General features: G+C 46.0%; 1 protein-coding gene across 1 annotated transcript; it reads left to right on the forward strand.

The window, feature by feature from the left end:
• Nucleotides 1-32,594: 32,594 nt before the first annotated feature.
• MC2R (melanocortin 2 receptor) lies at nt 32,595-33,548 on the forward strand. Its single transcript, XM_001507829.2, has one exon. It carries the CDS (start codon nt 32,595-32,597, stop codon nt 33,546-33,548), a length of 954 nt encoding a protein of 317 aa, XP_001507879.2.
• The last annotated feature ends 38,541 nt before the right edge of the window (nt 33,549-72,089 follow it).

A 72,089-nucleotide genomic window follows, 5' to 3' on the forward strand; every position in this document is an offset into this window, starting at 1 on the left:
TCCCGGCTCCACCACTTGTTTGCTGTGTGAACTTGGGCAAGTCATTCCTCTGTGCCTCAGTTACCTCATCTGTAAAATGCAGATTAAGACTGTGAGCCCCACGTGGGACAACCTGATTACCTAGTATCTACCCCCATGCTTAGAACAGTACTTGGCACAAAGTAAGCACTTAAATACCATTATAATTATGCTTACTATGTGCCAAGTATTATTATATATGTACCTGCTCTCTCATTCACCCCACACATCCAATTCTTCACCAACACCTGCCAGTCTAACCTTCACAATATAGCCAAGATCCGCCCATTCCTCTCCATCCAACCTACTACCGTGCTGGTACAAGCTCTCATAATATCCCGACTGGATTATTGTGTCAGCCTCCTCTTTCATCTCCCTTGCTCCTGTCTCTCCCCTCTCCAGTTTATTCTTCATTTCGCTGCCTGGATTATCTTTCTACAGAAAGACTCTGGACATGTGACACCCTTCCTCAAAAACCCCCAGTGGTTTCCTATCAACCTTCGCACGAAACAAAAACTCCTCACTCTTAGCTTCAAAGCTCTCCATCACCTTGTCCCTTCCTACCTCACCTCCCTTTTCTCTTTCTACTGCCCACCCCATACGCTCTGCTCCTCTGCCACTCACCTCCTCACCGTCTCCCATTCACGCCTGTCCCACCGTCAACCCCTGGCCCACGTCCTACCGCTGTCCTGGAATGCCCTCCCTCCTCGTATCCACCAAACTACCTCTCTTCCCCTCTTCAAAGCCCTACTGAGAGCTCATCTCCTCCAGGAGGCCTTCCCAGACTGAGCCCTCCCTTTCCCTCTGCCCCTCCTCTCCTCCCCATTCCCCCATTCCCTCTCTCTTCTCTTCCCCCTTCCCCTCCCCTCAGCACTGTGCATACTTGTATATATTATTACCCTATTTATTTTGTTAATGATGTGTATATATCTATGATTTTATTTATCTTGATGATATCTATACCAGACTACTTGTTTCGTTTTGTTCTGTTTTGCTTTGCTATCTGCCTCCCCCATTTAGACTGTGAGCCTGTTATTGGGCAGGGATTGTCTCTATCTGTTCCCAAATTGTACATTCCAAGTGCTTAGTACAGTGCTCTGCACATAGTAAGCGCTCAATAAATACTATTGAATGAATGAATGAATATATGGCTATAAATTATATAACAATAATACCTGGCACATAGTAAGCACTTAGATACCTCAGTTATCATTATTATTATACCACATCTTCAGCACCTCAGGTCTCTGGTTCCTGCCTCTCCCCTTGATGCCAGCCACTGAATTGCCTCCCGGTCTGGGCCCAGATAAGCCAGGAACTAATATGCTCAGAGCATTTTCCAGATTTGGTCACTGCATGCTAAAGGTCATTTGCAATCCTTTCTGTTCCCCGGAATCTGCCAGGGAATAGGCCCAAAGTGGGTCCAGATCAAGAAGCTGGAAAATGAAGGAAAATGGTAGCTGGCATGAGAGCCTCTACTGGATTCTTCTCCTGGCACATCGAGCCCTGGACAAAGTTAGTGCCAATTTTCACTGATTGCTCTCTCCTGAACAAAGAATCCAAAAGATGTAGAAAATCAGGCCAGACAGAAAGGATGATAAAGTACCTCCAATTGTCTGGAGTGCCACCAATATAGTCCAGGAAATGTCCCATTAACACAAAACAAGAAGCCGGTCAACTGTGAAGCCATTTAAAGCTTCCATCTAAATTATGGGAACATTAGAAGTCACTGCTATACTATCTAGGGAATGATATAGGGCAACCACTAACTTAACACTTGGAGAAGTTACAATTTTGACATTTCCTGAGGTGGGGAGGGAGGGAAAGAGAGAGAGAGAGTGAATCATATAGACAGGACCTTCTCTACCCAATATCCCCATCGGTGGTGCTCCTCGACTTCTTCAAAAACCAGTTTGGGGCTTCGATCAATCAATTAATGATATTTATCAAGCAACAACTATGCCCAGAACAGTAATAATAATAATAATTGTGATTTTAAGTGTCAAGCACAGTACTATGCTCTGGGGCAGATACAAGATAACCTGATTTCATATGGGACTTACAGTCCAGCAGGGAGAACAGGTATTGAATCCCCATTTAGCATATGACAGAACTGAGACACAAAGAAGTTGAATGACTTGCCCAAGATCACACAGTAGATAAGTAGCAGGGCCAGTATTAGAAGCAGCATGGGGTAGTGTATAAAGCAGGGGCCTGGGATTCAGAAGGCCATGGGTTCTAATCCTGGCTCCGCCATTTGTCTGCTGTGTGAGCTTGGGCAAGTCATTTCACTTCTCTGGGCCTCAGTTCCCTCATCTGTGAAATGGATGTTGAGACAGTGAGTCCCACTTGGGACAGGGGCTCTGTCCAACCCAATTTGCTTGTATCCATTCCAGAGCTTAGTACAGTGCCTAGCACAGAGTAAGCACTTAACAAATACCATTATTATTATTATTATTGTTATTAGCTCAGGTCCTCTGACTTCCAGGCTCAGACTCATTCCACTACATTCAACGTTGCTTCTAAGAGCACTACATTACGTGCTTGGGAGAGGATGCTCAAAACAAAAGTCCTGGTCCCTAGCTTCAGGGGCCTTGCTGTCTCTTTAGGGAGACAGTCAGACATAAATTATTTTCAATTAAGGATCCAGGAGGAAGGAGTAGAATACCACAGGGAGTATCACAAGTATGTCAGGATGAAATAATAAAGTGAATAATTGATTGTGTAACTGATTATCCAAACACGCACCAAGCGAGTGTAGAAATGGAGATGATTGATTACAAGCCCCGCCTGGGTTGCTGTTAAACCACCCATTGACCCTCAAAATATTTATGTCCAGCAGGGACTGTGAAGTGGCAGAAGCTCCTTGAGGGCAGAAATTATGTCTCCAATAAAGCTTGCAATTAATCTATAGAATTTATGAATAATAATAATGTTGGTATTTGTTAAGCGCTTACTATGTGCAGAGCACTGTTCTAAGTGCTGGGGAAGATACAGGGTCATCAGGTTGCCCCACGTGAGGCTCACAGTTAATCCCCATTTTACAGATGTGGTAACTGAGGCCCAGAGAAGTTAAGTGACTTGCCCACAGTCACACAGCTAACAAGTGGCAGAGCTGGGACTAGAACCCATGACCTCTGTCTCCGAAGCCCAGGCTCTTTCCACTGAGCCACGCTGCTTCATTGAGCACTTACTCTGTGTAGAGTCCTGCATTAAGTGCTTAAGACAGTACAGAGAATTAATAGGTGAGTATCCTGCCCCTAAGGAGCTTACAGTCTAGTTGGAGAGAGAGACAATAAAATAATTTACAGTTAGGAGGAAGAAGGAAAATGGGATATGTATATAACCTAGTTTCTAGATAATAGGCAATATAAAATATGCACAGAAATGCTATGAATGGTTGATGCCAAAATAATGAGGTTGCAGTCGGGAGGATATGACCTGGAAAGGACAATTAATTAGGAAAATCCTCCTGGAGGAAATGGGATTTCAGGGAGAGCTGTGGATAGGCAAATTTGGAGGAGAAGGGAGTTACAAGTAGAGTAAAAGATGTGAGCAAGGGGTCAGAGGAGGGAGAGATGAGACATATTGAGCAGGCTTGAAGGGAATGAAGAGTGAGAGCTGGCATATACTGGGAGAAGAGAATGGATAAATCTCTCCCTCAGCCCCACAATACTAACATACATATCCATTATTTATTTATTTATTTGCGTTAATGTCTGTCTCCCCCTTTAGACCGTAGGAGCGTTGTAGTTAGGGAAGGTGTCCGTTATATTGTTAGGTTGTTCTCTCCAAAGCACTTGGTAAAGTGCTCTGCACTCAGTAAGTGCTCAATAAAAATGATGGATTGATGAATAAGAGGGAAAATGATGATTGAAAATGCCTACAAGCCAGTAGTCAGGAATTTTTTCTTGTTGTGAAGACGAATGGGCAACTATTGGAGATTCTTGAGGATTGGGGAGAAGTACACAGAATGACTTTTAAGTAATCAATTAATCAATCAATCAATAGTATTTATTGAGCACTTATTATGTGTAGTGCAATGTACTAAATGCTTAAGAGAATACAATTCAACAGAATTAGCAGACAAATTCCCTGCCCATAATGAGTTTACAGCCTAAAAGGAGAGGTAGACATTAATATGAATAAATGTCATTTATAATATATAATTTAAGGATCATTCTAGAAAAATGATCCAGGCAGCAGAGTGAAGTGTGAAGTGGAATGGGAAGAGACTGGAGGCATTCTGATACAGTAGTCAAGTCGGACTCTGATAAGTGCCTGGACCAGTGAGGTGGCTTTTCTCTTGGAGAAGATAGGACAGATTCTGGAAATGTTGTGGAGGATTTGGCCATAGACTGAATATGGGGCTTCAGGTTGTTCATTCATTCATTCATTCAGTCATTCATTCATTCGTATTTATGAAGTGCTTACTGTGTGCAGAGCCCTGTACTAAGCACTTAGGAAAGTACAATACAACAATATTTTATTTTATTGCCATTGTTCTTTTATTGCCATTGTTCTTGTCTGTCCGTCTCCCCCGATTAGTCTGTAAGCCCGTCAAACGGCAGGGACTGTCTCTATCTGTTGTCGACTTGTTCATCCCAAGCGCTTAGTACAGTGCTCTGCACATAGTAAGCGCTCAATAAATACTATTGAATGAATGAATGAACAATAAACAGTGACATTCCCTGCCCACAATGAACTCATGGTCTAGAGATGGAGAGACAGACATCAGTACAATTAAATAAAATTACAGATACATACATAAGTGCTGTGGGGCTGAGGGTGGGGGAGAAGAAAGGGAGCAAGTCAGGGCGATGCAGTAAGTCTTTGCAGGTGGGGAGAGTAATTCACAATTTGAGGAGGAAGGGTGTTCCAGGCCAGAGGCAGGATGTGGGCTATGGATCAGTGGCAAGACAGGTGAGATCGAGACACAGTGAGAAGGTTAGCACTAGAGGAGCGAAGTGTGCGGGCTGGATTGTAGACGGAGAGAGGTGAGGTGAGGTAGGAGGGGGCAAGGTGATGGACTGCTTTAAAGCCAATGGTGAGGTGTTTTTGTTTGATATGGAGGGGGATGGGCAACCACTGGAGATTTTTGAGGAAGGGGGTGATAGGTCCTGAAACTTTTTGTAGAAAGATGATCCGGGCAGCAGGGTGAAGTATGGACTGGGAAGGGGAGAGACAGGAGGTTGGGAGTTGAGCAAGGCTGAAGCAGTAATCTAGGCGGAATAGGATGAGTGATTGTATTAATGAGGTAGCTGTTTGGATGGAGAGGAAAGGGCGGATTTTAGCAATGTTGTGAAGGTGGGACCGACAGGATGTGTTGACAGGCAGGACCAAGAGGATTTGTCTACAGACCGACAGGATTTCTTTCTCCTAAACTCACAGTGCAGTGCTCTGGACCCAGGCACTCGATAAAAAGTTTTAATTGGGGACTCCCCTTCCCCACCCCTTCTTTCCCTCAAGAACACATTCCCCCTCCACATTTCCACCTGGGTAACAAAGCAGGCTGTGTTTCTTCAGGACACACAGGATAGAGTTCAGGCATGTCTATTTGCAGGCATGGTGCAAAATTCAAACAAGCCATGTGTAGGTAGGGTCCAGGGGACTTTTGGAAATAAATTTTCAAGGCGTAAATTCAATTTTCTCTCCAAATTAGTGTGGGACAAACTTAACATCCAGCACCAGCCCAACATTCACAAAAGTGCAGACAGAATTCATTTTCTGGACCCAGATACGTCTACCTCGGAGTCGTCCCTCAGTACCCTCACAGAAACCCTCCAGGAACCTGAGTATTAATCCCAGCCCTGCCACTAGCCTGCTGCGTGACCTCGGGCAAGTCATTTGACATCTCTGTGCCTCAGTTTTCTCATCTGTATAAAGGAGAGTAAGTACTCATTCTCATGTCATCGGTCGCCCTGGCCAGCCCACATTTCTCCCGGTTCAGACATCTCTCTCTGCCCAGATATCTCCCTTGGAGATCCAGCAGGGAGGGTGCCTCTTTGATTGGAGGTGCTTAGATGGGGGCCCGCCGGCTCTGCCTTTGAGCTCTTGTTTTATGTTCCCATTCAGTCCCCCAGGATATCATGACACTTTTATAGGGAACAAAATGATGCGAGCATCAGATCCTCAATGGAGCCTCATGCGGAGCTATGAAGTGCTTCTCGCGGCTGAACTGATGAGCTGGGGAGGGTTGCTTGAGAGTGGGAAGGAATGATGAAACACGAGAGCCTCCTTTCTCTGTGGTTGTTTTCTAAATTAAAGTTTCAAAGCATCATGATTGAATTGAAAGCCCAGGATATACCCAGAACAGAGCTCTGGAAGTGGGATGAACAGATGCTGAAGCTTGTCTGGTATTCCGGATAAAATCCTGTGCCTATCCGGGGCCAGTGGCCAGAGGCATGTTTAAGAAGAATAATAATTGTGATATTTGCTAAGTGCTTACTATGTGACAAGCACTGTGTGAAGCACAGGGCATATGCAAGATAATCAGATCAGACACAAACCCTGTCCCACATGGGGCACAGAGTCAAAGAGGCAAGGAGAACAGGAATTTAATTCCCATTTTGTAGTTGAGGAAGCTGACAACAGAGAAGCTAATTCATTTGTCCACGATCACACAGCAGGAAGTGACAGAGCAGGGATTAAGACCCAGGTCTCCTGACTCCCAGTCCCGTGCTCTTTCCACTAGGTCCAGCATTCAGATGAGAGAATTATTTAAGAAAACCCTTGGCTTGAAGTATTCATCTCATAGAAAACGCAAGTTTGTTTAGCCCTTTTAGTCTTCCTTGGCTCTTTGGAAAGGCTGCAGATCAAGACAAAATGCTCCGCAAACTCTAACTACATCGACTAGGATCATTTCCATTCACATACCTCACCTTGGCTTAGAGGAGCAGTGTGGCTCAGTGGAAAGAACATAGGCTTTGGAGTCAGAGGTCATGAGTTCGAATCCCAGCTCTGCCACTTGTCAGCTGTGTGACTATGGGCAAGTCACTTCACTTCTCTGGGCCTCAGTTACCTCATCTGTAAAATGGGGATTAAGAGTGTGAGCCCCATGTGGGACAACCTGATTCCCCTGTGTCTACCCCAGCGCTTAGAACAGTGCTCTGCACATAGTAAGCACTTAACAAATACCCACATCACTTCACAGGGTGGTTTGAAGCTGAGCATGCCGAGTCATTTCTCTGATATGCAGCCACTGGATTTGCTCACTTTTGCTCTAAGAACCTGCTGGCTGAGGACAGAAAGTCAAATTAACTGAGCGGGTGAGTCCTGACTGGAGAAGAGCCAATGTGAGACTATTCTGTAAGTTCCTGGTGGACTGGGAATGTGTCTACAAGCTCTGTTATATCGCGTTCTCCCAAGCTCTTAGTCTAGTGCTCCGCACACAGTAAGCACTCAGTGAATACCATTGATTGACTGATTGATCACCTGTAGCCTAGCGGAAAGAGCACAGAACTTGGAGTCAGGAGAGTCAAGGGCTAGTCCCGGCTCAGTCACTTGCCAGCTAGCTCTGGGACCTTAGGGAAGACATTTAACTTCTCTGAGCCTCAGTTTCCTCATCTGTAAAATGGGGATTAAATCCTCCTCCCTCCTACTTAGTCTAGGTGGCCCATGTGGGTTAGGGACAATGTCCAATTTAATTATCTTCAATAAATAAACCATATTTTTTGAGCACTTTGTACGGATCACTGTACCAAGTCTTGGGAGAGTACAATATAACAGAGCTGGTAGACATGTTCCCTGTCCACAGTGAGCTGATTTGTATCTACCCCAATGCTTGGCACATAGTAAGCACTTAATGACATTACTATTATTATCATTATTATTTTTATTAATTATATCATAACCATGTTATCACTTTTACTCCCAGCATTTCCCTATTAATAATAATTATTATTATTATGGTATTTGTTAAGCACTTACTATGTGCAGAGCACTGTTCTAAGCGCTGGGGTAGATACAGGGTAATCAGATTGTCCCACGTGGGGCTTACATTTTTTAATCCCCATTTTTACAGATGAGATAACTGAGGCATAGAAAAGTTAAGTGAATTGCCCAAGGTCACACAGCAGACAAGTGGCAGAGCCAGGATTAGAACCCAAGACCTCTGACTCCCAAGCCCATACTCTTTCCACTAAGCCACATTGCTTCTCTAATAATGGTGGTATTTGTTAAGCGCTTACTATGTGCAAAGCACTGTTCTAAGCGCTGGGGGGATACAAGGTGATCAGGTTGTCCCATGTAGGGCTCAATGCCCCATAGTAACTCTGAGAGAATCCAGCACATCACTAGTGGAGTCCTTGGAGATCAAACTTTTGATGGGCAACCGGATGACGTTAAAATGTCATTTTAGTCATTAGAGTCAGGAGGTATTGAATGGTCTACGATGAATAAGAGAGTGAGGGAGAAAGAACTGAGTTTGGCCCACCTTCTAAAGGAGTCATTTTCAAAATTTTTATGGTGCTGATGATGCGGGGAGGAGGTGACGAAAGGAGTACATTGCAGGGGAAGTAGGAGAAGTAACAATATTGATATTGCTTCCAATACCGCATCAAAAGGCTGAACCCCTCCTTAAAACCCAGCCCATACACTTCGCTTCTCTAACACCAACCTACTCTCTAAACCTCAATCTCATTTGTTTCACCACCAACCCTTTCTCTACATTCTCCTTCTGGTCTGGAACTCCCCCCACCCCCCCCCCCGCCCCCGTTTTCATAAATGACAGAACACCACTCTGCCCAACTTCATAGCCTTATTAAAATCACATCTCCAAGAGACTTTCTTCGACTAAGCCCTCATTTCCCCTACTCCCTCGCCCTCCAGCTTCACTAATGATCTTGGATCTGTTCTGTTTTGCTTTGATGTCTGTCTCCCCCGTTGAGACTGTGAGCCCCTTATTGGACAGGAATTGTCTCTGTTGCCGAACTGTACATTCCAAGCTCTTAGTACAGTGCTCTGCACATAGTAAGCACTCAATAAATACGATTGAATGAATGAATGAATCTGTGCCCTTTAAGCACTTGATATTCATTCATTCAATAGTATTTATTGAGCGCTTACTATGTGCAGAGCACTGTACTAAGCGCTTGGGATGAACAAGTCAGCAACAGATAGAGACAGTCCCTGCCGTTTGACGGGCTTACAGTCTAATCACCCCACCCTGCCTCTTGCCTCTCCCCACTCCAGTCCACACTTCACTCTGCTGCCCGGATCATCTCCCAATTCCTCAAGAGCCTCCAGTGTTTGCTCATCCAACCCCACATAAAACAGAACTCCTTATCATCGGCTTCACTACACTCCATTGGCTGTCTCCTCCCAATTTACCACCCTGATTTCTTACTACAACCCAGCCTGCACACTTCATTCCTCTAACATCAACTTACTCACTGTACCTTGATCTCATCTTTCTCACCACTGACCCTTTGCCCAGGTCCTCTTTCTGGCCTGAAACTCTCTCTTCCTTCATATATAACAGATCACCACTCTGGCCACCTTCAAAGTCTTATTAAAATCATCTATCCACCAAGAGACCTTCTCCGACTAAACTCCCCTTTCTATTTCACTGTCCTTTCCACATCACCTTACGCACTTGGATCTGCACCCTTTAAGCATTTGATATATACCTCACCTTCCTTACCTCAGGGCTTAAGTACTTAGCCATAATTTTACAATCTATCTCACCTTCTAGACTGTAAGCTACTTGTGGGCAGGGATTGTGTCTTACAACTCTTTTGTATTGTTCTCTCTCAAGGACTTAGGTCAGTGCTCCGTATTCAGTAAGCACTCAGTAAATAGCTTGATTGCTTCCTCCTTCATTATGAAGCTTCCTCACCATTAAACTCATGTCCTTGGAGATTCCTTGGTGAATGCTTATGATAATATCACTCGTGGCTAATCCCCTGACCTCTGCTCCCCAGAACTGCAGCTTGAGCCCCAACTTTTTAGCACCAACTCCACTCTCATCCCACAAAATCCACCAACATAGACCCAGGGAAAGACAAAGATTAGCTCTCTGATGCCTGCAATGGGCCATCCTGAACATAGGCCTCAATTCTGGGCGGCTGCTTCTGTTTGGAGCGCCTGTCCAGGTCGATCGATCACCTTTTTTTTCTCAGAAACAGGCAGTTCATTTTGTCATTCAAGGTTATGACAACAGAAGAGCTGTCTCCCTCGCTGATTTAGATGTCCTGACCGCCTCCTTCTGCAAGGTCTAGCTGGCTTGTTTTGCCCTCTCTTTAGAATGAGTTTTTCCCCTCGACCAATCCTATCTAGACTGTTACATTTTCCGGACTTAAGGTAAGTGTCATTTTTTTATTACTGTGCCTTGAAAAGCTAATTTGAGAGATGGCAGAGGGACAAAATTATGAATGATAAGCTCTCCTTAGAAATATTTATTTTTCCTAAGAATGTGAAGAAAGCAAAATAATCTCCTTCTCTCACCCTCCTCCTTCTCTCACCCCCGCATACAATCAATCAATTACATTTATTGAGTACTTAATTGTGTGCAGAGCACTGAACTAAGCACTGGGGAGAGTACAACCCAACGGAGTCAGTAGATACGTTCCCTGCCCACCATGAACCTTCAGTCTAGACGGAAAGATAGACATTAATATAAACTATGGTTATGCACATAAGTGCCGTGGGACTGAGAGAGGGGTGAATTAAGGGTGTAAATCCAAGTGAAAGGACAATGTAGAAGGCAGTGGGAGAAGAGGAAAGGGAAACTTCATCGGGGAAGGCCTCTTGGAGGAGATGTGCTTTTAATAAGGCTTTGAAGGTGGGGAGAGTGATTGTCTTTCGGACATGAAAAGAGTCAGTCAGTCGGGCGGTCAATCGTATTTGTTGAGCATTTACTGGGTGTAGAGCATTGTTCTAAGCACTTGGGAAAGTACAATATAACAATATAACAGACACATTCCATGCCAGTAATAAGCTTACAGTCTAGAGGAGGATCTTCCAGGCCAGAGACAGGACATGAGATAGGCGAGATTGAGATGCAGTGAATAGGTTGGCATTAGAAGAGAGAATTTTGTGGACTGGGTTGTAGGAGGAAATCAGGGAAGTAAGGTAGGAGGGGGCAAGGTGATTGAGTGTTTTAAAGCTGATGGTAAGGAGTTTCTGTTTGATGCAGAGGTGGATGGGCAACCACTGGACATTCTAGAGGTGTGGGGAAACCTCTAGAAACTGAATTGTACATTCCAAGCACTTAGTACAGTGCTCTGCACATAGTAAGTGCTCAATAAATACTATTGAATGAATGAATGAAATATGGGCTGAACATTGTTGCAGAAAAATAATGTGGGCAGCAGAGTGAAGTATGGTCTGAAATGGGGAGAGACAGAAGGCAGGGCAATCAGCAAGGAGGCTGATGTGGTAGTCAAGAAGGGGTAGGATAACTGCTTGGATCAGTGTGGTAACAGTTTGGATGGAGAGGAAAGGGAGGATTTTAGCCATGTTGTGAAGGTTGAACTGACAGGATTTGGTAACACATCGAATATGTGAGTTGAATTAGAGAGAGACGAAGCGAGTATAATGCCAAGGTTATGTGCTTGTGAGGCAGGGAGATAGTGATGCCGTCAACAGTGACAGGAAAGTCATGGGGAGAACAGGGTTTGGTTGGTCTCTCTCTGTGTCTCTGTCTCTTGTCCGCTCTGTGTCTGCCTGTCTGTCTCTCTTTCTTCTCCTTGGGAGAGAGCTGAGCTGTTGTTCAAGTTAGAAAAGGCACAAGAGTCTGGCCTTGCGCTTTTCCTAGCCAAATGATTCTCTAAGCAATTTGCTATTGGGTCTGACAGTGCTGTCAGCAGGTTCATGCATTCCTTCAATCATATTTACTGAGCACTTACTGTGTGCAGAGCACTCTACTAAACATTTGAGAGAGTATACTATAACAGTAATCAGACATATTCTCTGCCCTCAACGAGATTACACTCTAGACGATGAGCAGGTCTGTCTCAGAGCATTACTAATAATAATAATAAATGGCTTTTGTTAAGCATTTACTATGTGCCAAGGAGTGTATTAAGCCCTGGGCACTTAACTTCTCAGAGCCTCAGTTATCTCATCTATAAAATGGGGAATGAGACTGTGAACCCCACATGGGGCAGGGACTATGTCCAAACCCGATATATTTGTATGCATCCCCTCTCCCCCCCCCGAGCTTTGTAGAGTACTCGGCACACAGTAAGCGCCTAACAAATACCATAATTATTATGGGGCTAGGACTCCAAGAGAAACAGCATGGCATAGTGGATAGAGCACAGACCTGGGAGTCGGAAGGTCATGGGTTCTAATGCCAGCTCCGCCACTTGTCTGTAGTGTAACTTTGGGCAAGTCACTTCACTTCTCTGTGTCTCAGTTCCCTCATCTGGAAAATGGGGATTGAGACCATGTGGGACAGGGACTATGTCCAACCTGGTTTGTCTGTATCCTCCCCAGTGCTTACCACAGTGCCTGGCACATAGTAAACACTTAACAAATATCCTAATTAGTAGTAGTAGTAGTAGTAAGCACTGGATGGTGTACTAAGTGCTGGACCCCGTGAATTTCTGGGAAGATTAAGAATAGAGCCGTGACCAATCAATCAGTCAATCAATCATATTTTTCAACTGCTTACTGTGTCCAGGACACTGTACTAAGTGCTTTGGAGAGTATGATATAGCGGTTAGGCACATTCTCTGCCCACATCAGGCTTACAGTTTAGAGGGAGAGTTGGACATTAATAAAAATAAATAAAATTACTGATATATACATTAGTGCTGTGGGGTGAAGATGGGGTGACAAAGGGTACAAATCCAAATGTGAGCGAAACCCAGAAGGAAGTGGGAGTAGAGGAAATGAGGGTTTATTCCCGGAAGGTCTCTTGCAGGAGTTGGGTTTTTAGTAAGGGTCTGAAGGTGGGGAGAGTGATCGTCTGTAAGATATGAAAGGGGAGGCAGTTCCAGGCCAGAGGCAGGATGTGGACAAGGGGTCAGCCGTGAAATAGATGAAATCGAGGTACAGCAGGTCCCTTCAAAGCCTCTTGACTGACTGGAGCCAGAATTTGAAGCACAATTTGATCCAGATTCAGGCAAACTAATATCACATTGTAGTCTGCACTTTCTTGAAATATGTGAATTCATCCCCTATATAAAATCTAAGCTGATCTAAATGGCATCATCTACAGAATGTTATCTACCAATATTCAGGGGTTTATATAATGGGAAAGATTCATTCTGAGCTGTTTTATTAAAGGTTCCCGGGATTATCCAAGAGATAACTTAGTTCTCTATCTTGAATGAGAGTTCCCCATAAATAATAGTAATAATAATAATGGTATTTGTTATGGCTTCAACAGAACATTTTCAGTGTCACCTATTAGTCCCAAATCTGTACCGGGAGACACAGAGGTAATGGCGTCATCAACAGTAATGTGCTTATCATTTCTCCATTTCCACATTAATGCACCTCGTGGGCGGAAAGCCTGAATTAGAAGAGCAGCTGAGTCAATGCCAAGGCTGAAGAGGCTCAGATATTAGCCTTGTTACGAAAGGGAGTTCTGGGACTGAGCTGGGAGCGTCTCAGCTCCAAAACATGGGCTGCGGGCCTCATGAGGCAAGGCAGAATTGGGAATTCGCAGAGCAGGCCGAGTTGGGATCAAGAGAAAGCCAGCACTAGCTATGGAGTTGGGCAAGTATGGCAACCTCCTACTTCTCTGGGTCCCTCCCCGATGGGTAGATCCAGGTTGCAGTCTAATAATAATAATAATGTTGGTATTTGTTAAGCATTTACTATGTGCAGAGCACTGTTCTAAGCGCTGGGATAGATACAGGGCAATCATATTGTCACAGTCTTAATCCCCATTTCACAGATGAGGTAATTGAGGCCCAGAGAAGTGAAGTGACCTGCCCACAGTCACACAGCTGACAAGTGGCAGGGCCGGGATTCGAACCCATGACCTCTGACTCCCAAACCCGTGCTCTTTCCACCGAGCCACGTCTAGAGATGAGAACCAGGACATTCAGTGATGCCATCCCGGCTCAGACCAGGGATCCATCTAGCTCAGGATTCTGCCTCTGATCGGAGCGATGGGATGCTTGGAGGAGCCATCTGCGGAGACCCTCCTGCTTATAATAATAATAATTGTGGTATTTGTTAATATTGATAATAATGGTATTTTTTACGTGCTTACTATGTGCCAAACAAGGTACTAAACACTGGGGTGGATCCAAGCAAACTGGGTTGGAGAGATTCCCAGCCCCAGATGGGGCTCACAGCCTCAATCCCCATTTTCCAGGTGAGGTTACTGAGGCACAGAGAAGTTAAGTGACTTTTCCAGGGTCACACAGCAGACAAGTGGCAGAGGAGGCATTAGAACCCGAGTCCTTCTGACTCCTCGGCCCGTGCTCTTTCCACTAGGTCACCCACGCCCATCCTTGTGGTTAGAGATGGACCATCCAACACTCCTCAGTCTACCCTCTGGGCTCTAACTTTACCTCTAAAATCTCTTTATGAACTGCCTGGCCCTTAACTGATCTAAACAGTGGGACCCGCACAGAGCACGTGGGGATGAATTCCATATGCTTACCACATTCTGAATAGCAGGTTTTTCCCTTTTTTTGGTCTTGGACCCCCGCCCCATCTTCTCATTTTGTTGGATGTCCCCTCATCCTGATGTTGTGGGATTCGATGAACAACGATTCCGGGTTCTCCATCTCCACCTCTACGTTGACTTCAATCACGTCCCCTTTCAGGCTGCCTCTTTCCAGATGGGAGAGTCTTTATCTTTTCAGACGCTCCTCTTGGAACTTCTACATCCCCCAACCATCTCCGTTGCCTCTTTCCATAATCAGTCAATCAATCAATCAATCAATCAATCAGCTAATGGTATCTATTGAATACTTGTAGCATGCAGATCACTCAACTAAGCACTTGGGAGAGAACACCACAAGCAAAAGACATGGTCTCTTCCCTCAAATGTTTTACAGTTTAATGGGCGAGGTGGATAGGCAGAAGTGAAGCAGTGTGGCCTCGCGGAAAGACCCCAGGCCTGGCAGTCAGAGGACCTGGGTTCTAATCCCAGCACCACCACTTGCCTGCTGTATGCCCTTGGGTAAATCACTTAACTTCTCTGTGTTCAGTTTCCTTATCTGTAAAAAAAAGGGATTAAATGATGATGATGATGGCATTTGTTAAGCGCTTACTATATGCCAAGCACAGTTCTAAGCACTGGGGGAGATACAAGGTAATCAGGTTGTCCCACGTGGAGGCCCAGAGAAGTGAAGTGACTTGCCCAAAGTCACACAGCTGACAAGCGCCGGAGCCAGGATTAGAACCACGGCCTCTGACTCCCAAGACCCTGCTCTGTCCACTGAACCACGCTGCTTCTCTGAAGCATTAAATCCTACTCCAGTCTATTTAGACTGTGAACCCCATGTGGGACGGGGACTGTGTCTAACCTGAATATCTCGTATCTACCCCAGTACTTAGTACAGCGCTTGGTGCATAGTAACCACTTAACAAATAGCACAATTATTAATTATTATTATTATTATTAATTACAAGAGGGAGCAGGAGGAAGAACAAGGAAACAACAAATACTAATAGAGTTGTCTTTTGATTCCCCACTGACTGTAAGGTCCTTGCAGACCATGTCTATCAACTCTATTGTATTTTCTCCCAAGTGCTTAGTAACAATGTTCTGCACACTATAAGAGGCATAATGCTCCGAACACAGTTAGAAGCAGCATTGCCTAGTGGGTAGAGCAAGGACCTAGGAGTCAGAAGGACCTGGGTTAATAACTGATTCTATTTATTGCCATTGTTCTTGTCTGTCCGTCTCCTCTGATTAGACTGTGAGCCTGTCAAAGGGCAGGGACTGTCTCTATCTGTTACTGATTTGTACATTCCAAGCACTTAGTACAGTGCTCTGCACATAGTAAGCGCTCAATAAATACTATTGAATGAATGAATAATAATAATAATAATAATAAAGGTATTTGTTAAGCCCTTACTATGTGCCAAGCACTGTTCTAAGCACTGGGGTAGATACAAGCTTAACAGGTTGTCCGATGTGGGGCTCACAGTCTTCATCCAGCAGCAGCGTGGAGAAGCAGCGTGGCTAAGTGGAAAGAGCCCGGGCTTGGGAGTCAGAGGTCATCGGTTCGAATCCTGGCTCTGCCATTTGTCAGCTGTGTGACTGTGGGCAAGTCACCTCACTTCTCTATGCCTCAGTTACCTCATCTGTAAAATGGGGATTAACTGTGAGCCTCACTTGGGACAACCTGAATACTCTGTACCTACCCCAGCGCTTAGAACAGTGCTCTGCACATAGTAAGCACTTAACAAATACCAACATTATTAAGCTCTCAATAAATATGATTGAATGAATGAATCTACCCCAGCACTCAGAACACAGTGTCTGGCACATAGTAAATGATTAAGAAATAGCACAATTAAGCAGGCAATAAATACCACTGATTTATTTAATTGATTGATTTGGAAGGACGATGATGCTGTTGGAAAGGCCCTTCTCATAAAAATGAGTGTCTTTGATCATTTATACATTTTGCCCTCGGGGAGACATTGCAACCCAGTGGGACCCTGGGACTGGGAGTGAGGAGAGCCACATCCTAATCCCAGCTCTGCCAGTGCCCTGCTATGGGACTACTCTCTGAGCCTCAGTTTCCTCATCCGTAAAATGGGAATAAGATTACTTGTGAGACCCTGGTGGGACCGGGATTGCATCCATTGTGAAACCTTGTATCAAATCCAGTCCCTAGTCCATAGTCAGTGGTTAGTAAATCCTATAATTATCGTTTTTATTGTTATTATTCTCCAGGAAAATACAGGCATGAACATTTTCTGGTCCCTTTGCCCTCAGGTGAATATCGCTCAAACACCGATGGTTAAGAAGCTAAAGAAATGTCTTACCACCAGCAAGGCATGTGTTTGAGTCATTTCTGCAGAGGTGGTGAAGGTTTGCCTTGAGTCATCCACAGTCCCTTTCTAGGGACCCCCCTGTCACTTGGGGCACACAATGAGAGATAAACAATAAGGATAACAGATGCCAGATGTTAGTAATGGAGTCACCCAACATGAACGACGGATCAATCAATCAATTTATTGCCATTGTTCTTGTCTGACCATCTCCCCCGAATAGACTGTAAGCCCGTCAAACGGCAGGGACTGTCTCTATCTGTTGCCGACTTGTTCATCCCAAGCGCTTAGTACAGTGCTCTGCACATAGTAAGCGCTCAATAAATACTACTGAATGAATGAATCAATCAACTGTATCTACCCCAGTGCTTAGAGTTTGACACATAGTAAGCACTTAACAAATTCCATTAAAAAATCATATTTATTGAGTGCTTACTTTGTGTGAAGTACTGTAATGGGCATTGGGAGGTAACAATATGGTCGATAACAATAGTTGTAGTATTTAAGTATTTATTGTGTGCTAAAACTGTGCTAAGTCCTGGGGTACGGATCTGTTACATTTCTGCTGCGTGACCGTGGGTGAGTCATTTAGTCATTCGATTAGACTGTAAGCCCGTCAAACGGCAGGGACTGTCTCTATCTGTTGCCGACTTGTTCATTCCAAGCGCTTAGTACAGTGCTCTGCACATAGTAAGCACTCAATAAATACTATTGAATGAATTTAGCTTCTCTGTGCTCATTTGCCTCATCTGTAAAATGGAGAGTCATTCATTCATTCAGTCAATCGTATTTATTGAGTACTTACTGTGTGCGAGCACTGTACTAAGCGCTTCGAGAGTACAATGCAGCAACAGAATCAGATACGTCCACATGGGGCTCACAATCTAATGGGGAGGGAAAACAGGTGCTGAAGACCCATTTTACAGATAAGGAAACTAAGGCCCAGAGAAATTGAGTGCCTTTCCTAAATTCATGTAGGCGCCGACTGATTGATTGAAGTGGCAGAGATGGCATTAAAACCCAGGTCCCCCGATTCTAATAATAATGGCATTTGTTAAGTGCTCACAATGTGCCGAGCACTGTTCTAAGCACTGGACTATCAGCATGTGCTCTTTCCACTATACCACGCTGCTACTCTAACAAGCCTTACCCTCAAACAGATAATCCTGAGTTAGTAGGACACACAAGTCAGGATTAAATAACTGAGTAAAAAATTGAATATACAATTAATTTAACATATATTCAAAAGTACTAAGGAATAGATGTAAATACCTAAGTAAAAGGGGTGGCTTGTCAGGTTGACAAGACTGGGTGCTTGAGGATTAAAACAGGGAAGCTTCTTGGAGGAGGTAGTGGGCTTTGAAGATGGGGAAAGATGGAGTCTGACAGATTTGAAGGCAGATTTGAGAGAGTTCCAAGCAGAGGAAACAGAGTGAGAGAAGGATTGGAGGCGGGAGAGTCGAGAAAGATGTTCAGGTTGGAAAACTTGGGAGAAGGGAAGAATGCATGTGGGTGAGTAACAGGCAAAAAGAGTCTCCATGTAAGAGATCCTTGAAGCCATGGGAAAGGGGTTTGTGCTTGTTGCAGAGGAAGATGGGGAGCCATTGGACGTCTCCAAGAATGGAGATAGGTGCCAAATGACACTTTAGAGGGATGATCCAGGGAGTAAGGGGCAATATAGACTAAAGGAGAGAGGCTGGAAGCTCAACGTCAGAAGGCCAGTGAGTAGGCTGACAAGGTATTCTAATTGAGATGTGATGAAAGTTTTAACCAGAGGAGCGGGAAGATCTAGGAAACGATATGGAAGAAGAACTGGCAGGAATTAGTAGTTGATCAAGTGTGAGGGCTGAAAGGCTGTGAGGAGTCAAGGATGACAACAAGGTTGCTGGCTTCTAGTACAGGGAAGATGGCGGTATTGTCAACAGAGATGGAAAAAAGGGGAGGAGGGAGGTTAGGAGGGAAGATGAGCCGTTCTGTTTCAGACATCCTGAATCTGAAATTCTGAAAGGCAACAAAGCAGAGAAGGAATCCAAACGGACAAGGAGCTTGTCCAGTCAGTCGGGGTTAGAAAGCAGCATGGTCTAAGTGGAAAGCTTGTGAGCCTGGGAGTCGGACGACCTGACTCTACCCCAGTACTCTGGAAAGTCCTTGGCACATGGCTCAGTGGGAAGAGCCCGGGCTTGGGAGTCAGATGACCTGGGTTCTAATCCCAGCTCCGCCGCTTGCCAGCTGTGTGACTTCGGGCAACTCACTTAACTTCTTTGTGCCTCAATTACCTCATCTGTAAAATGGGGATTAAAACTGTGAGCCCCACGTGGGACAACCTGATCACCTTGTATCCCCCCAGCACTTAGAACAGTGCTTTGCACGTAGTAAGCACTTAACAAATACCACCATTATTATTAGTAGTAGTAGTAGAAGCAGTAAACCAACACCACAGTTATTATTAGACAATAGCCTACGTTATAGCCACCTACGTTGGTCCCCAGGAGTGGGAAGGAATGACGAGCACAGGGCCAGAAACTCTCCCAAAATGTAGACTCTTATACTAATCACAGATTACACTCGAGGACATAATCTCACCACTAAATTCCTCCTCTAGACCAGCTCGGACTCACGTTTTTGAGCCCTTCTATAAGGAACTAACAAAATATACCAGTTTTCCATATCCCTATTACCTGGTAATCATCCAAACAGAAGTGCTATCAAGGCCCATAGACCCCCAACCCCTAATGGGAGCCTAGTTTTTATTTTCCTTCTTTTTTATTTTGGCCTGCTGGGCCTATCCATCATTATGGCTCACCCCTGTGACTGCAGCACACCCAGAGACAGAGAAAGAGAGACCGATTCATGGCAGTGGCTCAGGGCTTGCTGGGATCCTGCTACTAAACCCCTCTGCTCCATCCCTACACAGTCTAATCAAGTAGTCGACTAATCTATATTATTTTTTGAGCATTAACTGAGTGCAGAGCACTGTACTAAGCATTTGGGAGCATCCAATGCAAGAGTTGGAAGACATGTTCCATTTCCACAGTAAACTTACATACAAGTCCTTTCCATCATGAGAAAGCCCCACAGCACAAATTTACATAACCTTATTCTCTACCCTATCTGTGATTGATTTTAAAGTCTGCCTCCCCCACTAGATTGTAAACTACTTGAGGGCAGGAATGGTGTCTACCATCTCTACTGTAGTGTACTCTCCCAAGTCTTTAGAACAGAGCTCTGTACACAGTAAGCACTCAATAAATATGATTGACTTACTGATTACATCTATGGACAGTTCATGAAGTGATCATCTACAGAAGGAGCTGAGGTTTCAGCTGAGATGAGGGACAGGGGCCATGTCTAATTTCCTCCCGGTGTTTAGTAGAGAATTCTGCACATAGTAAGCACTGAAGGAGCGTGACCTAATAGAGCATGGGTCTGGAAGTCAGAGGACCTGAGTTCTATTTCTGTATCTGTTACATGTCTGCTCTGTGACTTTGGGTGAGTCATTTAGCTTCTCTATGCTCATTTGCCTCATCTGTAAAATGGAGATTCATTCATTCATTCAATCGTATTTATTGAGCGCTTACTGTGTGCAGAGCACTGTACTAAGCTCTTGGAAAGTACAATTCGGCAACTGATGGAGACAATCCCTACCCAACAATGGGCTCACAGTCTACAAGGGCTCACAGTCTAAAACAAAACAAAACAAGTAGACAGGAATCAATACCATCAAAACAGAGGAGCGTGGCTCAGTGGAAAGAGCCTGGGCTTGGGAGTCAGAGGTCATGGGTTTGAATCCCAACTCTGCCACTTGTCAGCTGTGTGACTGTGGGCAAGTCACTTCACTTCTCTGTGCCTCAGTTCCCTGATCTGTAAAATGGGGATGAAGACTGTGAGCCTCACGTGGGACAACCTCATTCCCCTGTATCTACCCCAGCACTTAGAACAGTGCTCTGCACGTAGTAAGCGCTTAACAAATACCAACATTATTATAAATAGAATCATTGATATATACACATCATTAATAATGATTAAGATTGAAATTGTGAGCCCATGTGGGACATGGACTGTATCCAACCAAATTGGCTTGTATCTACCCCAGTGCTTATTAAGTGCCTGGAACATAGTAAGCTACCTTTAAAAAATTCAAAATAGAAATAAACACAATCACTACTGCTAATCCTCCTCTTCCTACTACTACTATGGAGATGCTTGATTTCTGAAAATGATTTGGTTCTGTCAGTCCCCTCAAAGCATTTCTACAGAAAAGAAGGGAGCATAGTCTACTGCCAGATGCTCTTCCCATTTCCTCACCGCCTAGCTCCAATTGGCACCGCTAGAGAGACTCCATTAGACATTTCTGACCAGGCTTGCTTCAATTCCCCTTTTTCATTCTGCTGAGGAAATGCCCTAAGGCCCGGTGCTTGGGCTCCCAAGGCTCGGCCCTCTGCTTTCTGAAACTGTAACAGGGCTGCCTTAATCTGCCAGATGAATCAGTCAAACTGGAGGTGTTATAGGCCACTTAGGTTTTAACCCACTCCCAATACCACTGTTTGCATTTTGAAGACCATTTTAAAAGTTTTTTTGCATGTACACTAAACTAAACCAATTTCAGTATGACATTTTCAGATTAATGAACACAAACCTAGAACTTCCCCTAATCTGCTAATGGGAGACTTCACAAATACAGAATCATGACTTGCTGAATTTTTTTACCAAAGCCAGTGACATACAAGATAAAAACTTGGGGATTGAGAATCACATTACTACTTCAAATAAACATAGGGCTTTCATTTTTCAAAGCACTTTCACATCAGTTATTTCATTCTATCCTTCCAATAGCTCTAGGATTATTATCCCCATTTTGTCGACGAGGGAACTGAGATCTACAGGGTAAAGTGACTGACCTGAGGCCACACAGTAGGCCAGAGCTGGGGTGAGAACCCAGGGCTCCTCACGCCCAGTCCCTTGTTTTTTTGACTAAAGCACAGTGCAATGGGCTGAGGCTAGAAGTAACTGAAAATGAGGGAAAGAAGAAAAATAGGAAGCTTGTCCTTTTAGGTGGAGGGAAGGTCCAGCTAGTAAACAATCCCAAGATAACATGTTCTTATCAAAACAGAAACTCAGAAGGGACTTCCTGAATGAACTAAGGCTCTGGCCAACAAACCCATTAGGGTGAGATTCTGAAAGCAGCGGCAGCCCCCCTTGAAGCTCCCCCTTAATGACTTGCTCCGTAAAGTCCGGGGTCGACTCTGGAAGCCGGGACGCTCAGTCCACCCCTGGCCTGGCCTCAGAATCCATCTTTCCCCTCTGCGCTTGACACTTGGACTCCTTCCCGGGAGAGCAAGGCCCTGGGGGGACACCAGGAACCTCATGGATAACTGAGGCACGGCCTGGGTGCTGGAAGGGGAAATTCTTGGGCCGTGGTTTAGCAGACCCCGGCGCTTGGTATCTGGAGGGTCACCTCAGTCTGAGCCCAGCTCCACCCAAGACCCCCACAGACCCCGTGCTCTCCTGGTCAATCACTCAATCAATAGTAGCAGAGAAACAGCGGGACTAAGTGAATAGAGCATGAGCCGGGGAATCAGAAGGACCTGGCTTCTAATCCCAGCTCTGCCATTTGTGTGCTGCGTGATCTTAGGCAAGTCACTTCACTTCTCTGCACCTCAGTTCCTTAATCTGTAAAATGGGAATTAAGAAGGTGAGCCCTAGGTGGGTCAGGGACTGTGTCCAACCTGATTGTCTGGTATCTACCCCAGCATTTAAAGCAGTGCCTAGTACATAGTAAGTGCTTCATAAATACCACTATTATTAGTAGGAGTATTTATTGAGTACCTACTGGGTGCAGACCACTAGACTAAGCACTTTCAAGAACATGATAGAATTATGAACACGATCCCCCCACCTCAAAGAATTTACAGTCTTGCACCTGGATGCTCCGATTAGACTGTAAGCCCGTCAAAGGGCAGGGACTGTCTCTATCTGTTACCGATTTGTACATTCCAAGCGCTTAGTACAGTGCTCTGCACATAGTAAGCGCTCAATAAATACAATTGACTGACTGAATGAATGAATGAATGCTCCCCATGAGAAAAGGGACCTAGCGACGACACCATCTGCCTGGCTCCGCTGAGTTCATTCATTCAATCATATTTATTGAGCGCTTACTGTGTGCAGAGCACCGTACTAAGCACTTGGAAAGTACAATTTAGCAACAGAGACAATCCCTACCCAACAACGGACTCTTGGGGGAGGGGGTGGTGAGCGGTATCCTTCACACTCAGGCCTGAAGCTCTGGGAGGACGAGAAAAGCAGCAGAAGGGGCAGAAGTGATTTTGGCTGCAGGGGTGGTGCCCTTTTCCTCTTCTCACTCCTCCTTCTCCCATTACTGGCGGAAGGCAAAAAGTGGAGCCACCATCTTAGCTATTTCTGTTTTAGCTAGTTCTGACTGCCCAGCTTGTCCAAAGAGCAGAACCCCCAGCTTGGCCTCCACACCTCTGGCTGATAAGGCCCTAGGAGAGAAAGGATCCAGGCCCAAGGTGGCAGGACTTCCTGGCCCATCAAGCTTCCAGAAGCAGGGAGGAGGGAGCTGGTAAGCCAGTAAATCATCTCTCTGGCATCATTCCCTTCCCTCTTAGTCAATCAATTAATCCATGTTATTTCTTAAGCACTTACCATATGCAGAGAACTGTACTAAATGCTTGGGAGAGTACAATAGAACAAAGTTGGTAGGCACGTTCGCTGCCCACCACGAACTTACGGTCTAGAGGGGGAGATGTTAGTATAAATAAATAGATGGCAGATATATACATAAATCTGGGAAGCTGTAGGTGGGGTGATTTAAGGGTGCAAACCCAACTGCAGTCCCTCCCATCCTGATCCCTCACAGGAGAAAAAAAACAATGCATTACTAGCCCAAGACATTCACTAAGCAGAAAGAATGAGATCTGTAATACTAAAATAAATGTTCCAAGGCTAGTGAAATCACTTGTCAGCATTAAAATGGCCCAGTGTCTTTCTCATTTCTGGTTCAATTCTTAGAAAACAATTTCACTAATAAAATAACCTTCCATCATAAAAGCCTCCTAAACATATCCCTTTCTTTTTAGCCGAGAATCATGGCAAGGTGACTCAGTTTTTTCAAGTGCCCAAAATACAGAACATCTAGAGATAAGCATCTATCTGAATTATTACCTACAAGTGCATTAGTTCAATCAAGTAGTCAACAAAAACCATTTGGAATGTGGTGATTATTCCCAAAGCCACAGAACCAGCTTTTATCATGGTCCTTTTCCAGACTGCATAGTTACATGATCCCAAGTTTCTTACCTCTCAGTTAGTTGATGTATGGGGCTTGTTAGTTGGCTTTAAATTATATCTCTATATGTCCTTCACCCTGCAGTTAAGAATCGGGGTGATGTATGTCTTCTGCCTTTTAAAACAAATTGCATGACAAAGGAGAACAAAAAGAACCAAAGGATTTCCCGCCATCACCACTCCAAGCCAGTTTACTTTGCAGCTCATCAGATCCTGGATCTTGCAGCTCATTAGATACTGGATGGCCATTAATTGACACTGGAGGTTTCTGCTGAGATTTAGCTGAGGCTGCCCTCATTTTCAGCAGAAAAGGGGATTGGGAGAAAATGGAAAGTGTTTGAAGCCTGAGATTCAATTCGGCCAGGGAATCTTAAGGACAGCCTGTGCTTGTGTGTGCTGATGAAGGAAACGAATGAAAAGATGGTCCCCTGAGGATCAGTCTACCAATCCTCAAAGCAGCTTGGTCTAGTGGATAGATCACAGGCCTGGGAGTCAGAAGGTCATGGGTTCTAATCCCAGCTCTGCCACTCTTCTGCTGGGTGACCTTGGGCAAATCACTTCACTTCTCTGTGCCTCAGTTCCCTCATCTGTAAATTGGGGATTGAGACTGTAAGTCCCACAAGGAACAGGGACTGTGTCCAACTTGATTTACTTGAATCCACCCCAGCACTTAGTACAGAGCTTGGCACATAGTAAGTGCTTAATAAATACCATTATTATTATCATTATGCTCAGTCCCCAGAGCAGAGCAGCCTGATTGAGATCCGATGGGTGGAAGCAATGGGGATCTGCTCCAAGTTCCTTCCACCACCTCCCTCACAGGAGTTTGGCGCACAAGGAAGAGAGATGCTGCACCAAACAAGGGAGGGAAAGAGTTTTCTGACTGACCATCAGAGGGAATAAAAAATGAAAGCAGCGTGAGAAACAAAGAATAAAGAACCGGAAGCAGTGTGGCCTAATGAAAAGAACACAGGCCCGGGGAGTCAGAGAACCTGAGTTCTAATCCCAGATCTACCAATTGCCTGCTTTGTGATCTTGGGTAAATTACTTGAAAGTAATTTCACTTTAAAGTAAAAACAGCTTACTGTTCTAAGTGCTGGTGTAGATACGAAGTAATCAGGTTGGACACAGTCCAAGGCCCACTTGGGGTTAACAGTCTTAATCCCCATTTTACAGACAAGATAACTGACTCCCAGGCCCATGCTCTATCCACTAGGCCACACTGTTTCTCTATCTCCCAGGGCTTAGAACAGTGCTTGACACATATCAAAAACATATATTTCGAGGAATAAAACAGACTTCCTGGAGTACCACCACTATCTAAAGGACGTGTTTACCTGAACTCCCTCCACTGGAAGACCTATTTGCCCAATCAGTAAAAAAAAAAAAATCAATACATCCTGAGCAGCAGGACAGAAGAAAAGGAATTTTCAGATGCCAGGGACCTGCCCAGTCATTACAAATGGCAGCTCCCAGTTCCCACCCCAGTTAGCAAGCAGAGACACAGTAAGGAGATGAGCGGAGAAAGCAGAGCTGGTGTCACCCCGAGAAGCAGAAGGGCAAATATACAGAGGGAAAATCAGCAAAAGCCAGCGCTCATGCAGTGAGGAAGCCAAGGATGGGAATTTGGCCCAGGGCTGGAGAACAGGCCGAAGGTCCGGTTCTAAGAGCAGGAAGGGAGCAGAGCAGTCTGGTGACCGCTGATCCAGTGACTCTCTCCCTGTGTCAATGGCCACTTGGCCACTGATCTTCTCCGAGGTGTCGCCTGGGACCTGAGAGAGGGAAGACTGCCCCCTTTTGCACTGTTGAGACAGGTCCGAGGTCTGCACGAGGTGATCAGATTTGCAACTGTTCCTTGGGTGCACAGAGCCACTTCCTCTGAAAAGAGGAAATTTCCCTATGCCCATCCCAGAAATAGGAGGGTCCTTAGCAATGCAAGACAATTCCAGCGATTCTTTGTAGACCAAAACCCACACATTAGCGCGCACACACAAACACACATATGCACACACACAAGTGCACACACACATTTACCGAAGTAAATAAGAATAGCTATTAAAAAATATCGAAAGATTAGGGTGCATTTACCCTGTGGGAACTGCCGATATCTGCGCTTTTGTAGTTTGAAGGCAAACTACGAAAGCTTTTGTCTGGAAACTAAGAGAGCCACCCTTACTTCAATCGTGGTGGAAAAGCCACTGACAGAACAGAACTCCAATCCCATGGCATGAGGAAAGGTGTCTCAAGGCCGTGCAAACAAAATGTTTCTTGGCTGGAATTGTCAGAACCCACTTTTTAAAGAGGTAATAATAAAAATATCGGATGTAGTTGACATGGCCAGTATGATAGCGGACAAATAACCACGCTCATGAATTGTCTCTGGGGAAGGGGAGGGAAGTGAAACCTTTTCAGAAAAAAAGGAAAGGATGAAACGTTTTTCAACACACACTCCTCCTCCATCTGATCTGCCCCAGCCCCGACCCAGTACCCCCAACTTTGGGTGCTGGAAAACAAGAATCGAGGGGGAGGGGGTTAGAGTGGCAAGAGCAGAGAGGCCCCAGATGGGACCCAGAGAGGGAGCTCTAGATTGTAAACTCTTTGTGGGCAGGAAATGTGTCTACTAACTCTGTTGTATTATGCTCTCTCTAGCACTTAGTACAGTGCTCAGTACTTAATACAGTGCTCAATAAATAAGACAAATGGAGGAGGGGTTCAGGATGGGGGCCAGGGAGACAGGGAGGTGAGTTTGGGGTGTGAGTAAGGGGTACAGGAAAGATAAAACCTCCATAAATATGGAGAAGAATAGGAGATGGGTGTACTTCTAGGCTTACATTCCTCCGAGTTGGTGAGGTTATTCATTCATTCAATCGTATTTACTAAGCGCTTACTATGTGCAGAGAACTGTACTAAGCACTTGGAATGTACAATTCGGCAACAGATAGAGACAATCCCTGCCCAATGACAGGCTCACAGTCTAAAGGGGGGGGGAGGCGGGGGACAGACGGCAAAACAAAACAGAATAAAACAAAACAAGTAGTCTGGCGAGCTCAAATGGTAAGCTGATTGGTCCGTGGCTCACTTCTGAAGTAGCAAAATTGACTGCTTCATCAATCAATCAATCAATCAATCATATTTATTGAGTGCTTAATGTGTGCAAAGTACTGTACTGAGCGCTTGAGAGAGTACAATATGACAGAGTTGGTAGACTGTTCCCTCATCCGTAAAATGGGGATTAAAAATGTGAGCCCCCCGTGGGACAACCTGATCACCTTGTATCCCCCAGTGCTTAGAACAGTGCTTTGCACATAGTAAGTGCTTAAAAAATACAATTATTATTAGTCATGTTCCCTGCCCACAGTGAGCTTACATTCTAGAGTGGGGGACAGACATTAATATAAATAAGTAAATCACAGATATGTACATAAGTGCCCTGGGGCTGAGGAAGGGGTGAATAAAGGGTGCAAATCAAGCTGAGACCTTTCTGGAGTTGGGACTGAGCTGAGGCTGAGACCGAACCATGGTTGAAGTTGAGCAGTGACCTATCCTGAGTCTCCCCAATCTTCCCACAATTTTTTCTCTTTGTCCCTCCCTTCCCTGTCTGCTGCCTCCTGCCTTCACCCTGCCCATACTGCTATCTCCAGGGCAGAATTGCTGCTGTGTACTATGAACTGTGTACCGTGTGCGGTGTACCCAGACCTGGTGGGGTTTACATAGAGACCATCCTGCCCTGGAGAACAGCTATTCCCACAGTTGAAGTGGGCTGCCTCCCGGGGAACACCTCGCTGCTGTCGGTCCAAGATGTAGCAGGGTCTGGGTTCTAATTCCAGCTCCGCTACTTGTCTGCTGTGTGACCTTGGGCAAATCATTTCACTTCTTTGTACCTCAGGTACCTCATTTCTAAAGCATGGGTTAAGATTGTGAGCCCCATGTGGGACATGGACCGTGTCCAACTTGATTAATTATATCTACCCAAACACTTAGCACAATGCCTGGCACACAATAAGCATTTAACAAATACCATTAAATAAACCTGCAGGTGAGGTACAGATGCAAACTACAGTACCTGCTCAGTTCTCTCCTGAGGGCCATTACCTTCCAGAGGACCAGCCTCTAAGTGGCACAGAAACTCCAACAGCCATTCTTTTCAAAGAAATTCTGAAATAAAAACAGGTTGAGTCTTAGTTCTCCCTTATTAGAAACTTAATTTGTTTTCTGGGATGTCCTTCTGCAGGGAACACGTTAAACTATGCCGCAGAACACTGTCTCTGGTACAATATAATTGGAGGAAAATCAATGTCTATTTGGGTTTTAGGAATAGAATGTAGCTCAGGCCAGCTGCTCAGGTACTAATTATGATGGAGTTCTCTCTGGCCAGAAATGGCCCAGATTTACATCAGAAACACTTAAAGTGCACAGAATATAAAGGAGGAGCTGAATCTACTTCACCTTGAGGAGATAAATAGAGGGAACGGACTAATCATTGGAATTATTTTTTTTTTCCATTTAGTGATAAAATCTCACACGTTCCAGGACCTGCTCTGCGTGGCTACTGTGTAGTTCTCCAGCCCGTGGCAGGTAATAGAAGATCCAGACAAGTGGGTAATAAGAGATATGTAACACATGGTCACCTGTTCTGTGACCTGGAAGGTCAGGAAGTCTGCTTGACTGTTCAATCAAGAGAGAACAGACCACCACTCTCCCCATCTCGAAAGCCCTACTAAAATAATTCCTCCGCCAAGAAGCCGTCCCTGATCAACCCCCATTTCCCCATCCTATTCACCCTCCTTTCTGCATCACCTGTGCACTTGGTTCTGTACCCTTTAAGCACTTTGATACTCATCCAACCCTAGACCCATAGCATTTCGGGAAATATCTTCAAACTCTGCCACCTCCCCTCTCAGGAATTTGTTTTAATGCCTGTCTAGTCCTGTAGACTGCAAACTTCTTTGGGGCAGGGATCGTGTCTGCCAACTCTGTTATATGGTTAATAATAATAATTGTGGTATTTCTTAGGTGCTTACTATGTGTCAGGCACTATACTAAACGCTGGGGTATATGAGAAGCAGCGTGGCTTAGTGGAAAGAGCCCGGGCTTAGGAGTCAGAGGTCGTGGGTTCTAATTCCGGCTCTGCCACTGGTCAGCTGTGTGACTTTGGGCAAGTCACTTAACTTCTCTCTGCCTCAGTTACCTCATCTGTAAAATGGGGATTAAGACTGTGAGCTCCATGTGGGACAACCTGATTACCTTGTATCTACTCCAGTGCTTAGAACAGTGCTTGGCACATAGTAAGCGCTTAACAAATACCAACATCATCATCGTATAGGCAAATTTAGCTGGACAGTCAAATCTAGTTGGACACCGTCCCTGTACCATGTGGGGCTCACACTCTTAATCCCCATTTTACAGATGAGGAAACTGAGGCCCAGAGAAGTGAAATGACTTGCCCAAGGTCACCCAGCAGACAAGTGGCAGGGCCGGAGTTAGAACCCAGGTCCTCTGACTCCTAGGCCCATGATCTTTCCACTAGGCCACGCTGCTTGGTACTTTCCCAAGGCTTCAGTGCAGGGCTCTGCAGACAGGAAGTGCTTAATAAATACAATTAATTGATTGCTTGATTCTGGAATCTGGAATTCCTGGGCTCTAAAGGGTGAAATCTAACATGATCCACCTTCATTTCCCCTTCCACCTTTCACCCTAAGAACAATCGATGACCAAAGAGGAGTGTGGCACCATCCCCATGGCCTTTGATCGGCCTGGACTGGTGGTGTCCAGTAAATACCACGAACACCAAGAGGTCAACTGCTAGACTGCTTCTGAAGGGCTTTGTTTGCCTTATTTGGGTCCTTATGATTGCTATTAGGCTCTGAGCATTTGACATTTTTGTGGGGGTTTCCCCTAATTATCGTTAGAGAATTCAGCAAAGGCAGGGACCATACCTATTCACTTTCACTGTGTGCTTTCCAGTGCTTACTACAGTGCTGGGCACATTGCTGAAAAACTGACAGCAGCAGAGGAATTAAAAAGAGGTGAAAAAGAAAGTGGAGAAAGAAGAAGAGGAGGAGAAGGAATACAAGGAGGAACAGGAGGAGGAGAAGGAAGAGGAAGACTAGAAGGGGAAGAGGAAGAGGAGAAGGGGGAAGTTGTAGGGAAGAGGAAGAGAAGGAGGAGTAAAAAGAGGAGGAAGAGGAAAAAGAAGACCAAGAGGAGGGGCAGCTAATGGGGAAGCAGTATTGCCTAGAGAAAAGAGCCTGGATCTGTGAATCAGAGGACCTAGGTTCTAATCCTGGTTCCTCCACTTGCCTGCTGTATAATCTTGAAAAAGTCACTTAACCTCTCTGTACCTCAGTTTCCTCATCTGTAAAATGGGAATTCAATGCCTGTTCTTCCTCCCACTTAGATCATGAGTCCATGTGGGACTGTGTCCAACCTGATTATCTTTAATCTACCTCAGTATTTACTACAGCGCTTGGCACCTAGTGAATGCTTAACAAATACCGTCATTAGTAGCAGTATTATTTTCTGTGCAATTCCCATGGGTTCAGTAATTGAGTCCAGAATCTAGACTCTTCAACCAGCACCCTCCAGGTGGGTGAAAATTTTTTCCCTCTGCTGGAATCCAAGAGGCGAATATCCCTTTAGAAGGTCTGTATACATTTCACCATCTTGGGAAATCTCTCTAGTGGGATTTGCTGAGCAACAATCCCGCCTGAAGTGTTTTCCACATGGATTACTCCATCTCTCCCACTCCCCAAACTTCCTCTCCCATCCCCTCCCATCCCCTTCTCGGAGTTCTGTGGAGAAGTTAGTTTCTATTCAGTCTAGGGGCGCTAGCAGGAACACTAGCTCTGAAATGGGGTTTGGATCTCTTCAGCTAATCAGTCTCTCCATTGGCTTTGAATGAGACAGGAATTGATCGTAGTAAATTTTTAAGTTAGAACAATGAGTCCTTGCTGAACATGAACACATTGTATCACTGGGGAAGCAGGATGGCGTAGTGGATAGAGCACGGGCCTGGGAGTCAGAAAGATCTGGGTCCTAATCCTAGTTCCGCCACTTGTCTGCCATGTGGCCCTGGGAAGTCACTTCACTTCTCTGTGCCTCAGCAACCTCATCTGGAAAATGGGGATTAAGACTGTGAGCCCTATGGGAGACAGGGACTGTGTCCAACCTGATTTTCTTGTATCCACCTCCATCACTTAGAACAGTGAGTGGTACATGGTAAGCACTTAATAAGTGCCATAATTATTATTATTATCATCAAGCCTCGGCTATCCTGCAGGCCACTCTGGACTTCCCCATTAGATATCAGGATGCTTCCCCTGTAGTCTCTGGTGGTGGCCTGTCACCAGAATCAACCTTGAGCAACCGAACAACAAGCCAATCCTTGGCAGGAGAGAGAAGGGCCAAGCTGAGCCTTAGGAGAGGACTGTAAAGACAGAGCTAAACCTTAAGAAGATAGGGAGGACAAGGAGGACAGCTTATGTGATGGCCCTGGAAATTAACTCATTTGGAACATGAATATAAATACACACACACTTTCAGCACGAGGGTTGAGATTCAGGAAAATTTTCACTTCAGCCAAATCAATGAGGGCTGGGGTTGACTCGTATACTGGCCTTTCCAGTTCAATTAATCAGTCAGTCAATCAGTGGCACTTATTGAGAACTTACTGTGTGCAGAGAACTATTCTAGACACTTGGGAGAGAACAGCAGCGTGGCTCAGTGGAAAGAGCACGGGCTTTGGAGTCAGGGCTCATGAGTTCAAATCCCAGCTCTGCCACTTGTCGGCTGTGTGACTGTGGGCAAGTCACTTAACTTCTCTGTGCCTCAGTTTCCTCATCTGTAAAATGGGGATTAAGACTGTGAGCCCCATGTGGGACAACCTGATTCCCCTATGTCTACCCCAGTGCTTAGAACAGTGCTCGGCACATAGTAAGCGCTTAACAAATACCAACATTATTATTATTATTATTAACAATATAGTCAATAGACTCTATCGCTGCCCTCAAGAAGCTTACAATCTTGTTGGGGAGGCTAGCATTCAAATACATTACAGGCAGTGCAGGCAACTAAGATTTAGTCTACATACGTAAGTGCTGAAGGGCCCTTAAATCATTTCAATCAATCAATCAATCAATCAGCCAATCGGTGGTATTTCCTACCTTTCTCTTGCCCCTTCTTACTCTTAGCTGATTTTTCTCTGCATCCCACTTCAGGTGCCCAAACTACCCTCTGCCTGGTTCCTCATCAGATATTCCACCCCAGCCCTCCAGAAAATATCCCGAATTAAAGATTCAGAGTAAAGATTAAACAACTCAGGAAGCAGCTCGCCGTAGACCGTCGTCACAATGAGAACAGAAAGAACTTCTGAATTAATAAAGCTTCTGGGACACGCCAATCCCTCTGCCAGAAACATCAGTGAAGGCCCCATAAATGTCACTGACTGCCTCTCCATCGTCATGCCAGAAGAAGTATTCTTCACCATCTCCATCATCGGAGTCCTGGAGAACCTCATGGTCCTTCTGGCCGTGATAAGAAACCAGAAGCTTCACTCCCCCATGTACCTTTTCATCTGTAGCTTAGCCGTTTCCGACATGCTGGGCAGCCTGTATAAAATCTTTGAGAATATCCTGATCATCTTGAAGAACAAGGGTTACCTCGGGCCCTTGGGAGATTTTGAGACCACGATGGACGATGTCATCGACTCCCTGTTCATCCTGTCGTTGCTCGGATCTATCTTCAGCCTGTCAGTGATCGCGGTCGACCGCTATATCACCATCTTCCACGCCCTGCAGTACCACAGCATCATGACCAAGAGGCGGGCCCTGATCATCCTGGCCGGGATCTGGACCCTCAGTGCCGGGAGCTGCGTCACCATGATAGTGTTCACCTACCACATCCCCACGGTGATCTCCTTCACGGCACTCTTCCCCATCATGCTCATCTTCATCCTCTGCCTCTATATCCACATGTTCCTACTGGCTCGATCTCATGCCAAGAAGATCGTCGCCTTGCCCTCCACCGTGGTGCACCAGCGGGCCAACATGAAAGGGGCCATCACGCTGACCATCCTCCTCGGGGTCTTCCTCTGCTGCTGGGCCCCGTTCATCCTCCACCTCCTCCTGATCACCTTCTGCCCCCAAAACCCCTACTGCACCTGCTACATGTCCATCTTCCAGGTGAATGGCACGCTCATCATGTGCAACGCCGTCATCGACCCTTTGATCTACGCCTTCCGGAGCCCGGAGCTGAGAAATACCTTCCGCAAGATGTTCTGCTGGGCCAGGCCACAGTGGGACTAGAACTTCCTGGCCAGGGGCAGGGGGAGGAGGGGTCCGACGAACATGAGAGGAGAATGGCCACAGAGTCCTTCCCGCACCACTGTCACTGCACGCTTGTCCGTGGGTCACCGGGGTCCCTGCTGTTTCACCTACAGCTGGGAGAGTGACTGGGAGGAAGCAGAAGCTTGTTTCTCCCAGTCACTGGAAGCGTGGCCCAGCGGATGGAGCGGAGGCCTGGAAGTTAGAAGGACCTGGGTTCTAATCCCCGCTCAGCCACTTGTCTGCTCTGTGACCTTGGGCAAGTCGCTTCACTTCTCTGCGCCTCAGTTATCTCATCAGTAAAATGGGGATTAAGACTGTGAGCTCCATGTGGGATAGGGATTGTGTCCAAATTGATTAGCTTATATCTACCCTGGAGCTTAGAACAGTGCTTGACATATAGCAAGGGTTTAACTAATCCCATCATTATTAATATTGCTATTATTATTGCCCCGTCCCTGTTTCCGACCACCAGCTTTACACCCAGCTTTGTGATCTCTAGGCGGTTTATGGGGATGAAAGGTCAGGTGCCTTGAAAGCAGTAAACGTCTTCCCCCACATGCATGGGAAGCACCTTGGCCTAGTGGAAAGAGCACAGGTCTTGGAATCAGAGGTCCTGGGTTCTAATCCTAGCTCTGCCACTTAATGCTGTGAAACATCAGATAAGTCACTTCATTTCTCTGTATCTCTGTTCCCTCATCTGCAAAATGGGGATTCAGTGTCTATTCTCCTTCCTGGTGGTTTTTTTTTATTTTTATGGTGTCTGTCAAGCACTATGTGCCAGGCACTCTACTAAGCACTGGGAGAGATACAAGCTAATCAGGTTGGTCACAGTTCCTGTCCCACATGAGGTTCACATTCTTAATCCCTATTTGACAGATGAGGTAACTGTGGCAAGGAGAAATGAAGTGACTTGCCCAAGGTCACACAGCAGACAAGTGGTGGAGCTGGAATTAGAACAAAGGTCTGTCTGAATCCCAGGCCCATGCTCTATCCACTAGGCCATGCTGTTTCTCTACTTAGACTCTGAGCCCCATATGGGACCTGATTATTTTGCATCTATAGTAGTGCTTGGTACGGTGCTTGGCTATAGTAAGTATTTTGCAAATACCACAAATATTATTATTCCCCTTCCACCTCATCTGTGGGAACTGCCACTTTCCCTCTTGCCATCGAGGGTCCCTGCTCCCTGCATGCTCCATGCCCACTGGACTAGGAATAAAAGCAGTTCCCACACATTTTCAGACCCCTCCGTCCTCGCCGAGAAAAGCACCTGAGGTAATTGCCGCCTTCCCTCCTGATATTGAAGACCCCGGCTCCCAACCTGCTCTGTGCCCATCGGGACGGGAATAAGAACTGCTCCTACACTGCCCCCCTCCTCCCCCCGCAGCATGAGGCCTCCACAAGTCTGGTGGTATGGGTCTGCTCTGAACTCGGAGCCCTGAGGAGCCTGAAATTCTGCTCCACTAGGCACGGCTCCCTACTGACTTTGCTTTAATCTTGTGTATTTGTCTTGGTTGAATTTTAATGTTTCATCATTCCTGATATGTCTGTTTTGGGTCCTTTTTCCCATTTTTGCCCTTAGATTGTGAGCTCCCCTCTTCCCTCACTCCCCAGGGACAGAGACATGTCTAATTCTCACCTGTCTTTTCTCTCCCAGGCCTTAGTTCAGTGTTCTGCACAGAGTCAGCACCTAAAAAATATTTTTACAACTATTACTACTACCTCACAGCTTCCAGGCTGGGGCATGGATACTGTACCCCCTCTATCTCTATATAGATGTTTTTCATAGTTCAAAAACACCTCAGATGGTGAAGTTCAGGCATGAGTGTGTGTGTGGCTAAAAAGGCCAATGCGGGATCCACGGTTCCAACACCGGGTTCGCAGAATGTCCGTTCCTTCTGTGCTGTGCTTGGTGATGACAGTGCCTGATGCTTTCTCTTTTGCCTCCTTGCCTCTCTTACCAGGTGAAGTTTTTGCTTAAAGGGACCCACTCCCTTCTTGGTGGTGGTGAACCAGGCAAGACTATCCTCAGTAAATAATTCCCAGTTTTTAGCTGGGATGCAGCATTTTCTGAGGCTGCCTCAACTTGTCCTTAAAATGTTTCCTCTTCCCTCCTTGCTTTTGGTTTCCCAATTCCAGCTCTTTGCTGCTGTTCATTCTTTATAATAATTAATAATGATTACAGTAATCCTGTTCTAAGCACTGGGGTAGATTCAAGTTAATCAGGTTGGACCCAGTCCCTGTCCCACATGGGGCTCACACTCTTAAACACATGTCCCCACCACTGCAGACCATAAGTGCCTTCATTCATTTATTCAGGCATTCAATCGTATTTACTGAGCGCTTATTGTGTGCAGAGCACTGTACTAAGCGCTTGGAAAGTACAATTCGGCAACAAATACAGACAATTCCTACCCCAAAACAGGCTCACTATTGAGGAGAGGGGAGACAGACAACAAAACAAAATAAGTAGAGTAGACAGTCCTCACTAGCATAATAACTGTGGTATTTGCTAAGCGCTTACTATGTGCCAGGCACTGTACTAAGCGCTGGGGTGGATCCAAGCCAATCGGGTGGGATACGGTCCCTCTCCCACGTGGCTCCCGTTCTCTGTCCCCATTTGACAGCTGAGGGAACTGAGGCCCAGAGAAGTGAAGTGATTTGCCCAAGGTTCCCCAGCAGACAAGTGGTTGAGCCGGGATTAGAACCTGTGACCTTCTGACTCTCAGGCCCGAGCGCTAGCCACTGGACCGTGCTGCTTGTGGGAAGGTACTGTGTCTACCAACTCTGTTGTATTTTACTTTCTCAAACCCTTAGTATAATGTTCTGCACCTAGTATGCATTTAATAAATACCATTGACTGATGTCCTATCGAGCATGTGCCTTAAAGTAAGGATAGCTTCGGTGCCAGGACACTGACTACATTCCAGAGCTTCGTTGTTTGTGATCTTATACTGCCATTTGATATTGGACCTGTCATAACAATAATAATAATAATAATAATAATAATGTTAGTATTTGTTAAGTGCTTACTATGTGCAGAGCACTGTTCTAAGTGCTGGGGTAGATACAGGGTTATCAGCTTGTCCCATGTGAGGCTCACAGTTAATCCCCATTTTACAGATGAGGCAACTGAGGCACAGAGAAGTTAAGTGACTTGCCCACAGTCACACAGCTGACAAGTGCCCGTCAAACGGCAGGGACTGTCTCTATCTGTTGCCGACTTGTTCATTCCGAGCACTTAGTACAGTGCCCTGCACATAGTAAGCGCTCAATAAATACTATTGAATGAATGAAGTGGCAGAGCAGGGAGTCGAACCCATGACCTCTGACTCCGAAGCCCAGGCTCTTTCCACTGAGCCATGCTGCTTCCAATCCGATCCACACCTGCCCACTTTCCTGGGGCATGAAAATGCAAGGCTCTCCCTACTATTTCCGTGGTGGGATGGCTCATATGCTTGAGGATGGGGAGGAAAGGGCACACCAGAAGTTTCAGGGACAGTAACATCGTCTCCCCTCTTTTTCCCCCCACCAACACGGCACTGCCCACCTGGCCATGATACTAAAATAGGGCTCGGTAGTAGGAAGGTGAACTAGAAGGGGGTTCAAGATTATTCATTCCTTCATTCATTCAATCGTATTTATTGAGCGCTTACTGTGTGCAGAGCACTGTGCTAAGCACTTGGAATGTACAATTCAGCAACAGATTAGAGACAATCCCTACCCAACAATAGGCTCACAGTCTAGAAGAGGGAGACATACAACAAAACAAGTAGAAAGGCATCAATACCATCAAAACAGATCAAGAGAATCAGATATATACACATCATTAATAAAATAGAGTAAGAAATATGTACAAATATAGAGACAATCCCTGCCCAACAACGGACTCACAGTCTAAAAGAAGCAGTATGGCGTAGTGGATAAAGCTTGGGTCTGGAAGTCAGAAGGCCATGGGCTCTAATCCCAGCTCCACCACTTGTCTGCTGTGGGACCTTGGGCAAATCACTACACTTCTCTGTGTCTCCATTCCCTCATTCCCCAGAAGTCAAAGATTTCCTTACTGACATCTTCTGACAGCACTTATTAGTGCCGGAGCTGCCCCCACCTTAAGCCTGAGCACTGGGTACTAAATATGGCATGGAAGGCATCCTGGGTTTGATCCCAGTATGGTCTAGTGGAAAGAACACGGGCCTGGGACTAAGAGGATCTGAGTTCTAATCCCGCCTCCACCACTTGTCTAATTTGAGACCTGGGGAAGTCACTTCACTTCTCTGTGACTCTGTCACCTCACCTGTAAAATAGGGATTAAGCGTGGGAGCCGCATGTGGGGCAGGGACTGTGTGCAACCTGATCATCTTGTATCTAATCCAGGGTTTAGAACAGTGCTTGGCTCAGAGTAAGCGCTTAACAAGTACCTTAATTATTATTATTATTGTTAACCAAGACAGAGAGTGCTAGATCTTTTCTGAAAAATCTCAAGGGATGGAAGCCCCTTAACTTCCCTTGGAAACTCGTTCCAGGTTCTAGCTCCCCAAAAGCTCCTGGTAAGCAGGGAACATGTCTAACAGCTCCATTATATAGTATTCTCCCAAGAGCTTAGTAAAATATTCTTCACACAGAAAGTGCTCCATAATTGCCACTGATTGATTGATTGATAACCCACTTTCTAGCCAATTGAAATCTCGGGTGCTTCAATTTCCGCCTATTTCCTCTGTTGTGCCTCTGAGTTCTTCACTACACTTCCCTGGGAGAGAGAGCAGAAAGGATGGGAATCAACACAAAGCCAGTAGGCCATGGCAGAAACGCCACTCGGGAAAACTCAACTTTGAAAACAATTAGATAAATCAATCAGTGGTATTCATTAGTGCTCCTGTAGGCAGAGTACTGTTCATTAAAGCATGTCAGAGCCATGCAAATATCTGATTAAATTGAAATCCGTCATTCAGAGGTTTGAAAAACCCTGCAGTCCTAGTGCTGAAGCTCTTCAAGGCGAAATCAGTCAGTTAATCAGTCAGTAGCATTTACTGAGCACCTATTCTGTGAAGAGTTCTGCCCTAAGCATTTGGGAGTGTACAACAGCATTAGTATACATGGTCCCTGGCCTTAAGGAGCTTACAGTCTAGTGGAGGAAACTGCACTAAAATCAATTACAAATTGAAGGAGGTAATAGACTAAAAAGTCATAATAGCAGTAGTGATGGTGGTATTAAAAGAAGGCAGTAGAAGGTCATGGGCGGCTCAGTGGAAAGAGCCCGGGCTTCGGAGTCAGAGGTCATGGGTTCTAATCCCGGCTCTGCTGCTTGTCAGCTGTGTGACTGTGGGCAAGTCACTTAACTTCTCTGTGCCTCAGTTACCTCATCTGTAAAATGGGGATTAACTGTGAGCCTCACATGGAACAACCTGATGACCCTGTATCTACCCCAGGGCTTAGAACAGTGCTCTGCACATAGTAAGCGCTTAACAAATACCAACACTATTATTATTAATCCCAGCTCTGCCATTTGTCTGCCATGTGACCTTAGGCAAGTCATTTCACTTCTCTGGGCCTCAGTTACCTCATCTGTAAAATGGGGATCGAGACTGGGAGGTCCATGTGGGACAGGGACTGAGTCCAACCTGACGATCTTGTATCTACCCCATCACTTAGTACAGTGCCTGGCACTGTAAGGGCTTAACAAACATTATAATTAATTAGCAGTAATAGCGGTCATCGTAGTAGCACAGTGCTTATGTACATATCTGTCATTTATTTAATTCTATAAATGTCTGTCTCCCTCTCTGGACTTTAAACTGACTGTAGGCAGGGAATATGTTTGTTATATTATTAAATTCTCCCAAATGTACAATGCTTTGCACATGGCAAACACTCAATAAATATGATTGACTGACTAGTAGTGTATAATTGCCCTTCATTTCCGAAGAAGACACCAGTGACAGTGACATGATTTTGGCATGATGAGGACAGCTGTCCCAAACACAGACTGGACATAGAGTCAGTATCAAGTCAGAACAAGGTTAATGCAGAAGAGGAGGGGTGACCATGAATGTAGGTGGGGGCACCCAGTATAACATGGGACGTAGGCCTCCCCAACAACATCTGCCCTTTTCCCCCTCTGCTCCCTTGGCTCCTCCCTCCCCGACGCTGCTATTTTCCAGTCAGGTCTCTGTAGCAAGAAGAAGTGTCAGGGGAGAGGGGACATTATAAGAAAGTCCAGGCTGAGGCCCTAGCCTAGGAACCCCCTTTTAGGTAGCTGAGAAAGCCAAGTGTAACGGACAGAGCTTGGGATGGGGATTCAGGAGAATTAAATTCTACTCCTAGATCTGCTGTTGGCCTGCTGTGTGATCTCGGCAAGTCACTTAAATCTGTCTGTGTCTCGATTTCCTCATCTGTCAGATGGGGGATAAGATACCTGTTCCCTTTTCCTCTTTAACTGGAAGTTCCATGTGGAAAAGGAACCATGTCTGATCTGGTTATCAGGTCTCTACCCAGCGTTTAGCCCAGGGCTTGGCACCTAGTAAGTGCTTAATGAATTCCATAAGAAAACTAAGCCAAGACTCTCCCTGCAAGGGAGGTTAAAGAAAGGTGAAGCCACATTCTCGGTAAGCATTTTTTCTCCCCTTGGCATGCCCGCCCCCTGCTCCCCACCCAAACCCCCCGGTGACCACATAATTAGAAATTCTTTCAGTTTCTCTCAATTGCTGGCTCTCATTGAAAAGCAGAGGAACAACTTGAAGGCATCATTTCAGAAACAAATTTGATCTCATGTCCTTTTTAATTAAAATAGTCCTCACTGATCTAACAAGGCAATCCATTGCTGTGTCAGGTTGAATTGAATTCATGAGGATTTGGAAGGTTTGTGGAAACTAAATTAGAGGGTTTAATCTACACAAGGCCCAGGTGGAGAGTATTTGGGAAGAAAACCTCAGAAATAAAACTTTATTTTGTTATCTCCAAAATCACTGATAAAAAGTTCATGAAAAAGAATCACACTAAAAATGCATCTCATTTTTGATGGTTTGTCTGCCATTCCCCATTTGCTCACTGCATAGTTCCATACCCACCTCTCAATATCCCCTGAAAAATTCCACATTCCAGCTTTCCTGAAGCCCATGAATGCCCAGAGTTAGTATAAACAGGGCATAGTCTTCCTTTTTGTATCTAGTTTGGTACAACTATTTCCCATTAAGGATTTTGCTTGAACCCTGCTAGGGTGGTAAGGAATGTTCATTTAACGACAAGTGCCTGTTTGGAGAGAGCAGTAACAGAAGTAGTAGTAGTAATAATAATAATAATAATAATGGTATTTATTAAGTGCTTACTATGTCCCAAGCACTTTTCTAAGCACTGCGGTAGATACAACGAAATCAGGTTGTCCCCCACGGAGCTCGGAATCTTAATCCCCATTTTATAAATGAGGTAACTGAGGCACAGAGAAGTTAAATGGCTTGCCCAAAAGTCACAAAGCTGGCAAGCAGTGGAGCCGGGATTAGAACCCATGACCTCTGACTCCCAAGCCACGCTACTTCTCTATGGGGATTAAGACTGTGAGACCCATGTGGGACAACCTGATCACCTTGTATCCTCTCCAGCGCTTAGAATAGTGCCTTGCACATAGTAAGTGCTTAACAAATGCCATCATTATTAGTAATAGGAATAATAACAGCAATAGTAACAATTCAGTTATAGTAATAGCAGCTGGAGTACGTTGTGGATGAGGAATGTGTCTTTTATTTTGGGCTGTTGTTAATTTTTATAATGGCATTTTAAGCACTTACTATGCTATAATTATAATGATGGCATTTGTTAAACGCTTACTATGTGTAAAGCACTGTTCTGAGCGCTGGGGAGGCTGCAAGGTGATCAGGTTGTCCCGCGTGGGACTCACAGTCTTCATCCCCATCTTACAGAAGAGGTAACTGAGGCACAGAGAAGTGAAGTGACTTGCCCAAAGTCACACGGCTGACAAGCGGCGGAGCCGGGATGTTCCAGGCCCTGTACTCAGCTCTGGGGTGGATAGAAGCAAATCAGGTTGGACACAGTCCCTAACCCACAGGGGGCTCACAGTCTCAATCCCCATTTATAACATATGAGGGAACTGAGGCCCAGAGAAGTAAAGTGACTTGCCCAGGGTCACATGGCGGGCAAGTGGCAGGGCCGGGATTGATGTATTGTACTCTCCCAAACGCTTAGTACGGGGCCCTACACCACGTAACCGCTCAACAAATACGATCTAATGAATGAATGAATAGCAGCAGGAGTAGCTTATCGAATGTCCACTAGTTGCACTGCGTTCTACTAGGTGGGTGGTGACAGAGCTAGAAATTGTAATAAGCACGCAATGGATGAGATATAGAGGTGATTCCAAATAACAATAATAATAATAATGGTGTTTGCTAAGCGCTTACTATGTGCAAAGCACCGTTTGAAGCGCTGGGAGGATACAAGGTCATCGGGTTGTCCCACGTGGGGCTCACAGTCTTCATCCCCATTTTACAGATGAGGTAACTGAGGTACAGAGAAGTGAAGTGACTTGCCCAGGGTCATACAGCTGACAAGTGACAGAGCCAGGATTAGAACCCACGACCTCTGACTCCCAAGACCGGGCTTTTTCCACTGAGCTGCGCTGCTTCTAGCCCCCAAGGAGCTCACAATCTAAGAATAATACTAAGGGGAGGAGGTTGGCAACAGACACATTAGATAAGGCTAACAAAAATATAAATGACAAGGATGACGTTAGAAGCAAAAGGAGCAGCAAGAGGTGAGGCTACACGCAGCTCAGAACCCCCGGTCACAGACGTTCCAAATACGGTCACTGCGGTGACCTTCCCGATGTTTTCAAAGTTGAGACTGTCAGTGGTATGGGCGTGGAGCCCTTAGCCTCTCTCTTCTCCCACTATAGCCCACCCCACAAACTTCACTCCTCTAAGACCAACCTCCTCACCGTACCTTGCTCTCTCCTCATCTACCGTCAACCTCTTGCTCACATCCTCCCTCCTGCCTGGAGCTCTCCCCTCCTATATGTCTGACAGACCAGCACTCTTCCCCACTCAAAGCCCTACTGAAATCATATCTCCTCCAGGAAGCCTTCCCAGCTCATGTTTTCTCCTTCCCTCACCTTATTTTTCCTCCCTACTCTCTCTCCCGGGCACTTTGCCCACCCCCGCCCTCACAGGACTTATACTTATCTGTCATTTCTCTTAATGTTTGTCTTCCCCATTAGACTGGGAGTCCCTTGAGAGCACGATCCACTATCAGTATTGCAATCTCCCAAATGCTTAGACCAGCAGCTGGCACAAAGTGGTCAATAAAAATGACTGATTGATTGATTGACTGGCTGACTGAGCATCCTCCCTCCCACGCCGTCAACCCTGGTGCTTAAGGGGAGGGCAGGATGGGTCCCCCAGCTGCTGGTGTTCGTATCCTTCCCGGGCTGAAGTAGGGGCTGACGGAGCCCCGGTGACAAGGGGATGGGACAGTGTCCTTCCCTCGCGATTGGGCTGGAGGTTGAGTGTACGGGGAGCGGTGGATAACTCGCATGGCTATTGCTGTTTGAGGCCTTTCTGGACTGAAGCAGGAGGTGATGGGAGCCTTGGTGGTAGGGGGTGGGGCAACATCCTTCCAGCACGGTCAGGCTGAAGGTTGAGTGTCAGGGGAGCAGAGGAGGTCTCAGGCTACTGACACTGTTTGAATCCTGGGGGAAAACGAAACAAAGTAACCCCTCCCCAGCCGTCAAGGAGTTTACACAGAGGAGCTCATTCACTACGTTAAGCAAAATGTCCTCCGTGCACAGGAATGAGGGCTTATTCTGCAACCCGGGACATGGTACAGCACATTTTCCTTAACAAGGGGTTTGTCACATTTCATCCTCCGATTTTAGAACTGGTACTCAGGCAAACCACCATCCCTGGCCCACCACATCCCAAAGTCTCCCACCACTAGGCAGCCCCATATCCGATATTCCTTCACCTTTCCTCTGACTAGTTGCATCACCGCTGGACCAACCCCTTATATTTAGTTTCCCTCTATGTTTTCCACGTGTGGCCCGCCATAACATGTCCTTCCGCTCCTGCCCTGTGGCAAATGGTTCAGAATTTTTAAAGATACTCAAAGACACCTACCTTACCTAGTGGAAAGAGAATGGATGGGGGAATCACGAGACCTGGGTTCCATTCCAAAGACTACCACTGACTTGTTCTGTAACTTTGGGCACCTAACCTCTCTGGGCCTCAGTTTCTTCATCGGTAAAATGGGAGTAAGAGTCCTGCTTGGGCCCCAGCGTGGGACAGGAACTGTGTCTGATTTGACATTCTTATATCTATCCCATTGCTCAGGCTAGTCCTTAACCTATAGTAAGGGCTTAATAAATTACCATAACTGTTAACGGAAACCTCCCCATTCTAATACCCCATCCAGACTTCTCTAAGAGCTCTGGCACAATCAAAAATGATCCATTTGTGTGACTATGGTTGAGCCTAGAAAGCTGCCCAATCTTTCTCCTCCAGAAGTAAGCCTGAGGGAACCCATGTGATCACTCCCCTGGGGCAGGTAGGAAATTGGATAAGGGCCCCGACCCTGGACCAAATAGCCCTGTAAGATCACGGTGAGCCTCAGTTACCTCATCTGTAAAATGGGGATGAAGACTGTGAGCCCCACGTGAGACAACCTTATATCTACCCCAGAGCTCAGAACAGTGCTAGGCACATAGTAAGTGCTTAACAAATACCGTTATTATTAACAATAATGATAAATACCATTAAAAAATTAACTTCTCAGTGTTTCATCTCCCCCCATGGCATCACAGGACCAACTCTGAGAGATGAGAGGTAGATCCAAAAGAAGGTCCCTCACTTTTAAACTCATTCTTTACCTGATGCCAGGCCCAGTCTAAGGCAAGGCACTGGGTCTGGTCACTTCAAGTGGTTGACATTGGTGGAGGTGGACACTATCGACACGACACCAAGAACCCCAGTGGCATCCCCTGATTCACACTGGTGAGCTCAGGGGCCGAGAACTGCATTCGCACGCACAAGTCACCCTGGTCATAGAGCGATTTCCATCAGAATACACCGTGGCCGTGATTTCCGCTTATTATTCTCCCAAGCCATCCCATTGGGAATGAGGTTAACAATGGAATAGTAAGCTTGAAATAGATTTATAGTGAGCTTACAAGAGAAATAATGAAGCAATGCTAATGGAGGCCAGCAAAGTAGCTGATACAATAGTCGATCAATCAATAAATTGATGAAATTGATTGAATGCATACTGTGTGCAGGACAGTATGCTAAGCACCTGGGAGAGCACAATACAACAGAGTTGATATACACATTCCCTGCCCACAAGGAACTTACAGTCTAGAGGATAGCCACGATTCGACCAGAGCGTGAAATAGGCTGGCAGTCGTTCTGGTGGGGAGGAAGAGGAAATTTTTTGTAATGAGAACCTATAGAATAAGGCAACGGGATGTGAGAGCTGAAACACGGTGAGGAGTTAGGAATGAAATCACAACTGTGGGATCTGGGACAGGGAGGATGGTGGCGTTATCAGCTGAGAAGCCAAAGTTAGGAAGAGGACTGGGCCTAAGAGGGAAGATGAGTAATCCTGTTTCAGTTTACAGAGGGTTAAACCCACTTTGCAGCACTATGATCTTAGATCCCAAGAATGATGAGCGCAGAAATAAAGGGCGGGCAATGAATTCCTACTTGTAGCTCAGTTACCACATGGGTGGTGGATCAGTCAATCAGTCAATCAATAGAAAGCTTGTTGGGAGCAGAATGTATCTACCAACTGCATTATGTTGTACTCTCCCAAGTGCTTAGTACAGTGCTCTGCACACAGTAAGTGCTCACTGATTGATTCACTGACTGGTATTCATTGAGCACTTACTGTATGCAGAGCCCCATACCCAGAGCCAGGAGAAAGCAATGCGACAGCTTTGGTAGATGCAATCCCTGCCCACGAGGAGCCTCTAGTCTATAGGGAAGGGCTCTGGATGATCTGGCCTTCCCTCTGCGTCCTAATAACTCCTCCGATGCTGCAGAAGGGGCCGAGGGGGAGAGAAGCACTGCTAGGGAGGTCAGCTAGTGTGACCCTCAAGGATTGCTGATGGACTGAGCAGGGACCTGCAAGAGCCTCTGGGGAGAATGGCTCTAGCCTGGCCTCCACTGGTGGGGAAGGGGGCATGGGGCCATTTTTGTCTGTCCTAGAGACCCCCATCTTCCCAGAAGGTCCTCCTGGATGCGGGACCAAGTGTCCTGAGACACCCTGGGGTCCGGGCCTCCAGGTCTGTTAAAGCTCACTTCTTGATGGGGTTGTACAGTGCCCAGCACTTAGTACAGTGCCTGGAACATAGTAGGCGCTTAATAAATACCACAATTATTACTATAGGAGCCACAGAGGGCCAAGGGGCAAGTCAGGGTTTCTGTCTTCAGTGAGCACCATCAGAGAGCTCCTCTTGGTGCAGGTTAGGGAAGTGACTTCCATCATGGGCACAGTGGTCCATCCTGTGATGTTCTTAATGCAGTGCAGAGCCCCGCTGGGTGGGGGCAGGACAACCAGTGGCCCAGAGCACATTTGATGGAGGGTGGGAAGCTGAAGGAGAGGATGTTTGCTTTCCTGCCCACAGCTCCACCTCATCATGGGTGGGAATCAGGCTCAAAATTGGATTTCTATAAAGCCTGTCTCCGGGAGTGCTGAAAACATCCACCCAGGCCTACTGTCTGTTCTCCTGGCCTGAGGGGCAGCACAGTCTGGTAAAATGAGCAGGGGCTCGGGAATTGAGAAAACTCGCTCTGCCACTGGCCTGCTGTGTGACCTCAGGCGTAGCGCTTAATTTCTCTGTGCTTCAATTTTCTCATCTGCAAAATAGACACAGTAGTATCTATCTCTGCCTGCTTCAGAGGGCTGTTGGAAGGACAGAATGGGATCTTTTTAATAGAATTTGTTAGGTGCTTATTATGTCCTAAGCACTATATTAAGCACCTGGATAGGTGCAGGCTAGTCAGGGTGGACACAGTCCCTTGACCCATTTGAGGATTGCAGTCCCCTCTTACAGATGAGGGAACTGAGGCACAGAGAAGTTAAGTGACTTGCCCAAGGTCACACAGCAGACACGTGGCAGAGGCAGTATAATTGATCAGACAGCTCTTAAAGAAAATAAACACTCTACATAAATATAAGGAAATAACTCTTCTGGGAGCCTGGGGAGGCAGAGGGTCAGTTTCTTTCCAAGGCGATTAGATAGTGAATAGAGTCGCCCTTTCCCATTCCCTTTCCTTCTAGGAGGTGAATAAAGCACAGTTGCCCTGATGTGGGAAAGTCTTGGAACAAAGTTCTCAGCCAAATATATTTAAAAATTGGACAGAAGAACTCCGACGTCAGATTGGATTTTTTTTTATATGTCAACCGAGAGGAGCAATGTCAGGTCACTGTTTTCCAAATATCATTCATTCCGAGACTGCATTAAGAAGGCCCAGGAGGCTGAGACCATCCCTCCTGAGGTCTCTTAAGACACGGCCTTCTCAGGCCCACATGTGTGACGGCACCTTCAGTTGGTGAGTCTACACGGTGAGCTGAACTGTTGAACCAAGGATGGGTGTGGGACTGGACCTTTGGGTAGGCTTGGAGTCAGTCCAATTTAGGCTTCTGCCCTGCCCACATTAGGCTTCCACCCAACACCCGGTTCCCCTTCAAGCCCAGACCGCCAGAGGCTCAGAACCAGTGTGCAAGAGATGTGGGTAGGGGTGAGCATAGGGATGGGTGTTGGGGTGGGGGTTGAGGTGGGAGCAGGATGCTTTCCTCACCAGTGGATGTCACAACCAGTCCATCTAGCCCCGACACTTAAGAGTGAGAAGAAGAAATCAGGAGTCACTCTATGCGTGCTTTTCCCTGAAGGAAGGGTAAATATATAATCAAGCCAATCCTAAAAGAAGCAGAATAGCATAAGGGATAGAGCATGGGCCAGGGAGTAATAATAATAATAATAATGTCGGTATTTGTTAAGCGCTTACTATGTGCAGAGCACTGTTCTAAGAGCTGGGGTAGATACAGGGTAATCAGGTGGTCCCACGTGAGGCTCACAGTTAATCCCCATTTTACGGATGAGGTAACTGAGGCACAGAGAAATTAAGTGACTTGCCCACAGTCACACAGCTGACAAGTGGCAGAGCTGGGATTTGAACCCATGACCTCTGACTCCCAAGCCCCGGCTCTTTTCCACTGGGCCACGTGTAGAAGGTCACGGGTTATAATCCTGGCTCTGCCACTGGTCTGCTGTGTGATCTTGGGCAAGTTATTCCATTTCTCTGTGCCTCAGTTCCCTCTTCTGTAAAATGGCAATTGAGACTGTCAGCCCCATGTGGGACAGGGACTGTGTCCAATCAGATTTGCTTGCACCCACCCCAGCACTTAGTACAGTGCCCGGAACATAGTAAGTGCTTGACAAATATGGTAATTATTATTATTATAAAAAAGGATCAGGGAGGTTTAGGGTGACAGGTAATTGGAAAAGGAAATTCCTGTCAGTCTTGGAGGTGAGAGGCTGAGCCATCTTCTTGGAAGGGCAGGACACGGGGAGAGCTCGTGCTATGACCATGGATGGACACAGAGCACAGGAAGGGATCAGAGATGATTCCAGGTGAGGGTTAAACATCCTGAAGCTTCAGAGTGCAGTGGCCAGGACTCGGGAGGACCGAGGTGCCTACCTTTGATGGGGAGAAAGGACACTGAAAGACCCTGCAGAACTCAAAGAGAGTGAGACTGGAACCTGGGACTCCCAAGAAAAGAGGGGAAAGGACGGGAGGAATGTGAGGCCTGGGACATCTACAGGGAAGTACAGAGGGTCCTGGGGGGCAGAGCGAGGAGTTTTAGATCTGGAGAAAGGCAGTTTAAACCAGAATTATTTTTATTGTTACCAAATTAAGACATGATTAAACATTATTGAAAGCTCAGTTCATGGTGTCTGTCTGTGGCAGGTTCTGAAGGAGAAGCTCCAAGTCCTGGGAAGAAGCGTGGACCTGGGGAGCTGCAGGAAAGGGAGGGAGAACTTTCTCCATGAGCTTTCTGCAGCCAACCCTAGAAGCAGCGTGGCGCAGTGGAAAGAGCACGGGCTTTGGAGTCAGGGCTCGTGAGTTCGAATCCCAGCTCTGCCACTTGTCAGCTGTGTGACTGTGGGCAAGTCACTTAACTTCTCTGTGCCTCAGTTCCCTCATCTGTAAAATGGGGATTAAGACTGTGAGCCCCACGTGGGACAACCTGATTCCCCTGTGTCTACCCCAGCGCTTAGAACAGTGCTCTGCACATAGTAAGCACTTAACAAATACCAACATTATTATTATTATTAACCCTAGAGGCAGGGTGGGGCGGGAGGCTGAGGGAGGCTAGTCCCTGATGACCCCTTAGATGGCAGTCATAGGGATTCAGGGACTTGGGGTGAACTGAGCAGAAAAGATCCTCAAATCTGTTAGAAGAATGGAAGAACTGGAAAGTCTTAAGACCCAATAGGATCCAGGTGCTCTTTAAGTGACTCCAGGGGCTTTTTCAGCTGGGATTTAGTCTTGAGAACCCCCAGGAATGTTACAGTGGTGCAGGCCGACATCAGGTTCCCAGGACTGGCTCAACGCAGACCAGGCAGCTGGGACTTATCCTCTTTCAGGAAGAAGAACCCCAGGCAGGTTTGGGCCTCAAATGGATGCAATCACTGATGTAACCAAGAGTCATCAGTGCAAAGTCTAAGCTGCTTAGCCACTGGGGTCACCATGCTTAAAAGAGACTCATCTCCGGTTGCCTACAAAGAATTTAGGATCAAATTCATATTTTCCAAACGTCTTCCCATTCCCCTGTATCCCCCGACTCCATAACGGAGATGTTCCGGTCTTGGAGCCCAATCAGTTCTCATCCCAAAGTGACTCATTTGTCAACTAGTTAACATCAACCCATTCAGCAAATTCTGGCAGCAGAACTGAGCCAAACGCCCAACTGATATCACCTCGCTGACTGTCTCTCCGACTTTTCCCGAGACCTGCTTCTTCAAACCACCTCCTGCCCAACCTGAAGTCATTGCTTCTTATGTCTGTTAACCCGATGACTGACAATTCTTCTCTCTCGGTTCCTTAAAGCCTTCAGTTGTTCATGGATTTGCCATCGGTCTTTGTGCCTCAGAAGACAGTGGCAGAAAACATCTAGGCCAGAAGCCTCTGAGCTGTTCTCAGGACTGGATGGAATATGTGGACCTCCTTGTGATTGAATTTGGCTACTCAGTCATATTTATTAAGCACTTACTGTGTGCAGAGCAGTGTACCAAACACCTGGGAGAGTACAATATAACAATAAGCAGACACCTTTTCTGCCCACAACCCTGTCTGTTGTGCCCGGCCTTTCCCTTTAAGGAGCAGTTCAGTTGAGAAGCCAAAGCGACACACAGCTGTGAACAAATATGACCCTGGAAAGCACCAATCCAGAGCTCCCCCCAGGGCAAGGAGGGGAGATCATCAGGCATGTGGAGCGTTTATGCCAGGATGAAAGTGATTCCACATCTGCAAACATACTTCCACTCCACTGGAGGCATTGCCTTGGGGTTGGAAGATAAAAAGTCCAGGGTGAGATTGCACTGAGCTGCTCTCAGGGCTCGGAGTAAACACTTCTGGGTTTGGACAAAAATCCGGGGCAGAGGTGTTTGGTTTCATAATTCTCCAAACGAAGTGACACAAAAAAGAGTAGGTGAGGTGGTGTAGATAAAAGGGCTCTTGCAACACTTTTGGCATCTGATGACACGTTCCCAGCAAGGTTTGGGTTGTGACAATTAAACACCTCAGATTAAGAGACTGATAGCTGTTAAGACATCATTCCAGGGCACTAAGGATGCCATTTATAATGACTGTATTTGCGCTCGGCGATTTTAAGAGCACAAAATTATTTTCAGAATAGTCATAGAATTTCATAGATTATTCAAAAATATGTCAACTGGATAATGGCTCAGTGGAAAGAGCCCGGGCTTGGGAGTCAGAGGTCATGGGTTCGAATCCTGGCTCTGCCACTTGTCAGCTGGGTGACTGAGGGCAAGTCACTTCACTTCTCTGGGCCTCAGTTCCCTCATCTGTAAAATGGGGATTAACTGTGAGCCTCACCTGGGACAACCTGATTACCCTGTATCTTCTACCCCAGCGCTTAGAACAGTGCTCTGCACATGGTAAGCACTTAACAAATACCAACATTATTATTATTATAAAATCTGGAAATTACCATGACCTCTCCTCCTGGCTAACCAGAAGCACTGGGGCAGGATGTCTCATCGATCAATCAATCGTATTTATTGAAGCACTTACTATATGCAGAGCACTGTACTAACCACTTGGAAGGGCACAATATATCAGAGAGGGTAGTCACATTCCTGCCCACAAGGAGCTTACAGTCTAAAGGGGGAGACAGACATTAATATAAATAAATAAATTACGGATATTTATATATGTGCTGTGGGGCTGGAGGGGGGATGAATAAAGTGTAAAAATCCAAGTGTAGAAGTTGGAGAAGCAGCATGGCTCAGTGGAAAGAGCATGGGCTTTGGAGTCAGGGCTCATGAGTTCGAATCCCAGCTCTGCCACTTGTCGGCATCTCTTCTGAATGTCTGAAAAGGCAGGTGATAGGTGCTATTTAAATTCAGTGGTTTGCAACTAAATACAACTCTTTTATAAAGTACAGCTACTTCTCCTTATCTTAATCCTCTGAAGTTAGTTAAAACCTGAATCTCCCAAGATTCGGAGTTTGTTTACCACTGGAAGGAAGGAGAGACTAAATATTAATACAATGTTTATCTCCAATTTTGATTTGAAAAGAAAGAGCTCAGGCAATATTTAAAAGTTCTGGGATAAATCTGGGGATTGGAGCCATTGAAATAATTGGGCAAACATCATGAGAGCACTTTGTTTTATGCTCCAAAAAATGACCTCCACTGCCAACCCAGTGGAACTGAATGCCCCCCAAGAGAAGTTTCATCTGGGGGGCAAATCCCTACATTCTCCCTCAGGCCCATCCCTGTCACATTCTCCACCCTGTTCTCTCCTCTCATTCGTTGATTGTGCTTTCCAGCATGAACTCTGGGTCAAGTCTGCCCTGCTCAGAGTGATTCTTTCCAGTGAATTCAGGCAACATAAAAGCCCCACCTGTTCAAAAGCAATGTAGCCCAGTGGAAAGAGTGCCAGTTTGGGAGTCAGAAGGCCTGAGTTCTAATCCCGGCTCTGCCACTTGTCTGCTGTGTGACCTTGGGCAAGTCATTTAACTTCTCTATGCCCCACATCTCTAAAATGGAGATTAAGATTGTGAGCCCCACATGGGACATAGAATGAGTCCAGCCTTATATCATGGGTTCGAATGCCACTTGTCAGCTGTGTGACTGTGGGCAAGTCACTTCACTTCTCTGTGCCTCAGTTACCTCTTCTATAAAATGTGAGCGTCACATGGGACAACCCGATTACTCCGTATCTACCCCAGTGCTTAGAACAGTGCTCCACACATAATAAGCACTTAAGAAATACTAACATTATTATTATATCTACGCCAGCACACAGTACAGTTCCTGGAATATGGTAAGGGCATAACAAACACCCTTTAAAAAAAATCACTTTGCTTCCTTGGGTCTCAGTTTCCTTAACTGAAAAATGGGAATCGAATACCTGTTCTTCCTCCTACTTATACTGTAAATCCTGTGAGGTACAGGGACTGGGTCCAACCTGATTATCTTGTACAAGAATAATAATTGTGGTATTTGTTAAAGTGCTTACTATGTGCCAAGCAATGTACTAAACACTTAGGTAGTTACAAGCAAATAGGATTAGATACAGTCCCTGACCCACATGGGCCTCACAGTCTTAATCCCCATTTTACAGATAAGGGAACTGAGGCACAGAGAAGTTAAGAGACTTGCCCAAGGTCACAGAGCAAAAGCAGAGATTAGAACGCAGGTCATTCTGACTCCTGCTTCTATACCCCAGTGCTTAGCACAGTGATTAACAAATGTTACTCTTATTATTACTCCAGTTTCTATAGGGGTTCACACATAGTAAGCACTTAACAAGAAGCAGTGTGGCATCGTGGAAAGACCACAGGACTGGGAATCAAAGGACCTGGGTTCTAATCCAAGCTCCACCACTTGCCAGCTGTGAGATCTTGGGCAAATCACTTGACTTCTCTGTACCTCAGTTACCTCATCTATGAAAGGGAGATTAAGACTGTGAGCCCCATGTGAGACATGGACTATGTCTAACTTGATTATCTTGTATCTATCCCAGCACTTAGTACAGTGCCTAGCACATAGTAGGAGCATAACAAATACCATTTAAAAAAAAAAGAACAAGTACAACTACTATTATTATGCGGTAATTTAGGACCATTCATTCATTCAACAGTATTTATTGAGCGCTTACTAAGTGCAGAGCACTGTACTAAACGCTTGGAATGTACAATTCAGCAACAGATAGAGACAATCCCTAGCCATTGATGGGCTTACAGTCTAATCGGGGGAGACAGACGGACAGAAACAAGACCACTTAATAGCAATAAATAGAATCAAGGGGATGTACATTAGCCACATATCTGGATATTTCAGGGTGGGAGAAATTGCTTTAGAGAAAATGTGTGGCAGAGACACCCCATCTAGACTGTAAGCTCATTAAGGGCAGGGACCGTGGCTGCTAAATCTATTGTATTGTATTCTCCCAAGTGCTTAGTACAGTACTCGACACATTGATTGATTGATTGATTGATATCCATTGAACCTCCCAGTTCCAACTGCCCAAGTCCGAAAGCTATATTGATTGTCAGTGGTGTTTAGAGTCACCAAATCATTCCTAGCCTTAGACTTCCTTTTGGCTGTGAGGATATGTTGCCTGAGCTAGAGAATTCCCCTTCTACTCCCTCTCTCCCCTACTGGGGGTAGTGGAGCACATTCATACTTATTTCATATCCTTCTTCAGCAGGGCGGTGGTAGAGAGTAGGGGTGCAGGGACTTAGAGTTCATTGAGCAGAAAAGGTCCCCAAACCCAAATTGGAAAAAAGAATAGGTGGAGAACTGTGGTATCCAGGGGAGGCTGAATGGGGTCCAGGTACTCCTAAAGTGTCTTGGGGGGGCTTATTCATTCAATAGTATTTGTTGAGCGCTTACTATGTGCAGAGCACTGTACTAAGCGCTTGGAATGTACAAATCGGTAACAGATAGAGACGGTCCCTGCCCTTTGACGGGCTTACGGTCTAATCGGGGGAGACGGACAGACAAGAACAATAGCAATAAATAGGATCAAGGGGATGAACATCTCATTAGAACAATAGCAAATAAATAGAATCAAGGTGATGGACATCTCATTAATAAAATAAATAGGGTAATGAAAATATATACAGTTGAGAGGACGAGTACAGTGCTGAGGGGATGGGAAAGGAGAGGGGGAGGAGCAGAGGGAAAGGGGGGGATAATTATGGTATTTGTTAAGCGCTTACTATGTGCAGATTCCTGTTCTAAGTGCTGGGGTAGATAGAGGGCAATCAGGTTGTCCCACATGGGGCTCACATTTTTTAATCCCCATTTTTACAGATAAGGTAACTGAGGCACAGAGAAGTTAAATGACTTGCCCAACGTCACACAGCAGACAAGTGGTGGAGTCGGGATTCGAACTCCTGACCTCTGACTCCCAAGACCGGGCTCTTTCCACTGAGCCATGCTGCTTCAATACCCAGTTACACAGTTCCTGTCCCAGAAGGAGGGATAAGAAGTATTTTATTCCTATTTTACTGATGAGGAAACTGAGGCATAGAGAAGTTCTGTGGTTTGCCCGAGGTCACGCAGCAGGCAAGTGGCAGAGCCAGTCCTAGAATTGGATCTCCACTAGGCCATGCTGATTGCCAAATGGAACAAAAGGGAAAAAAAAACCAGTTATATCTGTTTTGGCTCTGATTTTTTTTTTATCAGCTTCTGTTCCTAGTCGTCTTCCTGCTGGCATTGGGTTTCTCAGGGCTGTTTCCCCAACCAGCATCTCTGGACAGGTCCCATCACTGAGCCCCAGGGGAGCAGAGTGTGTGTGGGTTTGCACGACTGCCTACTCAAAGAAAGCACACCACTCTGGAAAGTGGGGGTCGGGCGGTGGGACCAGCCTCCTCGGCGGACTTCGATTCACCCTGTCCGATGGGGGTCCCAATCTTCCAGTCCGTCACCACCTCGGACTCAACAGCTCGGAGAAGGGATAATTAAACTGGCTTTGTGTGGAGCTCCAGTGACTCACCATCAATAATTCAGAGCAATCCAGACGTACCTCTGAGAGACAAGGAGGAAATTCATCACTGAAACTAAGTCTTGAGGGGAGCAGGGAATTCCATTTTCTAACTGTTTGGGGAAACGGAGAGGCGGGAGAATCTGGGAATCTTGGTTGGGATCGAGGTCAGGCGAGGCCTCGGCCTTTCTCCTGGACCACCACTAAGACGAGTCCACGTGGGACGATTTGGCCTGTGCCCTGAACTTGGGGGACTTTCCCCTTCCCATGCATGTGTGCATGGGGTGGGACCTAATGGACTTCCAGAACTAGTTCCTGTTTTCAGAGATGGAAGTGGTACTGCTCCCTAATGCCCCTCCCCTCTCCCAGGGCCAGGTCCCCAAGCCACAGCCCAAAACAAGTCCATTTGTCCTGGGCCTCGCAGCCCCCAGGAGTGGCTTTAACTTACATACATATTCACATGCGTACATGCACACACACACAGACACACACACACATATACACACCATATTCCAAATACAGTCAAATGTTCCCCATCTTCACTGCCATTCCAGAGCTCCTGGACCAAGCTGGGACCCAAACAAACTGTAGACTGAAGACAGTCTCTCTAGACTGTAAGGTTGTTGTGGTCAGGGAATGTATCTGTTCATTGTTATATTTCAATCTCAATAAATACGATTGACTGACTAATTGGCCCGTTGTTTCTCAGTAGTCCATATGGCCCAGGAGAGAGTGGCTCATCCTTTCTACCGGAAAACAGGTTTCTACCATGTAAATGGCGCCATTCCACCTTCCTGAGGAGAAAGTAATCGTAGTTGTGGTGGTAATACGTTGCCTATGCACTCGGATCTATACCCTTAGTACTTGATATTCACCCCAACTCCCACAGCAGTTAAGTCCTGTACTCTCCCATTCCCCCATTAGTAGCCTATTTTTTAATGTCTGCCTCCCCCTCTCAAAGGTGACCTTCTTAGGGGCAGGGATATGTATCTACCAACTCTGCTGAACTGTTCTCGTCCAAGCCCCTAGTACAGTACACATTAAATGCTCAATAAATACCACTGATTTACTGATTGACTGATTGAGAGTAGAAATAGGAGGAGGAGGAGTAAAGCTATTTGTTGAGCATCCACTGGGAGCAATGCACTATTTTACAGACACATTCATTCATTCAGTAGCATTTACTGAGTGCCTACTATGTGCGGAGCACCGTACTAAGCGCTTGGAAAGATACAATTCGGCAACAGATAGAGACAATCCCTGCCCAATGACGGGCTTACGATCTAATCGGGGGAGACAGACCGACAAAAACAACATAAACACAATAAATAGAATCAAGGGGAAAGATGAAAACATTCCCTCCCACAAGGAGTCTGCATTTTATTGGAGGAGACAGGCTTAGAAATATTCACAGATGAGGTAATTAGAATAAACTCTAAACAAAATAAGGAAATTGATTGTATAATCAATCCTACACAAGCAATAATAATGACATTTGTTAAACGTTTGTTATGCTCCATGCACTAAGTGCTGGGGTAAGGGAGAATAGGTATTGAATCCCCATTTTACAGATGAGGAAACTGAGGCCCAGAGCAGTTAAGTGACTTGCTCAAAGTCACTCAGCAGACAAGCGACAGAGACAGGATTAGAACCCATGTCCTCTAGCTCTAGGGCTTATGTTCTTTCTACTTCGTCACTGCTGGAGGTGGCTGATGGGTTGACTTGATTTGAGTTTAAGGAGTTAATCAGGAAAGGCTGGTTGGATTAGGTGGGTACATAGTTAGGCTTTTAAGGTGGGCAGAGCTGAGGTCTGTCAGATCAAAAAAGGAAGCCTGATGAAAGGATAATGTTGGTATTTGTTAAGCGCTTACTATGTGCCAAGCACTGTTCTAAGTACTGGGGTAGATACAGGATAATCAGGTTGACCCACGTGAGGCTCTCAGTTAATCCCCATTTTACAGATGAGGTAACAGGCACAGAGAAGTGAAGTGACTTGCCCACAGTCACACAGCAGCCAAGTGGCGGAGTCGAGATTCGAACCCATGACCTCTGACTCCCAACCCCGGGCTCTTTCCACTGAGCCACACTGCTTCTGTGAATGAGCATTTTAAGAGAGGGAAGATGTGAGATGAGTGAAGCTTCAATAAGATGATCTACGGAGAAGGGCACAGTGTAGACTGGAAAGTCTGGACATGGAGGTAGGGTGACCAGCAAGGGGCTGATAGAGTATTCATTCATTCATTCAGTAGTACTTATTGAGCGCTTACTATGTGCAGAGCACTGTACTAAGCACTTGGAAAGTACAATTCGGCAACAGATAGAGACAATCCCTGTCCAATGACGGGCTTACAGTCTAATCGGGGGAGACAGACGGACAGAAACAAGACAACATAATCACGATAAATAGAATCAAGGGGATGTACACCTCATTAACAAAATAAATAGGGTAATAAAAATCTATACAAATTAGCACAGTGCTGAGGGGAGGGGAAGAGGGGGGGAGGAGCAGAGGGAAGGGGGGGGAAGGGGCCTTAGCTGAGGGGAAGTGAAGGTGGGGGGCAGAGAGGGAGCAGAGGGAAAAGGGGAAGCTCAGTCTGGGAAGGCCTCTTGGAGGAGGTGAGCTCCCAGTAGGGCTTTGAATAGGAGAAGACAGTTTGGCAGAGGTGAGGAGGGAGGGCATTCCACGACAGCAAGAGGACTTGGGCCAGGGTTCAACAGCGGGATAGGCAAGAACGGGGGACGGTGAGGAGGTGGGTGGCAGAGGAGCGGAGCGCGCGGGGTGGGCAGTAGAAAGACAGAAGGGAGGAGAGGTAGGAGGGGGCAAGGTGATGGACTTGAAGCCAAGAGTGAGGAGTTTTTGTTTCGTGTAGAGGTTGATAGGCAACCACGGGAGGTTTTTAAGGAGGGGAGTGACACGCCCAGAGTGTTTCTGCAGGAAGATGATCTGGGCAGCGGAATGAAGAAGACACAGTATGTGCCTGGCACAGAGTAAGCGTTTAAAAAATACCATACCATACTAAATACCACACTAAGAGCACAACAGAATTAGCAGGCATGATCCTTGCTTTTAAGGAGTTTATCATACAACAGGGGAGGCAAGCCCTGAGATAATTTTCAGCTAGGAGAAAATCAATAATCAGTGGCATTTATTGAGTGCTTATTTTTATTGGTTTTTGTTAAGTACCTACTATGTGTGGGGGACTGTATTAAGCACTGGGGTAGGTACAAGCTAATCAGGTTGGAGGCAGTCCATGTTCCCAAGTGGGACTCACAGTCTTAATCCACATTTCACAGATGAGGTAACTGAGGCACAGAGAACTGTAGGGACTTGCCCAAGGCCGCACAGCAGACAAGTGGTGGAGCTGGGATTAGAATTTAGGGCCTCTGATTTACAGACCTGGGCTCTATCCACTAGGCCACTCTGCTTAATGTATATAGAGAACTGTTCTAAGCGCCCTTGGAAGAGTACAGTAAAATAGAGATGGTAAACATGATCCCTGCCTTTAAGATGTTTACATTCTAGAGGGGGAGACAGAGATGCACATAAATTTGTGAGTGCCCAAGTTTGTAAGTGGCACTGACTTACTGAAGTGGCATTTGGGGATATCACCTGGTAGGGATTAGGCTTAAAAAAGAACATCTTGAATTCATCCATTCATTCAATAGTATTTACTGAGCGCTTACTCTGTGCAGAGCACTGTACTAAGAGTTTGGAAAGTACAATTTGGCAACAAAGACAGACAATCCCTGCCCACAATGGGCTCACAGGGGAGACAAACATCAAAACAAGTAAACAGACGTCAATAGCATCAATATAAATAAATAGAATTAGAGATATCAGCGTGGCTCAGTGGAAAGAGCCCGGGCTTGGGAGTTATAGGTCATGGGTTCTAATCCCAGCTCCGCCGCTTGCCAGCTGTGTGGCTGTGGGCAAGTCACTTCACTTCTCTGTGCCTCAATTCCCTCATCTGTAAAATGGGGATTAAGACTGTGAGCCTCAGGTAGGAGAATCTGATTACCCTGTATCTATCCCAGCACTTAGAACAGTGCTCTGCACATAGTAAGTGCTTAACAAATACCAACATTATTATTATTATATATAAAAGTGCTGTGGGGCGGGAAGAGGGTAGAGCGAGGCTGGGCGAGGCAGGGTGGAAGGGAGAGCTGAGGAAAAGGGGGGCTTAGTCTGGGAAGGCCTCCTGGAGGAGGTGAGCCTTCAGTAGGGCTTTGAAGGGGGGCAGTGTGATTGTTTGGCAGATTTGAGAAGAGAGGGCGTTCCAGGCTAGAGGTAGGACGTGGGTCAGCCTATATTGAATGTAATAGGCTTCAACTAGAGACTCATTCAATAAGTCAATAATATTTATTGAGTGCTTTCTGTGGGCAGAGCACTGTAGTCAATCAGTTGTAGCATGGCATAGTGGCTAGAGCATGGGTCTGGGAGTCAGAGGTCGTGGGTTCCAATCCCGGCTCTGCCCCTTGTCTGCTGTGTGACCTTGGGTCAGTCACTTAGCTTCTCTGTGCCTCAGTGACCTCATCTGTAAAATGGGGATTAAGACTGGGCCCACATGGGACAGGGACTGTGGCCAACTAGATTTGCTTGTGTCCATCCTGGCGCTTAGTACAGTGCCTGGCACATCATAAGTACTTAAATACCATTATTATTATTATCATTGAGTGCTTACTCTGTTCAGAGCACTGTACTATGTGCTTGGGAGAGAAAAATACAAAATAGACACAGTCCCTGCCCTCAACTAGTTCACAGTCTACATACAGTCCCAAGCTTAAACTGTACTAAGTGCTTGGGAGAGTACAAAAGTTGGTAGATACCTTCTCAAGTTTGGTTTTTTTTTTTGTGCTTGTTTTCATTCTCCAGTCCATGAACTTTCAGGAGTGCCTAATTCCTTGCGGGTTTTTTCAACTGCCGAGCCAATTGAATTAAGATTGCTAAATTTCTTTCAATTTTCTATCTTGACAGGCTACAGGTTTCAAAGAGTTGAGATCATCTCACAAAGTAAAAAAAAAAAAAAAAAGCAAGTGAATAAAGCTTCCCCTTCAAGCCAAATGTTTAGTACAGTAGTTTTGCCCACCAGGAAATGTCTACCTCAGGGACATAGTCAAATAGAAAGAGAAGCAGCACAGCCTAATAATAATAATGGTTTGTTAAGTGTTTTCCATGTATCAAACACTCTTCTAAGCACTAGGGGTAGATGCAAGCTAATCAGATTGAACACAGTCCCTGACCCATATGGGGCTCAGAGTCTTAATCCCCATTTTACAGATGAGGTAACTGAGGCACACAGAAATGAAATGATCTGCCCAAGGTCACACAGCAGACAAGTGGTGGAGTCTGGATTAGAACCCAGGTCTTTCCGACCCCAGGCCTGTGCTGTATCCACGAGGCCATGCTGCTTCCCCAGTGCAAAGACCGTAGGCCTGGGAGTAAGAAGACCTAGGTTCTAATCCCAGCTCCTCCACTTGAACCTTGGGTAAGACTCTTAACTTCTCGGCGCCTCAGCTTCCTCATCTGCAAAATGAGGATTCAATACCCATTCTCCTTCCTACTTAGATTGAAAACCACGCATGGGACTGGGACTGCGTCTGACCCGATTATCTTGTATCTACTCCAGTGCTTACTACAGTGGCACTTCATTCATTCATTCAATAGTATTTATTGAGCACTTATTTTGAATTATGTACTTATAAGTGTTTTTAGATGTCTTCCCCATTGGAGTGTAAATGGGAGAACCTGAAGAAGACAGTTTCAGTGAAGGCAAGGTTGGATGGTGTTTCATTCATTCATTCAATACTATTTATTGAGCGCTTACTACGTGCAGAGCACTGTACTAAGCGCTTGGAATGTACAATTTGGCAACAGATAGAGACAATCCCTGCCCAATGATGGGCCCATAGTCTAATCTGGGGAGACACACAGCAGAGCAAAACAGAACGAGACAAAAACAAGACAAACATTATCACGATAAACAGAATCGAGGGGATGTACACCTCATTAACAAACATAGTAAGCACTCAAGTATCAAAATTTTTATTTTTTAAGTCTGTCTGGAAGTGTTTTCTTAAAGGCTAGTTTCAGACTTCTGGATTGACGATGATTTTGTTCAGAGCACTGATCGCTTGCATGTCATCACCTTTCCCAGCAGTGGGTCAGTCTAGTCTCAGGAGGATTGGGAAAGGGGGTAGGTGGGAAAGCAGGTCAGTATTTAAGGAGCAGAAACTTTGCTTCTTCCGGCAGCCTCTGCTCCTAAATCTGGGACTTCGAGGGCTCTCATCCTCTCCTAAACCTGACCCACTAAAAGCACAGCCCGCTCCCTGCCAGGGTTGAGGGTTCCAGAGCTCTACACAAAAGTGCCAGGGCTCTATATAAACGTACCAGGGCTCAGCCCACGGGATTTAGAATTGAGTCCCAATCCCGCTCCGGATGAGCATACCTCTCCAAACTCCTTGAGCGAGTTGTCTACACCCACTGTGTCCGGTTCCTCTCCTCCAATTCTCTCCTTGATCCCCTACGATCTGGCTTCTGTCCCCCTTACTCCCAGAAACCGCCCTATCAAAGGTCACCGACGATCTCCTTCTGGCCTAATCCTACGGCTTCTACTCCATCTTAATCCTCCTCGACCTCTCAGCTGCATTCAATGCTGTTGACCACCCCTTCTACTGGAAACACTATCCAACCTCAGCTTCACTGACACCGTTCTCTCCCGCTTCTCCTCCTTGTCCTCTGGCTGCTCATGTTCAGTCTCTTTCCCGGGCTCCTCTTCTGCTCCTACCCCCTAACTGGGGGAGTCCCTCAAGGTTCAGTTCTGGTTTCCCTTCTATTCTCCATCTACACACACTCCTTCGCTGAGCGCGTTCACTCTCATGTCTTCAATTACCACCTCTTCGAGGACGGTACCCAAACCTACATCTCCCACCCTGATCTCTCCCTCTCTGCAGTCTCGCATTTCCTCTTGCCCTCAAGACATCTCTGCTTGGATGGTTTGCCTGGTAGTCAGAGGACCTGGCTTTACCAATTACTTGTTGTGTGACCTTGGACAAGTCACTAAACCTCTATGCCTCAGTTTCTTCAACTGTAGAAGGGGATTAAATACCTGTTCTCCCTCCTACTTAGACCGTGAGCCCCATATGGGACCAGGACTGCGCTGGTTAACGTGTATCTACCTCAGAACTTGGATCAGTGCTCTCCCCCAAGGAGCATGTCTACCAGCTCTGTTATATTGTACTCTCCCAAATGTTTGTAGAGGCAGCATGGTTTAGTGGAAAGAGCCTAGGCTTGGGAGTCAGAGGTTGGGGGTTCAAATCCCGGCTCCGCCATTTGTCAGCTGTGTGACTTTGGACAAGTCACTTGGCTTCCCTGTGCCTCAGTTAGCTCATCTGAAAAATGGGGATTAAGACTGTGAGCCACACGTGGGACAATCTGATAACCTTGCAGCTATCCCCGAGTTTAGAACAGTGCTCGGCGCATAGGAAGCTCTTAATTATTAAGCATCATCAAATGCTTAATACAGTGCTCTGCACACAGTCAGTGCTCAAAAAATATGATTGACACATAAATACATAACAAATACCATAATAACACCACCACTCTTACTAGGTTGCTATATTTAGTTTATTCCAGGGTTAAATGGCCCTAATAAAACCCATCGACTTGAAAAGATGATTTTCTAAGTGAATGCAAATCTTCACTGTGCTTCTTTTTTTCCTGCATAGTGCTAAATTGTTGAAATAAAATGATGGATTGTTTGTTCTCTCTTGACTTTCAGAGAAAGAGTACAACTAAATGAAGCTAATTTCCTTTCCATCCCTGAAGAATGTTCTATCAAAGGATTAACTTAGATTTACAAAATGCATACACTGGAAAAGACATTTAAATGTTAAACACTGTGGCAATTGACCGCATAAATAGAGTTCTGGTTTTTGCATCCTCGCTGAAATGGCAAATTTTGATTTGGGGAAGCAGGTGGGAAGAGATGCTGGGAGTGGGTATGAAGGTAGGAGAAATTTATCTTTATCAGAGGACCGCTGGAGGGACAACAAGAACTTGGAAATGTTGTGGAATGCCAATCAGCCTTGACTTGCTATTGTCTGGTGTGTAGGAGTAGAACACTCATTATTCACTTAAGAGGGGGTGTTGATGTTTTCCTCTCACAGCTGAGTCTCACTCCAAAGTGAGAAATTAGACTGGATTAGGTGTTTGAAAACTGTCACACCCAAATAGAAGTAACCATGGCCTTTGTTAAACACCCTGTGCCGAGCAATCAATAAATCAATTAATCATTAAATGGTATTTATTGAGTACGTACTGTGTGCAGAGCGCTGTAGTAAACACTTCGGAGAGTATAATACAACAGAGTTATCAGATATTCCCTGCCCACATCGAGTTTATGATCTAGCAGACTGTGTTAAGTACTGGGATAGGTACAAGATGATAAAATCAGACACAGTCCCTGTTCCCCATGGGGCTCAGAGCCTAAGAGGAAGGGTGAACAGATAATGAATCCCCATTTTACAGATGTAGTAACTGAGGCCTAGAGAAATTTAGTGACTTGCCCAAGGTTCACATAGCATACAAGTGTCAGAACCCAAAGATCCCGGCCAGGTCATCTGGGGTTTGACGTTGGGCATACATGAGAATGCCGAGAAGCAGCGTGGCTCAGTGGAAAGAGCATGGTCTTAGGAGTCAGAGGTCATGGGTTTTAATCCCGGCTCTGCCACCTGTCAGTTGTGTTTCTTTGGGCAGGTCACTTGACTTCTCGGTGCCTCAGTTACCTCAAGTGTAAAACGGGGATGAAGACTGTGAGCCCCACGTGGGACAACCTTGTATCTACCCCAGCGCTTAGAACAGTGCTCGGCACATAGGAAGCACTTAACAAATACCAACACTATTATTATGAGAATCGAAGGCTGCAGCTAAAATTAACAACAATATCATTTTTTTAATGGTATTTAAGTGCTTTCTTTGTGCCAGACACTGTACTGTTAGGGTAAATACAAACTAATCACGTTGAACACAGTCCATAATCCCACATGGGGTTCACCATCTTAATTCCCAATTTACAAATGAGGTAAATGAGGCACAGAGAAGTGAAATGGCTTCCCAAGGTCACATAGCAGGCAAGTGGCAGAGTCAGGTTAGAACCACGGTCCTTCTGCCTCCCAGGCCCATGTTCTATCCACTAGGCTACCTAGCAGGACATGAGCAACTCCTGGAGATCCCAAGGCCCAGAAGGGTGAGGGGGAAGGCAACACCACTGTTCCGATAGACAAGATGCCTAAGGAAATGCCTAGAGCTGCCTTAACGGAAAGAGCACAGACTTGGGAGTCAAAGGTCATGGGTTCTAATCCCAGCTCCACCACTCGTCTGCTGTGTGACCTTAGGCAAGTCACTTAACTTCTCTGGGACTCAGCTACCTCATCTGTAAAATGGGGATTAAGACTGTGAGCCCCATGTGGGTCAACCTGATTACCTTGTATCTACGACAGTGCTTAAAACAGTGCTTGGCACATAGAAAGTGCTTAACAAATACCATCATCATTATTATTATTATTATTATTATTATTAATGGAATCCTCTCACCTGTTACCCTGCCTACTCTACAGCTAAAACAATGATATTAAGTTGCTGTTTCCACAACTCTGTTTTTCATATTTTTGCCCAATCAGTGGTATTTATTGAGTACTTACTTTATTCAGAGCACTGTTCTAAGCACCTTTGGCAAAGATGGAGGCCTGAATGCCACTTTTGAAAACAGCACCATCCATACTGGTAAGGAGAGAAAAAGAAAGGAGTTCACCATTCAATAAAAATAATAATAATAGCAACAATAATTGTGGTTTGGTGAATTGCTTACTATGTACCAGGCACTGTACTAAGCACTGCGGTATAAGATAATCAGAGATTGGATTCAGTCTCTGTCCCACAGAGGGTTCACTGTCTACAGCCCCATTTTACTGATCAGGAAACTGAGGCAAAAAGAAGCTAAGTAACTTGTCCAAGGTCACATAGCAAACAAGTGGCAGAGCTAGAATTAGAACTCAGGTCCTTCTGACTCCCAGGCCCACGTTCTATCCATTACTCCATGCTGAGGATGGATATTCTAAGACTGAGGAGCAGTAATAAAAAACACAAAAACAGACCAGAAGTGATTTCCCAGCTGAAAGAATGGTCAGAGGAAGAGCACTGTGGAGAGACATTCTGGGCAAGCAGGCAGATGGGGAAGAATTCATACAACCCAAAGGAATTCTCAAAAGAGAAGCTCACAATGAACAGGACATCCTTAAACAACAAGGTGATCTTTCCCAGGCATCTCTCAGAGGAGCAAGGCTTTCTTCTGCCCTCTGCCTAGGGAAGCTGCATGGTCTAGTGGAAAGCGCACAGGCCTAGAGGTCAGAAGACCCAGATTCTAATTCCGGCTCTACCATTTAATAACAGTAATAATAATTATGGCAGTTGTTAAGCACTAACTATGTTTCAGGGACTGTTCTAGGCGGTGGGGTAGATACAAGATGATCGGGTTGGACACAGTCCCTGTCCCACATAAGGTTCATATTCTTAATTCCCATTTTACAGATGAGGCAACTGAGGTACAGAAAAGTGAAGTGACTTGCCCAAGGTCATACAGCAGACAAGTGGCAGAGGCAGGATTAGAACCCATGACCTTCTGAATCCCAGGCCCATGCTCTAGCCACTATACCACCTCCATTGGGCTGTTTCCATAGGCTACCCATGGTCCACGTGAATGACAGCAAAGGAGAAAATCACAAGCATATAATAATGATAACTGTGGTTTTTGTTATGCCCTTACTATGTGCCAAGCACTAACTAAGCACTGGCGTAGATAAAAGTTAATCAGACTGTAAGCCCGTCAATGGGCAGGCATTGCCTCTGTCTGTTGCCAGATTGTACATTCCAAGCGCTCAGTACAGTGCTCTGCCCACAGTAAGTGCTCAATAAATACTACTGAATGAATAATCAGGTTCCACCTGGGGCTCACCATCTGAGCAGGAGGGAGAACAGAGAGTGAATCCCCATTTTGCAGATGTACCACTGTACCTGAGGTACAGAGAAGTGAAGTCATTTGCCCAAGGTCACACGGCAGACAAATGGTGGAGGCGGGGTTAGAAGCCAGGTTTTCCGAATCCCAGGGCCGTACTCTTTCCACTCGGCTACCTTGCTTCATGTGAGGGCCAGGGCCGGACATCTCTCCCCTCTTCTGTTCCCTCCCTCAGCCCTGGACAGATGAAGCTTTAATTCATCCCTACTAGTCCACCTAAGTCAAACAGGCTGAGTTTAGGCACACATATTCATTCATCAGGAAGGAGTTGAACTGACAGGCCCAGTCCTTGGACCCTGGCGCTGAACGCCTTCTCCGGCCCCTCGCCCTCCCCGGACTCCACGGCCAGTCCCGACCACTGCTGTGATTCCTCTCTCCAATCCCATCACTCCCACTACCATTCCTGCCCTGTGACAAGCCGCTGGACCACTTAAGGGGGAATGCAATAATAATAATTATGGCATCCGTTAAGCCCTTACTATGTGTCAGCCACTGTACTATGGACTGGGGTGGAAACAAGCAAATGGGGTTGGACTCAGTCCCTGTCCCTCATAGGACTCCCAGTCTTATTCCCCCTTTTACAGACAAGGTAACTGAGGCACAGAGGCGCAGAGAAGTGAAGGGACTTGCCCAAGGTCACACAGTAGACAAGTGGCAGAGGCGGGATTAGAACCCATGACCTTCTGACTCCCAGACCCATGCTCTATCCACTAGGCCACACTTAGTGGGAGGGGAAAATCATTTTTCCAAATCACATCCTATGCTTTCCTCCAGTCCATGAGCCTCAGTTGTACTGGGAGAGTGCAGGAGAAGCAGGAGAGTGCAAGAGAAGCAGCATGATTTAGGAGATAGAGCCCGGGCCTGGGAGTCAGAAGAATCTGGGTTCTAATCCTGCCTCTGCTACTTTCCTGTTGTGTAACTTTGGACAAGTCACTTCACTTCTCTGTGCCTCAGTTCCCTCTTCGGTAAAATGGGGATTAAGACTGTGAGCCCCAGGTGGGACAAAGACTTTGTCCAACCTGATTATCTTGTACCTAACCCTGGACAGTGCACATAGGAAACACTTAACAAATACCATTTAAAAAGAGAGAGAGAGAGAGAGAGAGAGCAGTTCAGTTCAGCCTGAAAGAGCACAGAAAGTTGCAGTGTGCCTGATTTGAGGAGAATAAATAAAATAAAATAAATTGTGGTATTTAAGTGCTTACTATGTGCACAGCACTGTTCTAAGCACGGGGGGGGGGGGGGGGGGGGGCGGGTACAAGGTGTGATCAGGTTGTCCCACGTGGGGCTCACGGTTTCAATCCCCATTTTACAGATGAGGTGACTGAAGCCCAGAGAAGTGAAGTGACATGCCCAAAGTCACACAGCTGGCAAGTGGCAGAGCCGGGATTAGAACCCACGACCTCCGTCTCCCAAGCCTGGGCTCTTTCCACTGAGCCACGCTAAAGGGAGAATTCAATCAACAGCATTTATTGAGCACTTACTGTGTGCAGAGTACTATACTAAGCGTTTGGTAGAGTACGGTATAATAATAATAATTGTTGCAAGTTTACTGTGTGCCAGGCTCTGTACTGAGCACCAGGATAGATACTAGATGATCAGCTCAGACACAGCCCCTGTCTCACAAGGGGCTAATAGTATAATAGAAGGGACAACAGGTATGGAATCCCCATTTTACAGATGAGGAAACTGAAGAAATGAGAATCAATCCATCCTATTTATTGAGCACTTACTATATTTATCTATTTTGATGGTATTGATGCCTAGCTACTTGTTTTGTTTCGCTGTCTCCCCCTCTAGGTATTATCGTGCAAGTCAATACAGGCCGTGAAACAACGGGACTCCCATTAAATCTTATTTATTAACATGCTAAAAAGTGAGAGGCCATCAAATAATAATAATAGCATTTGTTAAGCGCTTCCTATGTGCAAAGCACTGTTCTAAGCGCTGGGGAGGATACAAGGTGATCAGGTTGTCCCACGTGGGGCTCACAGTCTTTATCCCCCTTTTACAGAGGGGGTAACTGAGGCCCAGAGAAGTTAAGTGACTTGCCCAAAGTCACACAGCTGACAAGTGGCTGAGCCGGCATTAGAACCCATGCCCTCTGACTCCCAAACCCGGGCTCTTTCCATTGAGCCACGCTCCATCCAGACCCAACCTTTGAGAGGAACTAGGCCAGGCCAGAAAGGAACCTTGCTCTTCCATCACCAGATTTTAATCAAAATAGAATATCTGTAATTTACTTATATTGTCTGTCTCTCCAGACTGTAAGGTCCGTGTGGGCAGAGAACGTGTCTGCTTATTCTTATAGTGTACTCACCCAAGCACTTAGCGCAGTATTCCTAACACAGTAAGTGCTCACTAAATATCTGACAATGACCATTTTCCTATGCATTTGACCCATCCAGTGTTCTAGAAGACAGCTTCGAGGTTTCATTTTTTCTGAGACTTGATTTGACTTCTCACCAGCTGTTCAGCAGGTTTTTCTTGAAAATTCATTCATTCATTCATTCATTCAATAGTACTTATTGAGCACTTACTATGTGCAGAGCACTGTACTAAACTCTTGGAATGTACAATTCAGCAACAGATAGAGACAATCCCTGCCCATTGACGGGCTTACAGTCTAATCGGGGCTTACTGTCTAATAGGGAAATCAAGTGGCCTCTTCGCCTTCCTGCCTGGGGCCCATGTGCCTGCAGAACCTGGCTCTGTATTGGGGGGAAACTCTTGCAGAGCAGTACCCTGCTCTGGGCCACGAACATCCCTGGTTTCAAGCAGATAGGTGGTCCCCTGCTTCCTGGGCTACTGGATTGGCAGGGGTTGGGGGATGGCTGCTGGAGACTGGGGTCCGGGTGTGAATTAACCCCCTCTGGAGAGGAGGGACACAGGAGTGACCCCCCCTTTGGGCTTGACCTTCCAATTTTCTCTCCACCCACTGTGCCCGGTGGGTGCCTTAGAATTGGTGTCCTTTTGGTGTCTCCCCATCATTAGCAATTCAATTCCATCTCCTGGTAGCGTTTCCCGCATGGTTTAATGGATAGAGCACAGATCTGGGAGTCAGAAGGACCTGGGTTCTATTCCTGGCTCCACCATATGTCTGCTGTGTGACCTTGGGCAAGTCATCTAACTTCTCTGGGCCTCAGTTATTTCATCTGTAAAATGGAAATTAAGAGTGTGAACCCCATGTGGGACTTGGACTGCGTCCAACCTAACTTGTATCTGCCTTGAGTGCTTATTATGTGCCAAGCACTTGTTCTAAGCACTCAGTACCATAATTATTATTAATTATTAACTGACATGGAGGCTGTTCTCTTACCAGACCCCACGGTCCCTTTCTCACGATTCACAGCCCCACATGGCACTTTCCACTGCACGCTGAGCCTCGGAGCCTTCGTCCAGGGTTGGGGGAGTTGGTCACCAGGCTTTCATCTCCCTGAGCCTCTGCAATGGTCCCAGGGAAGCAGCTTCAGATGGAATTGACCCTCCCAGGTCCTCCAGGCCTCCGGCATCTCTTTAAATGGGAAATGGAGCCAATAACCTTTCATCTACATGGGAGCCAGAGGGATTCCTAAAACCTTGGTCACTGAGCTCAGTGGAAAGAGCCCGGGCTTGGGAGTCAGAGATCATGGGTTCTAGTCCCCGCTCCACCACTTGTCAGCTGTGTGACTTTGGGTGAGTCACTTCACTTCTCCATGCTCAGTTACCTCATCTGTAAAATGGGGATTAAAACTGTGAGCCCCACCTGGGACAACCTGATCACCTTGTATCACCCCAGCGCTTAGAACAGTGCTTTGTACATAGTAAGTGCTTAACAAATACCATCATCATCATTATTATTATTATAATGGCATTTGTTAAGTCTTACTATGTGCTGAGTGCTTACTATGTTCTAAGATAATCAGGTTGTCCCACATGGGGGGCACAGTCTCAATCCCTATTTCCCAGATGAGGTAACTGGTATCCTGTTTGGTCCCGGGACCCTCACCTCACCAGTTTCCCAACTCACCCAAAAAGGCTTGGATTGCAGATGGGATTCAGAGGGTATGTGGAGGAGGGTAGAAACATCCATTCAAGATGAATGGTTGTGGAGCGCTAATGAATGGTCACATTCAATCAATTAATCAATGGTACTTATTGAGCATGCAGAGCACCCTATTAAGTGCTTGGGAAAGTACAATTCCACAGAGTCGGTAGACATTATTCCTGCCCACAAGGAGTTTCAGCCTATGGGGAGAAAGACATTTAAATAAATTTGGGATAGGGGCAATAGAAGAGTACTGCTTATCGGCAAGGACGGGCCTAGGCTGAGAAACTGCTTTTCCCAGGAAATGAGATTAGTCTTGTACCAGCCTTGCCTGCCTAGACTCATTTATCTCTGTCCCTCCATGTGAGGGAAAAAAACCAGCTCTCCCTGTCCTGAAGCGTCATTGGAGCCAAGAGTTTTTCCCTGTCCACCACCCAACTCAAAATTGCTAAGATGATGTCAACATAATCATTATAATAATAATGATACTTGTTAAGCACTTACTATATGCTAGGCACTCTACTAAGCACCGGAGTGGATGCTAACAAATTGAGTTGGACACAGTTCCTGTCCCATGTGGCGCTCATAGTCTCAATCCCCATTTTACAGATGAGGTAACTGAGGCACAGGGAAGTGCAGTGACTTGTCCAGGGTCACACAGCAGCTAAGTGATGGAACCAGGATTAGAACCCATGACCTTCTGACTCTCGGGCCCATGCTCTAGCCACTCCTCTGTGCTGTTTCTAGCAGGCATAGTTTTAATTGAACTCCCTCTGGGTACAATTTGCTGTACTGAGCACTTGAGAAGGACCAAATAGACAAATGACCCATTCGCAGCCCACAGAGAGCTAATATACTAATGTGGGGGAAAGACATAAAAATATTTCTAAATAATGTAAGTGAACATGCAACTGAATAACAAATATACCAAAGTGCTCAGGGTAGGTATGAATGAGTGCTGAAGTGCTTGGGAAGTACAACCAAAGCCCAAGCCCTCTTCCCTGTCTTCCAGGAGCTGACATACTAATGGAGAGAGAGAAGAGCCATAGAAAGATCCATAAGGAGTGGAATCAGAATGAATAAGTTTATACACAAGTGATGAGGATGGGGGTAAGTAGATAAATACACAAGCGCAAGAGGGAGTCAAAGGGTTGACAAGATTTAGGGTGCCGATAATGGGTTGGGGAAGGTGGGATTTCAGCAGGGCTTTGCAGGTTTGGTGGATTTGTTGGGAAAGGGAGTTCCAGCCCTGAGGTCAACTTGAGCAAGGGGGTCTGAGGTGGGTAAGACAAGAGTGGGGCCCAGCCAGGAAGTGAGCTTTGGGCACTGTGAGTAGGATTTTGCCCTCTTTCCCTTTTCCTTATGGGGCATTAGATCCCTCAGTTACCTGGAGGAAGAGCCACAGCAATTGAGCTGATCATGGACAGCCGAATCCATACAGGGAAAGGAGCTTTTCCATTGATTGACATCAGCTGTGTTAATTGAGCACTAACTCTATGCAGAACACCAAACTAAGCACTCGGGAGAATAAAATACAACAGAGTTGGTAGGCACGTTCCCTGCCTTTTCCAAGAGGAGTTGCTGGCTGAGGAGGATGAGAGTGTAGTTGGGTACCCGTGGCCCCAGGAAAGCACAGCAATCTTACCCACCCCACTGGACTGACAAGCAGAGATGTCTGGGCTTACCTGCCACCCCTTCCCCATCCATGGTGTCATCCAGGGCTGAGTTGAGGGAACTGCAGGGAGTGAAGCAGCAGCGTGGCTCAGTGGAAGGAGCCCGGGCTTGGGAGTCAGTGGTCATGGGTTCTAATCCCAGCTCCACCACTTGTCAGCTGTGTGACTTTGGGCAGATCACTTCACTGGGTCTCAGTTCCCTCATCTGTAAAATGGGGATGAAAACTGTGAACCCCACAAGGGACAACCTCATCACCTTGTGTCTCCCCCAGCACTTAGAACAGTGCTTTGCACATAATAAGCACTTAAATACCATCATCATTATTAGTAGTAGTAGTAAGTAGCAGGAGGCCATCACAAAATCAACTCACCGGGAGGTTCTGGTTGGGAGTGGACTCTGAAAGACCTGAACAGCAGCATTGTGAAGACCCGCCCAGACCTTTTGAGCTTAGGAGTCAGAGGTCATGGGTTCGACTCCCGGCTCTGCCACTTGTCAGCTGTGT

The sequence above is a fragment of the Ornithorhynchus anatinus genome, chromosome 5 (assembly GCF_004115215.2).
Source record: "Ornithorhynchus anatinus isolate Pmale09 chromosome 5, mOrnAna1.pri.v4, whole genome shotgun sequence".
NCBI lineage: Eukaryota > Metazoa > Chordata > Mammalia > Monotremata > Ornithorhynchidae > Ornithorhynchus > Ornithorhynchus anatinus.

Coding starts and splice junctions, on each gene's coding strand:
- MC2R (XM_001507829.2), top strand. CDS start 32,595: ATGAGAACAGAAAGAACTTCTGAATTAATAAAGCTTCTGGGACACGCC.